The 68060-nt window shown below is 52.4% G+C and overlaps 5 protein-coding genes across 6 annotated transcripts; 2 read left to right on the forward strand and 3 right to left on the reverse strand.

Annotated features, from left to right (window-relative positions):
- Positions 1–1632: 1632 nt before the first annotated feature.
- On the reverse strand, positions 1633–3433 carry LOC141963293 (receptor-transporting protein 3-like). Its single transcript, XM_074912485.1, has 2 exons — positions 3288–3433; positions 1633–2197 (listed from the first exon to the last, which is right to left on the reverse strand). The coding sequence occupies exons 1-2, from the start codon at positions 3431–3433 to the stop codon at positions 1633–1635; spliced, it is 711 nt and encodes a 236-aa protein (XP_074768586.1).
- Positions 3434–12709: 9276 nt separating this feature from the next.
- Positions 12710–18289, reverse strand: PDCD1 (programmed cell death 1). Its single transcript, XM_074912674.1, has 5 exons — positions 18181–18289; positions 15619–15951; positions 14458–14613; positions 13770–13804; positions 12710–12928 (listed from the first exon to the last, which is right to left on the reverse strand). Exons 1-5 carry the CDS (start codon positions 18287–18289, stop codon positions 12710–12712), a joined length of 852 nt encoding a protein of 283 aa, XP_074768775.1.
- Positions 18290–24471: 6182 nt separating this feature from the next.
- On the forward strand, positions 24472–30552 carry DYNLT2B (dynein light chain Tctex-type 2B). 2 transcript variants are annotated; one of them, XM_074912208.1, is made up of 5 exons: positions 24472–24586; positions 25025–25158; positions 26774–26843; positions 29441–29504; positions 30096–30552. In XM_074912208.1, the coding sequence occupies exons 1-5, from the start codon at positions 24519–24521 to the stop codon at positions 30141–30143; spliced, it is 384 nt and encodes a 127-aa protein (XP_074768309.1). In that variant the 5' UTR covers positions 24472–24518; the 3' UTR covers positions 30144–30552. The 2 variants fall into 2 exon arrangements, with proteins under 2 accessions (XP_074768309.1, XP_074768310.1); XM_074912209.1 differs by having other exon boundaries at positions 24490–24586; positions 25042–25158.
- Positions 30553–32223: 1671 nt separating this feature from the next.
- PCYT1A (phosphate cytidylyltransferase 1A, choline) lies at positions 32224–54509 on the forward strand. The gene is made up of 9 exons (XM_074912192.1): positions 32224–32342; positions 39388–39528; positions 42284–42383; positions 44705–44821; positions 46781–46932; positions 47743–47821; positions 48572–48714; positions 49711–49899; positions 50468–54509. Exons 2-9 carry the CDS (start codon positions 39412–39414, stop codon positions 50672–50674), a joined length of 1104 nt encoding a protein of 367 aa, XP_074768293.1. The 5' UTR covers positions 32224–32342; positions 39388–39411; the 3' UTR covers positions 50675–54509.
- A 708-nt stretch (positions 54510–55217) lies between these two features.
- On the reverse strand, positions 55218–57723 carry SLC51A (solute carrier family 51 member A). Its single transcript, XM_074912535.1, has 9 exons — positions 57652–57723; positions 57355–57449; positions 56818–56972; positions 56629–56702; positions 56383–56541; positions 56139–56250; positions 55873–56019; positions 55568–55673; positions 55218–55457 (listed from the first exon to the last, which is right to left on the reverse strand). Exons 1-9 carry the CDS (start codon positions 57684–57686, stop codon positions 55321–55323), a joined length of 1020 nt encoding a protein of 339 aa, XP_074768636.1. The 5' UTR covers positions 57687–57723; the 3' UTR covers positions 55218–55320.
- Positions 57724–68060: the final 10337 nt, after the last annotated feature.

The following is a 68060-nucleotide window of genomic DNA, read 5'->3' on the forward strand; positions in this document are numbered from 1 at the left end:
AGGGATAGAGGAGGGGGGGGGGAACAGTCTTGCCTAACAGAAAAACTCAGGCAACCACAGTACACAAAGAAGAAACAAAAAGAAGCATTTCAGAAACGTGGTTACCCTGGGGCACTCCCTGACACATGCGATTTGGGATGCATAGTGGGGTCAGGAGAGCAATCTCGCTGTTTACATGGGAAATAAATGCAAGAGAGGTCACGGGGAGATCGTATCAGCGGAGTCCCAATCTCTGTTGCCTCAATTCTGTTTTTCCCCACTACCTACCTGCCCCAGGACCCCAGGGCAGATGGACCTGTATTTGAGGCTTATGATGTGCGGGCTATTTCAAAAGCTTTTGTAAGCATTTACAGACCAATTTCACCTTGGTTTTCTTCACCAAATTCATGCCCACAGGACATGCTGTCCCCATGGGTAAGTCCTGCAGGGAAGGTAAGAGGCGGAGGAGTGTCAGGCTGCAGGGAGACAATTTTCCTCCCAAATTTATGATGATCACCAGGTACCCTGAGCCCTGCAGGGGCAGGCAGGAGTCAGCATCCTCCCCTTTGCCAAGACTCTGTAGTCCAATAAGTGCAGTTTCCCCATGATTGACCTAACAGGGCAAAGACCTGGGACTTGTTCCCACAGCCTTCTTGTGCTTGCCAACCTTGGGCACCCTTTGCCCCCACCACAGGGTGCCTAGCCACCTGGAAAGGGTTTGTGTTTGCCAGGGTGTATTTCATAGCTATAGAATCATAGAATGGTTTGGGTTGAAAGGGACCTTAAAGTTCCAAAACCCCTGCCATGGGCAGACACCTTCCACTAGCCCAGGTTGCTCAAAGCCCCGTCCAACTTCACCTTGAACCCTTCCAGGGAAGGGGCAGCCACAGCTTCTCTGGGCAACCTGTGCCAGTGTCTCACCACCCTCACACTAAATAATTTCTTTCTTATATCTAATCTAAATCTACCCTCTTTCAGTTTAAAACCGTTACCCCTTGTCCTATCACTACACTCTCTGATAAAGTCCCCTTGTGAAAGCTCAGCACCCAGATGTTTCTGGAGGAAGATGCAATCTTTGGGCCCCTTGTGCACGGGGCCAGAGCAGACTGTGCTGTACACTACTTACAGGAGGCAGCTCCCTGTGACTTTGCTGCAAACCTCCAGCTCTAGGTGCCCCTCAGCTGCTTTGGGTGCCCAGTTCCATCAAGGCCAAAGGCGGGAAAGAATGGGGATGTGCCTCCCTGGAAGCTGAGCCCAGCTGGTAGATAAAGGCAGCCTCCAGCTTCCCTCCAAGCTGCTCATATGTTCTTAGAAAAGGCTTTGGAGAAATTAAAAAGCTCAAATGCAGCCTTGGGCTGAGGAGAAGGAGATTGTTTTATTCTTGCAAGTACACTCATCCTTTGCATGGGGGCAGTGAGGATCAGCCTCATGCAGAATATGTCACATAAGAAACCATCAGACTCAGCAGAGTCCTCAAGGCTGTGGGACAAGGTGCCTTGCTGAGGAACTCTGATGTGTCCCCATGTCCCCAGGAGCCACGGAAGCTTCACCATGTCACAAGTGAGAGCTGATCTTAAGCACCCAGTTTTCCAGGTCCTCCATCACCCGCCCCCAGCCATTACTCCAAATGCTTTTTGTGATCCCCAGCTCCCACTAGTTCATGATGAAATAAAGCAGGACGAAGAGGAGCACTGCCAGAACACAGAGCAAAGAGCTGCCGATGCAGCAGCAGCACTTCCAGGGGAAGCTGTTATCACGGGGTGAGGGGTGGTGGGTTTGGGTTGCACAGGGCCTCATGCCCTTGTGTTTTGGGGTGCGATGGGTCCTGGCCTTGTCCGCATCCGTCAAGGGCCACCAGACATCTGATGCCGGGGTCAGCTGTGACTTGCTGCAAACACCGAGCTGGCAGCCCTCGCAGTGGGCACTGTCATGCGGCCCCACCACCAGTGCATCCACCACAACTTCCATGAGGTCAGAGGTCTTGACGGGCACGTGGTAGAAGTACTTGAGGATCTTTAGCACCAGGTTGTGCAGAAGCCTCTCCACAGTCTCCTGGCTGAATGTGGGCTTCTCCAGCCGGGGGTTGGGGCACTGCCTGCATGCCTGGCGAAAAGCTCGCATCCACACCATGCCCTGGCCCCGGTGCTGGCGGCACATGTGGAACAAGATGTGCACTTTGGCTGAAGACCACTCATGAAAGCATTGGGAGCACTGAAACCTGCCAGGGCACAGAGGAGATCAGGTCAACCCAGGCTCCCTGTGCTGGGCTGGCAGCTTTCTGTACAGTCAATAGGAACCAGGATAGCCAGCGCTGATGGCTTAATTTCACTCATGCAAGCTTTGCAATAAACTGTCCTCCCCCTAACAACATGATGCCAGTCTGAGGAGTTCAACAGAGATGTGAACTTAGGGTTAGCCCCAGCATTAAAGATTTTAGGACCAAGGCCGCCTGCTGGGACCACCCTGGTCCCCTTTCCTAGCCCATCCCAGCCCCACTACCAGGAGCAGCAGTCCTTGGGGTGGGAAGCTCAGGCCCCAGATCTATTTGGGGCTCCAGCCCCTCACCTATACCAGCTCATGACAGCTCAGCAGAAAGCTAATGTCAAGCCCAGGGATGGGGAAGTCAAAAACAAGCAAAAAGTAGAAGGAAAGTGTGGGTGGAGGCTGCAGGGCAGGTGAGATGTCTTGAGTTGCCGAAAGGTGTGTAACCCGCAGCTCTTTGTCTTACACAATCTTCATGGGGCCTGGCAGTCAAGATCTCCATTTGCTGCCACCTTGGTTGATCCCCAGGGTCCTGCCTGGGGTGGAAATTGTTAAGATGGGGCCTCTCATCAGCAATGCAGAGCCACAGCCTCTCTCTGCTCCAGGACCCAGCAGCCTGGTGCAGATGCAGGGACTGCTGAGGCATCACCCCATGGTCCCAGCAGACAGCAGCTCTCCCTCTCCTCATCCTCTGAATGCAAACCCGGAAGATGTAGAGCGAGAGGGGTATAACTACCCTTGCTCGTTGGAGGAGCTCTTTGTAACTTGACACCAACATGAAGAAACTCTGGCCAAATACCAGCTGCCCTTTGGCCCTGTGGAGGTTCCGCACTCCCCTCCCCTCCAATTATTGTGATTTTTTTCAAGTTTGGCAATAACCTACCAAGCTTGGAACAAAATGGGAAAGCCCCTCCCAGCCACACCCACCTCCAAACTGCCTCTTTCGTGTCAAAAGCTGTTTCCTACAAGCAAACTTTGAGAAAGGGAAACATCCACATGTCAGCCCTGGTCCCGCTCCGACAGGGACCAAGCTGGCAGCCTCCTACCTTCCAAGAGCACGGTGCTGCACAAACTCTTTCCAGCCAGGCTTTAGGACATGGACCTGCAGGGTATCATCCTCCTGAAGTGTCCATGGCTCTGTTAAGTGCATATCTGCAATCTTCACCGCAAAAATGTCCTGCCAGGTCCTCATGGTCCCACCTGGAGCTGGGGAAAAGGCAGCAACCAAGCTTGTGGGTCAAGCTTGCAGATTCTCAGTGCTGATACAGGTGTACAACTGTCTTCTCCTCCAACTTTTCCTCTTTGCACAACGTCTTTGTGCTTGGAGAGCAGAACCTTTGCTCCTACATGAGCAGCACCGCCCCATCCCAATCCTTGCGTCAACAGGCTCTGCTGACGCTGTACCAGGTCCTGGCCGGGTAAAATGTCCCCCAAAGCAAGGACAAGGTGGGTTTCCCTAAGCCCCACACATGAACCCCCAACCCTGCTGAAGCCATGTTCTCATGATGCTGCTCTGTCTGTAGGCAGAGAGGTTGGAAACAAAACCCCCTGCCAGGCTGCCTGTGCCCATCACTATCACAGCTTTGGGGGCGAACCAGCAAAGATTGCACCCAGCATAGAAATAACGGAAGCAAAACCCACTGAAAACGCAGGACTCAGCAGCGGATAAAGCCCCAGGTAGTCTTATCTCTCTTGATAGCTGCCACCAAGCATGGGCTGTTTTTAACAACTTTCAGCCAACTCGAGCAGAAAAAGGCCTGATGTGAAACCGCAGGGTGGAAAGTCAGAGAGGATAGTACCGCACATAAAACCGAAAGAGGTGAGGTGTGCTCTGAGTTGAGAGCACCCAGAGAAGGTATAAACAGTGGGGCTGGGGCTGTCTGCAGCCCTCTGCCCCCAGCTCACCCTCTTGCACAGGTACCCCAGGACATCCAATGGAGAGTGATGCAGGGTGGGGAGCAGGTTAGATAAGATGCCATATGAAAGAAAACTGATCTTAACGTAGGGGAAGATCTGCAGCTTGATAAAGCAAAGTCAGCTTGCCATGGAAATAAAATAATCTCATTTAGCATGAAGTTTTCAGAGGAGACTCCTGTGCACAGAGAGGACACAGAAGGCCCCAAAATGCCTGACCTTGAAGGAAATGTGCTGGGTGGCTGCTGAGGATGAAGCCACCATGGAAAGTTATGGCAGCTCCTTGTGTTGAATACCTAGAGCAGCACTCAGGCACCCAGAAGCAGGGAGGTTTTAATACAAAGACTGTAGGATATTAAAAGCTGCAGAAAGACAGACCTCTGTTTTTAAAAAGGGCAGAAGAATCTAGGAATCAGGCTTAAAATAATTCACATTGGTTTGAAATGAAGTATGTCCCTGTGGCAGCTTTTCTGGCTTGACACCCCAAAAGCTCAGGTGTCCCAGGCAGCAGTGCCAGGGACTGGCCCTACCCCGGAGACGGCTGAGGATGTAGGTGATGGCATTTGTGGCCTTGCAAGAGGGTCATGGTGGCTTCTGGCAGTACGTGACAGCAGCTGTGAGATCTTAAGAGGCACCAGCACATCAGGCTCATCCTCCAGATCCCAAAAGGGAGGTAGGCTATGTAGATAAGTCCCAGCAACCAGAGGTTGGCAGAGAGCCTCCAGTCTTTGCTGCTGGAAGAAAAAATCCAGCAAGTCATCTGTACCCAGAGCCCTCCAACACCTTCATGATGTGTGCTGCCCCTCCTGTGAGAGGGAGGTGACAAGGTCCCAGGGCAGAGCCCCTCTTCAGCTTTGAGGTTCTTCCCTGCTTTGAAGTCCTTCCACCCTTAATTATGCCTTGATGCTACAATCTGGAGCAAAACTAGAAGGCAGGAAAGGTTTCCTGGAAACAGAAGAGCCAAGCGAAGGTATTCAGGATCCCTATTGAGAGCTAGCAAAGCCCTGTCCTGTGTATAGGACCTGAGTCACCCCCTGCCCAACAGCTCTGCCATGGGGACATGCAGTCCCACTTGCACTGGGGCAGTAGCCTGCAAGCAGGATAGTGAAGGAGGGGTCATCCCACCAGGGTTTCTGATGCTCACAGGTGGTGACTGGGGGGCATCCCTGGCTGCGGTCTGGTGCGTGCAGAGGGGGAGGGAGCAGCAGATGTCCCTGGCCCCCTCCCACTTCTTTCCCAGAGCACAGTCTCCCGTTTCTATAGGTTCATTATAGAAGACCCCTTCACGCACCCCGCCACAGAGGGGTCTCCAGGGCTGCAAATCTCCCAGCGGAGAAAGCAGGACCTAAGTGGGAGCAGAGCTGTCCTCACAGCTGGCACCCTGCAGTGCCTGGCAGCATGGTGACCAGTGTGACGTGAGGAGCCACCAGCAGCAGAGTGACAAGGATGGGGCCACTCACCCTGCAGCATCTGCCCATCCCCTTTAGACCCTTCTGTTTTAGGGGCTGAGATTTACCCTGGGGGTGGTGAATGCAGGAAAAACATAAAAGTTTTGATATCTCCCCTTTACTTCTAGGGCAGCCTATTTTGAGGAAGAGAAGCCCCCCAGAGAGGCATCCCTCTCTCCTGGCACTCTCATATTCACCCAGACAAACCAATCACTTCATCCGGGGGATCTGTGGTTTCAGCCCAGCCCTTCCTCCCCAAGGCTGCTGTCTTGGGCCAGAGGGATGCTGCCCACAAGGCAGGCGCTGCTCCCCATGCTGCCCGGCCCAGGGGGTGAAACGCTGCCCCTCGGGCACACTGCTCAATGGGGTCTGGTGGCACCCCTGGCGCAGGCACAGGCCCCTGCCTCCAAAACCCAGCTGTGATGGAAACCAGCCCTCTGTTGCGTCATGGCAACACAACTCAAATCACGACTCACGATGTACCGAGCCCTCGCAGTCACCTCTAAGAAGGAGCCCAGTGCTGGTCCCTCTATTAAAGCCTTTGATTTGCTTTTACTAAAGGGACTTTCCCAGAACAACCTACAGAGCCGAAACTGCTTTGACGTCCTGTTCCACTTCACACACACCTCCCAGCACGGCCCGAGCACCTTGCTGCTTACCAGCACCCACCTGGAAACAAAACCTGCTCCTGCAGGTCCCCCTACAGCCCAGCCTCGGCAGGGACCGGGGATGAGTCCTGTTCTGGTCTCAGCACAACCCCACTGGGCTGGCCAGCCCCTGATGGGGACAGACCCTGCCAGTCCATCCTGGCATGCTGGTCTTGGCTCCTCCATGGGATGACTGAAGGAGGCAAACACAAGGCACAACCCAGGCGGTAATTTCCCTGTCACTTTTGCACAGCCTGAAATTATTTTTGACTTCAGCTCCCACCCCCAGCTGAGCCACCCAGACGAGAGGAGGAAGGTTCCCCATAGTTCTTTCTCCTCCTCTCCATCTCTCACTTTGTGTCAGTGTCCCTGTCCCCCACCCCTCCAACCTAGGGACAAAGTCCTCACACTGCCCATGAGGACCCTGTTTGGTCCACACGTGCCCCATCCCTGCTGGGCCATCCATTCCCTCCCTTTGGGGTCACCCCATACCCAGGTGGCTCCATCCTGTAAGCAGTCATGGGAAGGGTCAGAAAGGGACACTCAACCCCAGTCCCCAGGCTGGATCACAGAGTGGGACACACCCTCAGCAGTGGGAATGCTGTGTCCATGGACATGGCAAGGCTTGCAAGACAGATGGACTGCTGTCTGAGCAACAGGGCATAACCCTAAACACTTCTCTCTCTTTCATTGCTTCCTTCATACCAGGGCTTTTCTCCCACTCTGAAGACTTCTCTCATCTTTCCTGCTCTAAACACGCCCAATTATTTTCCATCAGTCATTATTTCAGGACATTTTTAATCTTTTCTCCAGGTCATCAGGGTGAATTTGATTTCTAACTCTCCTTCCAGATGGCTCTTAGACCCACCCTCAACAGCGTACTGCCTTCATTTGAGCCATGCTTCCCCAGAAAACCCCTGTTTGATGTGCCTGCCTTCGTGAACTATTGATAATTGCTCATGGTATATAGCCATCCACCTACAGTGGCAGAATTTCCCATTTCTCTCACTTGCTTTTGAGAATGTCACATAAGGCAGCACAAAGATAACATCGCTCCCACTTTCCCCAAGGTACCCAGCCCATCACCCTAATGAAGAGAAAATGATGTTGATTTGACACAATGTGTTCCTGCTAAATCTCAGCCCCAGCACTGCCCTCTCGGTGTTTACCACTTGGTGGCCTTACTAATTTGTTCCAGTAGTTTTCTGGGTACAGAGGCTGACTCATCTAGAGCTTCCTGGATCCTCTTTTTCCCCCTTCCTTGAAGCAGATGGTGAACTGAGCATCTGTATCCACCTGGGACACAGCTCCACACCAGTTCTCTGCACCCCTGTCCTCCTCCAGCCTTGCCACTGTGACAGTGAATGGTTGTCACCCTGTCGCAGTGAAACCCACCACCTCTAGGGACAAGCAATGGCTGTAGCTGCCTTCATAGTCAAGCCCTTGGAGTAGAGGAGTCCACCTGTCTCAGGATGGATTTGAGGCAAGAGGGATCAGGTCATCTGGAAATGGGGATGTGCCCAAGCTGGACTGTAGAGAGGGGACATTGCCCCATCACACTGGACTTCTGGGATGGAGGGGGATGCTGAACTATGAGGAGAGATTTAAGGGAGGAGGTGGATGTGAAGATGTGGGCAGGTGCCACCCCTCATGGGTTTGGGCTCCCTGTTCATCTGGTGGGCCTCATGATGGTCTCTCCGAGTGTAAGGAGACAGCTCAGCCCCCTCCAACAAGGTTCTGTCCCAGTGCCACAGATGGTGGGTTTGGTCTTGGGGGCGGTGGAGCGGGCAGGCCCAGGGCTCCTGCCTGGCCCTCCGAGCCCCTGCACACCAGGATCTGGCCTGCCTGCATCCTCCTCAAGCAGCACATCCCGCCAAAGGGAGGAAGAGAGAGGAGAAACCCTGGAGACAACTCAAAGCAAAACTAGAGAAAGCAAAATGAGGGTGGTGGGAGGAAATGCAGATGTTCTGCAAGCCTACAGCGGGCTCAGCAACAGGCAGGGCAAGGCTCTCGGTGGGACAGGATGGAAGAGATGCTGTAGGCCTGGGACCTTCAGGACACACCAGGGCTGTGCAAGCTGGCCACGGTTAGGGGTCTGGGCAACCTGTCCAGCAGCCCATCCCTCCCACCACCAACCATGGCACCCACCAGCTACCCCAGCCTGTCTCTTCCAGGACTGATAGCTGCTTTCCCAGAGTGTCAAGGCCATGGCAATGTTCCCATATCATAGTGCCCAACAGACCCACAGATCACCCCATTAACCCAGGGACCATATAACCCACACACTGCAGCACCTCTAGCCCAATCTCTCCCAAACTGAAACGCAGCTCTGAGACCTCCCAGTGACCAGGACAGGGTTCAGTTGTAAATGACCTTACAATTGCTACATGACCCAACCGCACCTCCTCCTTCTGGCACCTGCAATGTCCTATTTTTCAGGATAGTGCTTTGCAGCTCTGTGGCACAGCTCTCCTCTAAGACACTGCTGCAAGCATCTGCCTGACCAGTTTTCTCAAGACCTGGTTTTTGGGCTCAGGTTTCTTTGAGGGATGCTTGCTCACATGTTGTTCACAATCACCTTTAATCAAGGCTGGAGTACATAAGGAGCCAGGCTGCATCTTAAGCATCTGTGTAGGGGGTTTTGCTTGCTTAGATATGACTTGGGCATGCTGAAGTCACATATCCAGCTGACAGGGATCAGTCCCAGCTCTCTGAGGTCTCCCAGTGGCGTTTGGCTGTACCCCATCAGCAAGATCCCAGTGTGGGACCAGGGATGAGCTCTGCTCTTCAGAGGTTCCAGCTGGCATGAGATCCCAGGGAGCTGACAAGGGTGCCAAATGCTGACAAAGCATTTTGACAGCCACTCCTCAGGAGAGCTACTGGGTGTCCGTGGTTGGGAGCGTGTGCAGGAAATGCAGAAGCTTCGGTGCCTGCAGCCACCCCCTCAGCTGCACCCGGGTCCTGGCATGAGAGGAGCTGCAGCACAGAGGTGGGGTGGCTGGGTCTGGGGTCTGTGTGTCTGCAGGGGTGCATGTGTATTTGGCACATAGCAGTTGTGTAAATCTGGGAGCGTGCACGCAAATTTGCATGGGGACTTGTGTGCACGTTTCTGTGTTCATGAGCATTTGTGTGTGTTTATACATGAGTGTGCATGGCCACACTGGGGATGCTTGCTCTGGAGTGATACAAGGGAAGAAAAATTGGAACCCTCCCTGTTTGGCTGCCGTGCACTTGTGAGCAGAAAGCATGGGGGAAGGGGCTGTCAGGAGCATCCTCCATCACTCATGACAGTAGGAATGAGGTGGGCAGATCCAAACCTACACCCTGTCTCCTCTGGCCTTTCAGGAGTCATTCCCAGCAATGGCACATCCTGAGAACATGGAATAGTCTGGTTCAAGTGCTATTTAATTTTACAGGGCCTTGTTCTTCTCCCACTTGCACTGCTGTAAACCCCAGTTTTACCAAAATGGGATGCTGAAGACCAGACTGAGGCCCTGCTCTTATTCTGTTGGTGGCCATTGACTTTGAGATGCAGGGATTAGACGCAGCAGCTGCGATGCTACAGAGAAGCAAGGTCAAAAACCAAAGCCAGGTGGTAGAGTCTGTCTAACCACTTTGCAGGAAACCTCCTCTCCACAGCCTAAACCAAAGACCACTGAAACCTGCCACCTACGCCCCTCCAGAGCCAGCAAAGCAGCTGCAGCAGAAAGGTTGTACCCCAAAACCATACCAGGCTCATCGCAGCCCAGCCTCTTCTTGGTGCAGGAAAAGGAAAGCCAAAGGACTTGAGGATGTCAGCTTAGTGTGTGTCCCCCCCAAAAAAAACCTGACACAAACCTTAGCATCTGAGGTGGAAATAATTTGCTTGGGTCCCTGCTTAATTTGGAGTTGAGAAAAGAGGCACAAACCTGCTAGTTGGCACACATAACAGGCAGTCAGCTGTTACGGCTGCAGTGGTGGGCAAAAGCAAGAGACCTGTGGTACAGAGTGAGGGGCAGGGGCAGGAGGGATGTGGGATGGTGGAGCTGGGAAAGCCAGAACTGGGGACTTCTCAGGACAGGAGGTAAAACAGCTTCCTCCAGCTCCCATGCAGTGACTCCAGGAAGACTGAACTACTATCAACACGCTGAAGAGAGCATCAAAACCATGGGTGGCTGCTCTCCTGGTTTGCACAGAAAGACAAGAGCAGCTCCTGCATGCTAATGCGCTTGGCTCCCCCTCCCCAAGCAGGATGCTGGGGCATGGGGGCTGACACCCATCTCAGGGCACTGCTTGGTTTGGGGATGCTCAGTGGGGACTTGAAACCTGCATCCTGCCCAGAGCTCATCCCAGCCCTGCTCCTGCTCTGGCCGGCACAGCCAGTGCTACGCCTAGCGCAAGTCTCTGCCAGGGCTGGGCACCCTCTTTTCCAAACAGGGAAGGGGGACGGTGCCTGACAGCCTGGGGCATCCCCACCACTCACCCCACACACCCCCAGGCCCCAGCCTTGCGTCCTGCAAGGGGCAGGATTGCAGCCAGGCTGCGGAGGAGACACATCCCACGTGGCAGCAGGGGATGCTCTTGCTACACCTCTGACCCCACTGGGTGGCTCGGGAGCCTCTGACCAGCTGCTGATCGCCATCCACCGAGAGAGGAAGGGACCCAGCCCCAACCACTCCTGGAGGAGCCATGGCTTGAAGGCAGGGGGTGCAGGAAGGGCACCTCTGCTGCCCAAGAGGCAGGGTGGAAAATATGAAGCAGGGCCCACCCTCTCACCGGTGTCGTGTCTGACAGGAAAGCCAAAAGCAAAACTGCTGACTGAGCTTCTGCTTTTCACCCACTGCGGCTGCCTCCTGCCTTGGCTTTCCGGGCAAACTGAGCCTGGTTGGCCATAGCAGATCTCTGTCAGAGCTGCTGGAGCAAGGAGCAGGGCTGCTGCTTGCAAAAAGCCCCTCCAGGCTGTGAGCTGTGCACTGGCATGAGTGAATGTTGTGGGAGTTACAGCACTGCCGATGGTGGCTACTGGGAGCCTTCAGCTGCACTGGGGACTGAAGGAGGCCACCACATCCACTGTCCTGCCCTGAGTAAGGGTAAAAGGCATCCCAGATGGATGTTCTTCCCATCTGGTCCCCTATGGAGCTTTCTCAGGGATTTTCTAGCCCCCACAGGGGACAAACTGTGATGCCTGGCATGCCTCACCTGTTCTGCCAGTGCCCAGGCTGGCTCCTGCATGGCTGTGCTGGTTTTACTGGGGACAAGGGAAAAAGAAACCTGCTGACAATGCTGCTGAAGTGTGAGATGCAGGTGACTCTTGCCTGTTTCTGCTGGGCTTCATGGTCTCCCAGCATGTCTCTGCTGTCTCCAAAGCCACTCCTTACAGGGATTTATCTTCTCAAGTAGTTGTCACTTCTTTCTGTTCTGATTTCTGGCAGGCAGCACAATGCCAGCATCACTTTCAAGAGGGAAAATGGAAGTTTGGAGCCAGAAAGCTGCACCAAGCACTGTGCTGTAAGTTTTGTCCAGGCTGACAGCAGCCAGGCCTCTGTCATTACCGGGATGCTCATTCTCAATGGGCTGGGCAGGTGCCCCACGTTGAGCCTGGTGAGGGGAGGCTTGGTGTGCAGCTGCAGCTGGGTGACCAGCTCAGACAGTGGTGAGAGGAAAAAGAGAAGCGCCTTCTCTAAATTATTAAGAGCAGCTTTGTGGAAGAACAGCTTGCATATTGCACGGAGAGGCCCAGGAACCACAACAGACGCCGCCACCTCCCGGCTCTCGCCTGCGCATGCCGAGAGCCGTTATTTGCCTGCCCACGCACTTGCCATCACAAGTCAACAGACTCCCCTGACGTGAAACCCTTTATTCACCCTGCAGGGTCAGATCTGTCTCCCACCTGCGGAGGGAGGGACATGCGGGTAGATTTCCCTTCTTGCAGAGGATAGCACCTGAAGACAGGAGGAAAACCAGCCGCCTGCTTCCCAGGGGTTTCTTTAAATAGTGGTACACAGTCTCTGCCCCAGGCAAGGAGAAGCCCTCAGCCTTGGGCTCCCGCAAGCAGCATCTCCCCAGGATCCACTCCAGCTCTGGCCTTCGGCATTTCCTCCCACAGTTGTGTTTTGTTAGTTGGGAATCAGCGTGGCCATTCCAGAGAGCCCCGGATGGAGGTAGAAAACCAAGGTATGATGTAAATTGCCTTTGTGACAGACCTGTTAGCATTTCTGCTCTTCCCTAGCCAATCCTCCCTGCACTGAGTGAAGAAGCATCACGTGGAGCCCAGCAGGGACCTTCCTCATCCCATGATACCCATCCCACAGCCACAATCCCACCACGGCCAGGACTGTCCGATATCAACTCCAACAACAGCCCCTCTGTTGCTCCTGTCCTGACACACTGGATTTTTCCCAACTGCAAACTGCAGTGGGAGAAAGGGGCCAGAGCAGCCTGTCCCTGCCCACACCCCTCAGCGAGGAGGGACCCCGGCCCTCAGCAGGGCTGCGACTGCACCTGCCAAGTCCTCTCATCCTGGTGTTTCTTCTCTCGTTCTGGTGTGACAGGTTTCTCCTCTGGGAAGACGATGGTGGCGTATTCGGTCTGGTCAACCAGCCGGGTCTCGGGGGGCAGCTGGGCATGCTGCTCCCACTGAAACTCCAGCACACCATAGTCCACAGTAGACACGGACACCACGGGGGGCTTCTCCTCCTTCTGCAAGGAAATCCCGTAGGGGCAATTCATCATCCAGAGGTACCCACCATCCCCAGCACAAGCCCCTTTTTTACAGCAAATATTGAAACCAGCTCTGAAGCATCCCAGGAGGGCAAGAGCAGTACAAAGCAGAAAGACAAACAGACCTGGGATAGCATTTGCCCAGAGAAACCAGACCACGAGCCTTGGGGTCACTGCCAAAGCCATGTGGGTCTCAGCTCTCTGCCTCTGCAGGCAGGTTGGGCTCCCTGCCTGCCCAGCTGTAGAAGGCAGGATTGTGCTAGGAGCCCTTTTCCTACCTCTCCATCGGGCTCTGAGCTGGCACGGGGTGCACGAGGAGAGCCTCAGGCTGAGTTTGCTCAGCCCATTCAGGGAAGAACAAAGGGGGACCTACTTGCTGCCTTCAGCTACCTAATGGGGTTGGAGAGAAGATGGAGCCAGACTCCTCCCTGTGGTGCCCAGCAAAAGGAAGGGAGGAAACAGGCACTAGCTGCAGCAAAAGAAATTATAGCTTAATACGGGGGGGGAGGGGGGGGGGGGATAATTTCCTCCCATTTTCTAGAGCAATACAACCCACTGTCAAAGATAACCCCGTTTTGAGGAAGGGTTAGACTAAAGAGGTCCCATCCTATCTCAGGCAGTTTTTTTGATTTTGTGATGGGGCTGTGCTGCAGGTGCAGAAAAGCAGTTGTAGCTGTGCAGAAAAGATCAAGCAGCATCAAGACAGGAGAAGCAGAAGCCTGTGAAGGGCTGATAAAGGGAGGCCCTGCACCCTTTGCACCCCAGCGATGCCACAATGCTCCCCTACAGCATAGCAGGGTGTCAGAGACAGAAAACTCACCGGTGGCATGTTTTCACTTGGTGGATTCTGCACATCTGCGAAGTAACACGTTTGGTTAGTAGATGCTTGTGTGCCAAGACAGAGTGAGCATCTGTGCCTGGGGCTGACTGAGCCCCCACATCCTAGGAGACTGCTAGACACCACAACTATTGCACCACGCTTCTTCCTTCTTCATTCAGGGTCTAACACCCTGAGCATTACAAGGACAAGGGAGATACCAGCCCAGTCTAGGGATTAACTGGGATTAGTGAGGTACAATTCTTCAGGAGTCCCCTCTGGGAAAGTCCCTCTGGCTGACCACAGCATGGCTGAGGCGATGCCCAAGCTGTGGCGGGGGGATTATGAGGTGCCCTGAAGGTGCTTGGGCAAGGTGCATGTGGGAAACTTGAGTGCAGCATTAAGCCACCATACTAACAAGCAGTGTGGAGCTACAGCATGAGTCTGGGGACTCTACAAAGGGCAAGCAGGGCCCAAAGCACCCTCCTCCCCTAGGCATGGAGATACCTGTCCCACGGAGACATGCCACAGCTGAGTTTTAACACGTTGAACCAGTCCATGTACCTGAGGAGGCTGCAAGTATCTGGCTTCCCCCAAGTTCCAGCTGGGTTTGCTGGGTGAGCATCACTCATCAGGTCCCCTGGCAGACCCCAGCCCCTCAGCACAGCACGGTCCCCACAGGGGATCATACCTCCTCTCCTATACGTGACAGTGAGGTAGCCAAACATCAGCAGCACAACCACCCCAGCCAGCAGCAGGATGCCGAGGAGCACAGCCTTGATGTAGTCTGGGGGATTGCCTTCCTCCATCTCAGGCTCATCAGTGGCATTCATCTTCTCAGGGGCTGCTGCAATAGCCATCCAAAAAAGGGGGAACAAAACAGCAGGTCAGGAGTGTAAAATGGCCTTTACAGTCCTTGTGAAATGCAACAGGGGAACATGGGGGCTGTTCCCAGAAAGGGCTCAGTCCCAGGCAGGCTGCCACAAACCCACCATCCCTCCAGGGGCCCAGAATTTGGGCTGACATGGGGGATGTTTTGGCCATGTACCATCCCTTCCCATTGCAGGTGGTGAGGATGATCTCACACCACTGAGAGCTGGGGTCCAGGGGGCCAGGCACCACTCTGCACCCACAGGCAGCCCTGTGGCATGACCCCATGCCCAACAAAGCCCCATGGAGGACATGGCTTCCCCGAGCCTCCCTGCTGCTTCCATAGCCTGGGGCCAGCTCAGCATCAGCCCACATTGGAAAGAAATGTTGTGAAAGACAGTGACTTTTACAGTGTTTCTCCTTTTTATAAAAGGCCACCTTCAGCCCCACAAAGACCCCATGTTGACAAGCAGGGGCATGGCAGATCTTGCTGTGAGATCTCAGACTTTCACTCTATGAGACTCTCCCAGAGCATGGTTTTGCAACAGTATCTAGACCAACACTGGCTGTTTCAGGGGTCTGAGACCCACTCGCCACCCCAAACACAGTCCCTGTCCCCCACAGAGCTGTTCAGGGGTGAAGGCAGTTCCCTGCACTGGTCTCCTGCCTCCATCCATGGGTGAGGACTTGTTCCTCCCCACAGCATCACTGGGGACAACAGCCCCAGCAGGATGGAGACATCCCGCCTCAGGACCAGTTCCAGCTGCAGTGTGGATGGGTGAGGACAACCTGTGCCCCTGGGCCTCAATCCTGCATGCAAAGGCAAGGGAAAAGGGCAGAGCTGTGCTCTCCTGACCCACACCAGGTCCTCCCTCAGCAGGGGACTGCCTGCCTTATGCCCTGGGGCTGCAATGTTCCTGGGGCTGTAGCACCATGGGACAACACCAACGACCTTCCCCATCAGCTCAGCCCTCAGGCTGACCTGTGACCACCAGGTGGGACCGATCGCTCTCCATCACTTTATCAGGTTCAAAGAAGGTGATCAGCCCACAGTAGTAGGAGCCTGAGTCATTCTGGTGAAGGTTCAGGATTTCAATCTTGAAGGCTGGAGTGTGGTTGGTGAGCAGATACTTCTCCGTTTTTGTTGGGGGTTTGTTCCGGCTGATCTCAGCAATTTTTTGGGCTTGGCTGTGGTTGGTCTCCTTGTACCAATTGAGGCTGTACTCCAAGCCAGAGTCACTCTCCATGGAGATATTGCAGAAGAATGTGGCTGAGCCTCCTGCAGGGACAGTTAACATGGCTGGGAAGAAGGTCACTGTTTGGGAGAGAAGAAGCAAGGAACAGACATGGTTACAGCAGGCACAGGTCTCAGAGACACCCGTGCCTCCATGCAGGAACCAGGGATGCAAAGAGGGTGAGAGCGTGCCATCACCCCTGCTAGCACCCCATCCCATGGAGAGGTGATGGGTTCCTATGTCCCAAACCCAGAGGTTCCATGCATGCCTCAGCTGTTTCACCCTCAGCTCCTGAAGGTCCCTAAAGGAATTTACAAAAACCTGCTGGCGAGTGGTTGCAAACCCAGCCCCATGCCATCACCAGCACCCGGCTCACCCATGGCCAGGCTCTGGGGTTTGCCAGCAATGCAGGCAGCCTGATGCTTGGCCAGCCTGCAGCATCACCCCAGATTGCAGAGAGGTACATCACACGTCTCTCCCCTCCTGAGTGTGTGCCTGCCGGCCGGAGGGGAATACACAGGGGTAGTAACTCTACCATGAAGTGGTTTCAACAGAGCAAATTGTGCTCTGGGCTACGTAAAATTAACCCAGAACACCTACACCAGGGAAAACAGACTCGGGGGGCTGTATTATTTTTAAATCTATGCTACATTTTAATGTCTGAGTCAGCCTTCCTCCAGCTGATATTGACTCCAAAAGCGCGCAGAGGGACTGAGTCCTGGGCTGCGGCAGCACCCTGGAGTGAAGACCATCGCATGTCCAGCTGCCTGCTGGGGTGCTTCAGCTCTGCCCACTGCTCCATGATGGGAGCATAGAGTGGGCAGGGGCTGCCCAGGGCATGGTATTTGCTATCTCCAGCCTGAGACCATCTGACAGGGCAGAGTGACCTGGAACTTACAATGCCATCTCTTTCCAGCTATCTGTCCCCTCCTCACAGGAGGGGAGGCTGGCAGGCACCCACCCAGGGGGTCACGGCTGGGCTTACGAGGCTGCTCCTAGCACAGAGGGCAGCTGGCCACGGCTGCAGTCCCCCTGGCCCTTAGCACGAGCCCTGCTGCTTCAACATATTTCCCTGCCTGTGATCCCAGCGGATTCATCCTCAGCAGGCAGCGGTGATGCTGCCGACATGGGCCAGGCTCACAACATCCTGGCTCAGCCAGCCCCGTACAACAGGATGAGGCAGCTGCTGCATTAACTGTTGTTCAGAGCAATAAAAAGCAAGAAGAAGCATTTTTCACACAGGTTAGACCAAGCAACTCTAACCACCAATGCCTTGAAAAGTCTCTGCCGTTAAGAAATTTATCTTCAGATAGCAGCCCCGGGGCTCGTAGCCAGAGTTAGAATGTCCCTCCAGCCTGAGGCCATAGGACCATGAACTCAGCATCACCAACCAGAAAAGGAACCAGGACAATTCCTTGAATAGATACAGGATTAGGTGGAAAACAGGGCTGAGAGATGAGAGATGAAATCGAACAGGAGGAGGGAGGGAGGGAAGTGCCCAGACTCCTGCAGGCAGAGCTGGCTGCAGCAGTGCCTGCACTGAGAGATGTAAATTTTGTAGTGTTTTGTTGTGTTTAACAGGAAATATTTGGCAGGATCGGGACTTTGCTTCCTACCCAGTGGCACTACCAGCAATGAATGAAGTGCTCGGAAGACTCCTGAAAGAAGAGGCTGGGTTTACACGTTTCCCTGCATCTTCTCAGCACCAGAGGTAACATCTGCTCCAAGGGATGTCCAGCCTTGTGCCCACGCTTGGGGCAGAAAACACCCGAAGCTACCAAAGAAAGAGCCAGGCTGGGACGGAGCAGGCACAGGCTTAATCAGGGCTCTCGCTTGCTTTGCCCACACTCACCCTCTCCACTCTACCTCCTCTCCTCCACAGAATGTCACCCTGAGCAAAACCGCATGCAGGACCTTGGCTCTGTCAGGGTCAAGTCCAAACCAGGTAGCACAGACTGAGAGCTCAGCCCAAAGCCATGAAAGCTAGAGCAGAAAACCCCAGACCCTGCATGGCATTCGCAAACCCAGAGGCTCAACACCGAACCTCAACACCAGTCAGTCTGTCCACGAGCCTCCAGTGTCAGCACTGTGGGCTGGGGACCTGTCTCCTTCCCCATCTTTTAACTCCATTTCTGCCTTGAGCATCCCCATTTCTCTTGCTTCAGCCACGTGTACCCAAAAGCTTTGGGGTTTCTGCCTTCTTGATGCAGAGCTATTTATAACTACAAAGCTCCCAGCCCTCAGACATCTTCCACTGGCTGTGAATATCACCAGCTCTGCTGGCAAGCGCACCGCGGTCTGGTACCTACCCCGGCGGCAGCTGGCCAGCATGGGGCCACAGCAGAGCAGGATGGTGCAGAGGCCAGTCAGGACCACCTCCAGGCTGCCCCACATTGTCTTTGAGGCACCCAGAGCCATGGCAAAGCGGTCGGTCCCCTGCCTGGGCAGACGTGGTGAGCCGTGCCGTATCGCGCCACCCCCAGCTCTTTCTGTGCTTTCTTCCCCACGTAGCAGCTTGTTCTCCAGCATACGTGGCAGGGGCTGGGGTGGAAATGAAATGTGCCCATCTCTGCCCCAGAGGGAAACCCAGGCTGCCTCCCGCCCCCAGCTTCCTCCCCACAGAGGCAAGGATCAGCTGAGCAGGGTCTGGGCCCTTCCCCTCCCCGAGCGCTCCTGGCCGCTCTCACGCAGTCACCCAGCTGCCAAGACAGGCAACACTAAACCTGCACCCTTTTGGGGGAAAGCTCCCAGGGATGGAGCAGGCAGAGACCATGGGGGACGTATCCTCAGCTCCAATCCTGGCCCACAAGTAAAAGCACTGTCTTGGGTTCCCAGGCACCCATGGGTGCTCCAACCAGGTGCCCATGGCAGTGGGGTGTTGGGGGACATGTGGCACTGGGTCACCAGGCACGGTCTGAGCAGCCATGAGGCACCTATTGGCAGGCTACTCACATGGGAAAGGGATAGGAGGAAGAAGGAGGAGGAGGAGGAGAGGGAGAAGAAGGGGAAGGGGAAAGAAAGGGAAAGAAGGAGAAGGAGAAGGAGAAGGAGAAGGAGAAGGAGAAGGAGAAGGAGAAGGAGAAGGAGAAGGAGAAGGAGAAGGAGAAGGAGAAGGAGAAGGAGGAGGAGAAGGAGGAGGAGAAGGAGGAGGAGAGGGAGAAGGAGAAGGAGAAGGAGAAGGAGAAGGAGAAGGAGAAGGAGAAGGAGAAGGAGAGGGAGAAGGAGGAGAAGGAGAAGGAGAAGGAGAAGGAGAAGGAGAAGGAGAAGGAGAAGGAGAAGGAGAAGGAGAAGGAGAGGGAGAAGGAGGAGAAGGAGAAGGAGAAGGAGAGGGAGAAGGAGCAGGAGGAGAAGGAGAAGGAGAAGGAGAAGGAGAAGGAGAAGGAGGAGAAGGAGAAGGAGGAGAAGGAGAAGGAGAAGGAGAAGGAGAAGGAGAAGGAGAAGGAGAAGGAGAAGGAGAAGGAGAAGGAGAAGGAGAAGGAGAGGGAGAAGGAGCAGGAGGAGAAGGAGAAGGAGAAGGAGAAGGAGAAGGAGAAGGAGAAGGAGAAGGAGAAGGAGAAGGAGAAGGAGAAGGAGGAGGAGAAGGAGGAGGAGAAGGAGGAGGAGAGGGAGAAGGAGAAGGAGAAGGAGAAGGAGAAGGAGAAGGAGAAGGAGAAGGAGAAGGAGAAGGAGAAGGAGAAGGAGAAGGAGAGGGAGAAGGAGGAGAAGGAGAAGGAGAAGGAGAAGGAGAAGGAGAAGGAGAAGGAGAAGGAGAAGGAGAAGGAGAAGGAGAAGGAGAAGGAGAAGGAGAAGGAGAAGGAGAAGGAGAAGGAGAAGGAGAGGGAGAAGGAGGAGAAGGAGAAGGAGAAGGAGAGGGAGAAGGAGCAGGAGGAGAAGGAGAAGGAGAAGGAGAAGGAGAAGGAGAAGGAGAAGGAGGAGAAGGAGAAGGAGGAGAAGGAGAAGGAGAAGGAGAAGGAGAAGGAGAAGGAGAAGGAGAAGGAGAAGGAGAAGGAGAAGGAGAGGGAGAAGGAGCAGGAGGAGAAGGAGAAGGAGAAGGAGAAGGAGAAGGAGAAGGAGAAGGAGGAGAAGGAGAAGGAGAAGGAGAAGGAGAAGGAGAAGGAGAAGGAGAAGGAGAAGGAGAAGGAGAGGGAGAAGGAGGAGAAGGAGAAGGAGAAGGAGAGGGAGAAGGAGAAGGAGAAGGAGAAGGAGAAGGAGAAGGAGAAGGAGAAGGAGAAGGAGAAGGAGAAGGAGAGGGAGAAGGAGAGGGAGAAGGAGAGGGAGAAGGAGAAGGAGAAGGAGAAGGAGAAGGAGAAGGAGAAGGAGAAGGAGAAGGAGAAGGAGAAGGAGAAGGAGAAGGAGAAGGAGAAGGAGAAGGAGAAGGAGAAGGAGAAGGAGAAGAAGTTTTGGCTCCTTAGATGTGTTTCTCCATAGACAGATTCGCAGAAAGCAGGGGCAGGTGCCTAGGGCTGGCGTGCTGTTACTGGGGTGACCTTTGCAGCAGACTTTTTCAACTTCTCCACCAGCAATGTTCCCCGCTTGCCTCGCTGACTAATACTCGCACAGGAAATAACCAGCGGTGAAAGCACACCACGGCTGGCTCCTCCGCTTCTCTCGAACACAGCCTTGGTGCCCCGCAATTTTAGAAAGCGTCAGGGGAAAATTAATAATTGGGGTGAAGGATGTGATTCTCATGATGATTTCATTATTTTCCAGACTTTCAGAAAGAAGCTGTGGGAATGGGGCTTGCTTACCTCTCACTTTCAGACACAGCCCTGGCAGGCAAGTGGGCTGGGGGAGCCACCCCTAATTTGGGATGGCCAAAGAGGGGGTTCTGAGCTGAGGCAGGCAGGGCTCACCCTGGGTTGGTGGCTCAAACCAGTCTGTCCTGAGTCCTCTTTTCCAGTCTCATCCTGGCATTACAGCATCACTCCTTTCTCATGAGCTTCTGGCCCTGCTTGAGTCACAGAGCAAGCCTGGGGGGCTGTCCCCTCCTTGTCACCTTTCCATGCTGCCTGGCCAGAGGCCACCATCTGTCAGGGTGGCAAGGGGAACACTCTTCATGTGCAATGGTGCTGGTGGTCTCTGAGGTGGACATCACCTCTTCCTTCACAATTTCCTGCGTTCTCATTAAAAAAAAAACCCTAACTGAATTCTAGAAAATATGGAATCTCACAGCGAGGAGTCCCCCTCGAGGATTTGTGTCCCCAGATAGCCACACCAGGCATCCGGATTGAGTGTGGGGAGGCTTGTTTGGCACTTGCAACATGTTTTGGTTTCTAGAGGCGGAAGATGTGATGAGTATCACCACTGAGATCACAACTCACTGAGCCAGGGATGAGCAGGAAAAACTGGCTCATCCTCCCCGCCCAGCGTGGCAGTACAGGGTTCTGATTAAAATCATAGCATGAATTGCTCAAACTTTCCAACGCATGCTTGAAAAGGGGCCTCAGTTGGTACCTGAGGTGGGGAGGCTGCCGTGTCCACTAGAAACCAGACGGCTAGATGCAGACTGTATGGCAGTGTTTTTGGATGCTCAGGTTCCTTCAGAAACCCATGTCCCAGCGCTCCCCCCTCGCTCCCCAGCAAGCTGGGGACTGGCATTGACACCAGAGCCTTTCCAGGCTGCTTGGGGTGCAGGATGAGGTGGTGTGTGGCCAGGAAGCACCAGGGAGCTCACAGAGCTGCAGAGCGTGCAGCAGAAACCACAGGTCCAGCAGAACGCTGAAGGAAAACTTGCTCCACTGCATGAGAGAGAATGGGGGGGCTGTTTCCCCTTTTTGCTGAGAAAAAATTGAAAAGGATGAAAAGAAAAAAAGAAAGGATCAATCTCGCTGCTAGGAAGCTGCTGGGGGGGAAAGCAAGGTGAGCAGTGGTGCTGTGCCCCAGCCCAGCATGTGCCCTGGGTGCTGGCATCACAGAGAAGCCTGGCCCCACAGCAGACCCTGGACCTCAGGAAGGCTTCACACCCTGCCTGCACCCTGCCAGACCAACACAGCTCCCACTGGCTCTTGCACCAGCTTCTCCAGCACCAAGGAAAACAGCCTGACTCGAGCCATGCTGTGGCTCCTGCTCATGCTGGTAAAACCCCTCCAGCCCAAACAGGGTGGATGGCAGATCTTGGGGTTAGCTGAGAGGGGGCCTGAAAAAGGTCCTTTGATGCTTAAAAAAAATAAATTCCCTTTCCCTGAGCTGGAGTATGGTGAATTGCATGGGGCAGTCCTCTTCTATTTGCAAAATAGAGAAAAAAAAAGAGCTAAAAAGGAAGGAGAAAGAGAAATCAGGAATAAGTGAGAAAATAGTTTGTTCTTCAAAACTAAAAGCTTCATCAAACACATCACACCACTTCACTGAAGCATAAACGTCCTTTTTGTCCCCAACAAGAAGCTGGCCCAATGTGGCAGTGAGGGTCCCACCAATGCATCTGGGACCCAGATGAAGCCTGGGTTTCCTGCAGCCGTCACACACGTCAGGGCACACAGCTATCACCCTGAGCAGGCACCTCAGAGGACTGGGAGTCAGTCCAAAAATGGCTTAGAAGCATCTGGGGTATTTAAAGAGCACTGAATATTTGGAAGATGTGCAAGAAAGCAATGACCAAACACCTCAGATGGAGCCAGCTGAAGCCCAGAGCTGAATGTCCTCAAAACCTAGGGAAAGCAAAGCTTCCCAAATGAGATTGGGAACACAAAATCCCACGAAAAGATGATGAGGAAGAGAAACTCACAGGTTCTCAAAGATCCCTTCCTCACTGGTTTAACGGAATTCACATCTGTGGGTCTGACCCAAGCAGGAGGTGATGTGGCTGGGGCGAAAGAGGAAATGGTTAATAGTATTTGCAAATAAACACAGAGAGCTTTGAGGTCTTTCAGATACTTCTCAGAAATTAGGAAGGCAAACGATTTGCATGAGCAACAACTCCTGACCCTGTGGGGAAAGGCAGCGGCCTGGGGGATGAGTAAGCAGCAAGTAAGCGGAGGTATGGTGGCATGAAACTGTTCCTTTAGCAAGTGGAAATCTGCAGGGTCTGTGCAGGGCACTGATAACTGCAATTCGAAGGTGCCGCATGGGTATGGCATGGGGCCACTGCCACATCCAGCATGGCAGCAGGGTGCTGCTCCTGCCTGTGGGCAGAGCTGATGCCCAGCCTGGTAGTACTAAGGGCTCTGGTGGATTGTCTCTAGCAAGCAGTGCTGCTAAAGCCAGTGAAAATCAGGAGGTGCTGCTGCTGCTCAGGGTCTCAGCAACCCACCTGTGCTTGGAGCAGGTTGGGGCAGGACCTGGAGCCAGTTAGGATGTGTCTGTGCATCCCAAGCAAAACCCCGGCAGAGGTACCTCCTGCCTCCTGCGGTGCAACCTCACAGCCTCCTGCACCTGAGGGGCACCTCCAGACTGCACCCTGCCTGCAGAGCCCCAGTCCTAGGTGCCCCCTAGCCCTGCCTCATGCGATGGCCCCCTCCAGCCCCTCATCCCCAGCAGCAGAATGCTCCACGCCAGTACAGCTGCATCATTGCATTGTTTCCATTCGAAGTACCAGGGACCTTTCTCGGCAGCATCAGCTGCTGCACGTAAGAAATGCGATCATGGAGATTGCTGCATCAAGATAAACGGCAGAGGAAGCAGGATGTCAGCTTCTCAGGAAGGGGCTGTGTCATATGCAAGCTGTTGTTTCTCAGCCTTCCTTGGGACAGACAGCAGCTGCAGGCAGGGAAAAGAGCACAAGGGTGTGACTGGGGGCAGGATAACAGGGAGTGACAATTTTAGGCCTTTCTGGAAGATTTCAGAAGTTCCTGAAGGAAAGGAGCAAGGCTGGTATCTCCATGCTGATGGTTGGGCCACGTGACCCGGAGGAAGGAAGGGAGCACAGGGTCTGGCAGCAACACATGGGCAGGAATCGGGGGAATAGGCTTCATAATGGCAACGCTCTCAGGCTGCGCTGTCCTCCACCTGCACCCGCTGCCCCGTAGCAGCCAGGTGCTCCCAGCAAGGCTCCAGGGCTGGAGTCAGTACTGGGGGCCGGAACACCAACATGGAGTCCCTCTCGCTGAGGCCAAGGGCTTGCAAAGACATCTCTGAGCACAGGGACCGCCTGCCCTGCTGGCACCCAGACTGCACAGGCGCCACGTCCGCAGCCGCTCCAGCCCATGGGGCGCGGGGCGAGGCAGCGGGCAGGGGCTCGGGCTGCAGCTGCCCCGTGATTTGGGGTGAGTCGAGGGCACCGGGGAAGCGCCCAGCACCTGAAGCCACCATCCCCACCAAGGAGCCCCTCTAGCTCCCCATCGGTCCTCCTGCCACGCTCACCTCCCCCACAACGGGCTCATCTGCATTTACAGTCAGAATTATGATAGCACCGATTTAGCATTTATTCACCATTTTATTGCATCAAAATTTTAATTCTAAAAACATACACACCCCCCCCCGTGCGCCCGCACCCCCGCGTCGCGGTGCTGAGCTCACGGCCACGTGCCAGCCCCCGCGGCCCGAGAGGCGGGGCGGGGCGGGGCGCCATGACGTACCGTGGCGCCGTGACGTACATAGCGCCGTGACGTACATGGCGCTGTGACGTACCGTGGCGCCCGTGACGCGCGGGAGGCGGAAGTGGCGGGGGTTGCCGGGGTAACCAACGCCGGAGCGGCCTGCGGGGGGGGCTGCGGCCTACGGCGGGGCTGCGGCTATGGGCGAGCTGGGCCCGGACGATGGGGCCGGGAACACGTACAGCCTGCGGCCCGGCCTGCAGCGCCGGTGAGCGGTCCGGGGGCCCTGGGGGCTGTGAGTCTGAGGGGGCGGCTCTGGGGACGTGGAGGCTGCGGCGGAACTGTTGGGGAGGGGATCCCTGGGGATGGGGTGCTGGCGTGGGGCTATGGGTGTTGGGAATGGAGGAACCCCCGGGGTTTGGGGACTGGCGGAGGCACTGGGCTGCCAGACCAACTTTGGCCGGTGGGGGACGCTGCTGGAGGAGCAACCTCCGGTGGGGCTGGTTTCACACCTGTGTTTGGGTAGGGCTTTTGGTAGGGCTGGTGAAGTATATCCATCTTAGCTGGGCTTTTCTTCCCCCATGGTTTTTCATTTGTCATTTTCCTTTAATGTGTGAAAGCTACATTTTCCCAGGTGGGGTTATGTATGTTTCTACACATTGTGTGAACTTTCTGGGCTTTCTGTTGTTTTTTTTTGCCCTGATAGATTTAAATCATCCACAGTGAAAGAATGCATCCATGCAATACTGAAGGAGAAGCTGGCCAATGTACAGTACATCCCAGAAGAAATGCCTCAGCTTACAAAGTCTTTATCAGAGACAATAAAAGACAGATTGAAAGGTAAGGAGGTTTGCTGGGGAAGTAATTTCTTTTTTACTGTGTCCTCTCCCTTTGACAAAATCCCCTTCTTCCTTTATTCTTGAAATCTATTTCTGCCCTGTTGACTGATTCGAGTCTACCGTTACAAAACATTCTGGCCTATATACATCCGTTCCTTGCCTGCAGAACTAGAAACCTAATTCAAGCAGACAAGATTTGTTTTCATATATACTGGCTGGTGTGGAATGTTAGCCCTGGAGGGGCAGCAGGGGGAAGGAAGCTGCATTAGAGAGAGAAGGAAGAAGTGATGCTTACTTGCTTCTTGCTTCAGTAAACAGAACCGTTCCTGCTTTTTTTCTGCTACATGTTATATCATAGTTGGGTCAGTATGGAATTGCAGGGAGAGCAGAACAAGGCCCAGGGTGACCAGCAAAGCGGGGGAGAGTTAGGAGCACAGTCAGCCAAGGAGGGGTGTACTACAGCCTTACAGCACTGGAGAAAGGTCATGGAGATGCTGCACTGGATGCCCTCCAACCTTTTTGAGTTAAAGAACTAAACTGCAGGCTCCAGCAGGTGTTCCCTGTGTTCAGTGGTGGAACAAGTACATAGATATGTGTTTGCACAATCGCTTTTTTTTTTTTTCCTTCTCCCTGGAGATGGGCTCATGCTCTATCCACTGGGCTGGTCTGACATGGTGACATAGACATACCGTCACCCTCAGCAGGCACCATCAATTTATGCTTCTCCCAGAGTTACGCATCTGCTTTAAAACCAGCAGCAGCTGCAGTCCCAGCACGTGTTGATGCCAAGCTCTTATGCGCAGGGCTTGGCTTCAGTAATCTGTAAACACAGTTGGAGCAGCCTGAAGCGAGACTGGCCCGGTGTGCCGTTGTATCAGCTGGCATCTCTGATAAGCATTGACATGGTGCATGTTACCAGACCCAGTATGTTGTGTTCAATCCTTCAGCGGAAGCAGTGCAATGGAGTCTTCCTGGGATGCTCCTCTGTGGAAGGCAGGCATTAGGGTCTATATTTTATTTTAAACATGCTTGCTCTGATTTGGCTTCTGGAACATTGCCATGGCCTGAGTGGATCTGGCCTGTGCCCCAAAGGTATTCCTCTGCTATTGTAAAACAACTGTGTATCTTTGCAGACACGTAACATAGACCCATGTATGCTTTTATGTGGCCTTTTATTCCAGCTCAGAAGCAAAAGAAACACCTATGTGGCAGAGAAACCTCTGTGATACCTTTGCATCAGAACAGTTTTAAAATAAGCCAGATTTTTCAAATGGGATTTTGTCCACCAGCAGCCTTATTTACACTTTTCCATGTGTTCAGGTCTCGAAAGTTGTTGAAGTAGAATGCTTATGTATAGTGTGGCTGTTCAGGGATGTCTCCTGACTTACCTGCATATTTTGACAGATGCCAAATACCCCGCTCACCCTTTAACACTGATAAGACCATGGAAACCTAGGAAAATGAAGCTGTGAGGCAGTGTGTCTGTTTTGCCAATTCCGTGGACTTGTACAGGACACTGCTTTCTAATCAGAAATCTTTAGCTTTTTGTGTCCTATTTTGGGCTTATATTTTAAACAAGTTGTTGCTCTTGCTATTACTTTTTTCTTTCTCTCCAGAGGAGGGATTTGACAGGTACAAAATGGTGGTACAAGTTGTCATTGGAGAACAGAGAGGAGAAGGAGTGAAGTAAGTTTTGCATTTTCTAATTGTATTTCTGTAATTTTTGTTGGGTTGGGGTGGTTTTTTTTTTTCTTTGGAAGCTGCTTCCAACTTTCCTTGTACAAGGAAATCATAAAGTGTAAAGCGCTTTCTCTTTAAGTGGCAAGTGAGGGCTTGGATTATGGCTGATTTAATTACCCGGTGCTAATTGGCTGTATAGTGGTTCTTAGCAAACTGAAATGCTGAAAAGCATTTGTGAGGAGTGTTGCAGAAAGGCATTTTACCTTGTATTCATGATGAACTAGAGCACACACCCAGGCCATTCTCAAGGCCCTTCTGGAGCCCAAGCCATGGTAATTTACTTCTGTCTAAAGCCAGGTTCCCATAAGTACTTCATTTGCATTTAATCCCCCCAGGTATGCATTTTCAGAAGTTTAAATTTCTATAATCTCCATGCAATACTGTCATGGGAATCAAGCCTTAGACGTGGGTGCTGAGCACTTGCAATCTAGCTCCAGATGCCTGCAACCAGACAAAAGAATTCCTCTTGGCTGTGGTAGTGGGCTGTAGCTTTCCATTAAAAGTGAGTAGGAAGAAGACAAAAGTGATCAGCCCACAAGGTTTATGTGCTTTATCTGTTGGGCTTATCTTTATTATTGTGCCTGGTACTCCAGCAGAAGATAAGTGCAGCAGAGCTGTAATCAGATCTGCTGCCTTCCTGTTCTGGAGGTCAGGCAGGAATATCTGTACCTGCTGCTCAGGCTTTTGTCAGGAATGTCTGTCTGCAGGCAGACTGCTCCAGAAGCACCGTACCAGGGTGAACAGTTCAATGAGGTTGTCTGATTTGAAACGGGAAGCCCAGCAACACACACTGACAGGGCAATTGGGGAAATGCTCTGCTTTGCAGTAGACAGGAGGCAAGACTGAAGCATGATCACTAATCCTCAATGCAAAATACTGAGTAACTAGGATATTCCAGAGGCAGAGTGGAATATTGGACTGAAAAAAAAAAAAAGAAAAAGCAGAATGACCCTGACGGCTAAGGTGATGGAAAAAAAAAAAAGGATTAAATTCAACAGTCTTAGAACACTTAAGTCATACGTGTGGGGACTAGGAACAACACTGTGCTACAAGCAGGGATGCCATCATCTGAGACTGACTCTGGCAGGCAGGGAGCTGGGCATTTGCAGCAGAGAAAGGAGAGTGTCAGTGGCAGACAAGGCAGTAGCGAGGTCTCGTCTATAATACCGCTTTACAGTCTGGTCGCTTGTCTTCAGGGTAAGGCTTGGACTGAAGCAGGTGTAGAATGCCAGCAGGATGGTCAGGGAACAGAGAGTATAGATATGAATCATGGAATCATAGAATCATTTTTGTTGGAAAAAAACTGTAAGGTCATCCAGTCTAACCATTAACCTAGCACTGCCAAGTCCAGCACTAAACCATGTGCCTACGACCCACATCTGCACATCCTTTAAATACCTCCAGGGATGGTGACTCAGCCATTTCCCTCAGCAGGCTGTTCCAATGCTTGATGACCCTTTCAGTGAAGACATTTTTCCTGATATCCAATCTAAACCGCCCCTGGCGCAACTTGAGGACATTTCCTCTTGTCCTATCACTCCTTACTTGAGAGAAGAGACTGACACCCACCTCACTACAATTTCCTTTGAGGTAGTTGTAGAGAGTGATAAGATCTCCCCTCACCTTCTTTCCTCCAGGCTAAACACCCCAAGTTCCCTCAGCTGCTCTGCATAAGACTTGTCTTCTAGACCCTTCACCAGCTTTGTTGCTCTTCTCTGGACACACTCCAGCACCTCAGTGTCTTTCTTATAATGAGGGGCCCAAAACTTAACACAGTATTCAAGGTGTGGCCTCACCAGTGCTGATACACTATTTCTGATAAAAGTCAGGATGCTACTGGCCTTGGCCACCTGGGCACACTGCTGGCTCATATTCAGCCAGCTGTCAACCAACACTCCCAGGTCCTTTTCTGCTGGGCAGCTTTCCAGCCACTCTGCCCCAAGCCTACTGTAGCATTGCCTGGGGTTGTTGTGACCCAAGTGCAGGATCTGGCACTCAGCCTTGTTGAACCTCATACAGTTGGCCTCGGTCCGTCAATCCAGCCTGTCCAGATCCCTCTGTAGTGCCTTCCTGCCTTGAAGCAGAACAACGCTCCTGCCATGAAAGGACTAGAAGAGCTTAGCTCGTATAGTAACACGATGTCTGCCAAGGAATATGATAGGTCTCTATAAATAAAATGGGGGTACATACCACGAGGGTGCATGAGGTGAAGGACAAGAGCAAATAAGCTAATTTAGCCACCAATATGCACAGGCCAGAAGTCATATGTTCTTAAGCACCATAGCAATGAGGTTTCAAGCTCTGCTGTACAGTGGAGGTAGCAAGATTGGTAGCTGATGAGGAGCTTAATCAACATACAGAGCAGGTTACAGCTTGTGGAATTCTGCAGTGGGGATCTAGGCTCAGGATTTCGGAGAATGCTCCCTGTTTCCTTTATCTTTAAAGGAAGATCAGTTTGCTTTTCGAGGAAGGTATCAATGATCACTTAGGTCCTTATATGTGAACTCTGTGGGTAATGGCTGTGATCTGTCTCCTTTGTCTAGCATGGCTGCACGATGTTTCTGGGATGCTGACACTGACAACTATGCTCATGATGTGTACATGAATGTAAGTATCGGCTGGTTTACCCTGAGAAAGTGTAAAGCTACTTGCTTTTGTATGAGAGGCTGAGTGACCTTAAATGTGGAGTGGAAAAAAAACAACCACTAAGACTCTATTGAAACAGTATGATTTATGTCCTCATTCCTAAAACACACTTAGATGTAATATCCAACAAAGTAAAACTTATTTCCTGAGTAGGTTATACAGTACTGTACAAAAGTTGTCATAGTCACTATTTTACAGGTGGGGAGAGGTAACACAAGAGATAAAGCCTTTTCTTATATGCTTTGCTGAACTGCTGCCATGGGGTATGGCTGAGCAAAAGTCAGTGTTTTCATTATTATTTTTTATTTTATTTTAAACTGACACCTAGACACCTGCAGGTGTGTGGATGGAGTAAACTGAGGCAATTTCTGGCATTCAGACACACTACCCTGGGTTATACCACCAGTGAGGTGAATAAGAAACTAACTGAAAGACAGAAAATTGCAATATAAGGTTATGCTCTGGTCTAAATGTTCCCCTAGGTTAGCCTTTTCAGTTGGATGGAAAAGAGCTTGCCTTTACTAACATGGCGCCTTTCTCTGTTTTCCTCAGGACAGCCTGTTTTGTGTGGTAGCTGCGTTTGGCTGCTTCTACTATTGAGGATGGTAAACATTGCACAGAAGGTCAGAGGTGGGGGAGAATGCTTTAGGGTATTTCTTGTTAACATGCACAAAAGCATCATGTTCTTCCTTTAGTACCTAACAAAATAACAGCTCTACAAAGCATGTCCTACACCTGTTCTACACACTACAACATTCCTTATTCCTTGTGGATTTTGATATAGCTTTAAGCACAGTATTACTACATCCTTTACTTAAATTGCCCTTTGTTTTTATATAGCGTGTTGGTTTTATCCTAAAAGTGTATTGCCAATAGCCTTTGTTTCTAAGGCAAACTCAACTTTTGTCTTGAAAGGGTTTTGTTGCTTTTATTTTTTGTTAATTTTCTGAAATGAATGAAATATAAGAAATGTAACATAATAAATGTATTTAATATTTTCTTTCCTGTGCATTGACCCTTGCCACTTCTGTTTGTCCTTCTCCTTCACTCTACAAGATGCGCTAGCCTGGATGGCTTGCCTGTCCTTCTCAGATGAGCATTTTCTGAGGATTCTTTGTAAATTAACTGATAAAGCCAGCCCTCTTATTCTCGTTCTCCAGATTTGTTCCTGTGACTCCCATAACAATTGGGCTGTGGATCCCAGCTGTGTCACGCAAGACGGTATTAATGGATAGGAAGATGAGGTATTTAGGACATTAGGTCAGGCCACCAGCCTGCACACCTCACGACTGCCAAAACTCCTCCCTGCTGTAACTCCTCATTGGTTTGGTGCAGTTTGGCACCCGTGCACTGTAATCACTGCTCATGGCCCTCGTCAGCAGATACTGCAGTGCTTTCTCAAACTCTGCCTCTCAGTAACTGTTTTGGGATATGAGGGTGGATGTTTGGAGCCCAGATTTGTTAGGGCTCCAGCCCCAGAAAGGAGCCGTAGAAAAGGCTGCTGTAGATCTGAAAAGGAGTGCTAAAGCTCTTTATATCCCCAGAAGTTAGAGGACCAGGTTCTTGAGTGAGTGGGTGCCACTGGAGTGCATCTCAGATGCCAGTCAGGAGATGGGATGAGTTGCCCTGTGGTGATGCCTGTTTTCTCAGTGCTGACCAAGGAGCAATCATAGGTGATCAATTTTAATGGCATGAATGGCTTCTCGAGTGCTGGAGCTGGGTGAGGTGAATCCTGAATCCCACCCTCACCAACTGTTAGAGCAGAACTCCTTTGCAAGAGCCTCGTGGACAGCAGGGAAGTAACAAATTACAATGCATCTTCTAGAATCACTCTTTTGGCTACAACCTTGGAGGCAGCACACTCCTGATTATGATGTTTGTTTGAAAGCAAATTCCTGTCATTTTCCTCTGATGGGAAATAGCGAGTGCCTTCCCTGGTTACTTTGCTGGTACCTGTGGCTGTCACTCGTGAAGGGAACTGTAGAGAGGATGTAAATGGTGCCGCCTGGTTTGTGTGCGAGCCTGGGAGTGCATGTCTGGGAGAACAGTGAAACCCTTCCACATAAAGACATTTGCCAGGAGATGATACGTGCCCTCTGACTCGTTTTGACACTTCTACCAAGTCATGGCGATAAATCACAATTTTCCACCTTGCGCTTGCTCCGTTGTGGAGATTTTTAACAGCTGCTCCACAAAGGCGTTGTACAAAGGGTCCGAGTCCGTGAGGGTTCAGCTCCAGCCGCCCTTGGTGGTGGCCTGGGCTGGGGTGCTGTGCTTCCACTGCGGAAAGACCAGGCAGCTGTCGGAGCGATTCAGGCCGGTATTCCTGCCTGGAATTCCAGCGCGGGCGGGAGGAGACCGGCCGTGAGGAGGGTGAAAGGCTGCCCCGGAGCCACCGTGGCCCCGAGCTGCCAGGTCTGCTCTAGGGGTGCTTGGCTCCCTCCTGTAACCCCCGGAATTTTCGCTGGCCAGAGGAAGGGCGGCGGGGCACCGCTTGGGCCGCAGCAGCAGACCTCCGCTAGGCCACTCCGCCGCTGCTGGGCTCCGGTCCGAGCGCGGAGCCCCGGGGCCCCCACGACAGCACGGGGCCGGGGTGGGGGCGGACCCGTTATGAGCCGGAACGAAGGTTCCGGGCGCGGTTTCCCAGGGCGCGGGCGGTCCCTTCCTGCCGCCCCGGCCCGACACGCAGCGGCTCCGCCCGCCGCCCCGTTGGCGTTGGCGGGAGCGGGGCGGGGCCGGCGCCGGGAGCGGCTCCGGCAGCGGCGGCGGGGTCGGGCCAGAGCGGGCTGGGCTGCGGAGGTGCGTGAGGCCGGCGGCGCGCTGGGGTGGTGAGGTAGAGTCAGCGGGGAGCTGGGGGACCCCGGGGGCTGGCACTGAGGAGGCACCGGGGTGGCTGTAGTGTCCGGCACTGGGGCATGTGGGGCGGGCACTGGGGTGGCTGTGGGGGTGTCCCTGTGGGGAGGCTCTGGGGACAGGCATCCCCCTGGGGTGCTGTGTGGGGAAGGGCACAGCCGTGGGGCGCAGGGGTGCCCGTCACCGGGGCTGGAGGCAGGCGGGTGAGTTTCGGTTGGAGGCAGATGAGGGGCAGCTCACGCCACTGCTGCGGGGTGAGGCAGGGTCCCTGCCCGGGGCCTCCCTCCCGGCGGGGTGGCCGTGGCACAGGCAGGGGAGCTCTGGGAGGCGCTGGCTGGTGGGACACGGGGTGCTTGGCTTCAGGCAAAGGGGACATGGTGAGCTGCTTCCCCTTTGTAGGGGCTCGAGGAGGCGCTGGGGCTCGGGCGCAATGCTCAGGGGATGGCAGGACCCGCTGCAGGGGGGGGCAGGCTGGGAGGAGACAGCAGCGGATGCTTTGGGAAACTTTTGGAGTACGCGCCCAGGACTTGGAGCGTGGGGGCTCTGGGGGACATTCCCCCACCTCGGGAACACAGCCAAGGCCTGGGAAGAGAGGAGGACCACGAGGAGGTGGCCCTGACTGCAGAGAATGAAGGTGTGACCTAGCTGCTGCACAGGCACACACCCTCTCTAACCCGCTTTTTGTGTCCACCAAAGTCCTGGCTGCGCTGATTAATGGTTGTGTAATTAGAGTTAAAGTCTGCAGGAATTCTGAGAGCTGCGGCATTCGATTGCTGTGGTGGGAGGTGGAGGACACTGCAGGTGGCCTTTCCTCTTTCCCCACCTTGGGTGGTTGCAGCACCAGGTCCCCCAGCCTGCGGCTGGCCAAGGCTGGCGCGGTCAGAGGCAGGTACTGGTGGGGGTTCCATCTGCAGGACTCCAGGGCCTGAGGACAGCCACCGTATCTTCTTCTGAAATTCAGATGGCAAATATCTGTGCTTTGTTTCCTGAAGAAATTTCCTGTATATAAAGAAGTATTAAAATTCATGACTTGGAAGTTTCTTGGTCCAAGATCTGGATTGTAATTATCTTGAAATTACTGAAAGATGAGCCACAAACAATAATTGTTGAAGCAAGGATTTGGTATTGGTGTGTAAACCTACTAAGGAGGTTGCCTCCTGAAGTCTCAAAAGACTCTGTTGTTAAGCCGTAAAAATGAAACACGACGCAACGCAACACAGAAGTCAGGACAGAATGACTGCCCATCTTTATTGTCCCTGAGCAGGCTCCAAATCTTCTCTGATATTCTGCATAAACCCCACTCTTGCTGCTTTGCTAACTACAGCAGAGACTGTCGCATGCCAGGACGCTCAGTGCCTCGGGGTTATGGTGTACCCAGAAGGGCTGTGAATTCACAAAGGTCTTGCCAGCAGTTTCTCTTTTTTTGTGTGTTTCGTAGCAGTGCTGCCTAGGTGATCACGCTGCATTTTCAGTTGTGGTGTTAGAATTATCTTAAGCCGTTTGGGACCTTGTTGGTGAAAAGCAGCATCTTTTCATTGATTGCAGGACACCGGTACCAGATCTTCTGCATCCTTGAGCTCTGCTTGAGAAAATGTTATCAGCCTGCCTGTAGCAGTAGGGGAGGCAAGACTTGGGGGTTTGTTTTAGCCAGTATAGCAAAGGTCTGGGTCTGGATGCTGTTGAACCACTGTGTGGCACTGGCTGAACTGGAATCCCTTTGATACATTCATGTGGCTATTAATATGCTGAAGGATAGCTACTTTTGCTCAATCGGAGTAGCTGAAGCAGTCTATGTCGTGAGTGTAGACAGTGTTCTGCCTGCCAGATCCTGCAGTAACCTTTATGAGGGTCTTTAGAGCTTAGACTGTCTAGATAGAGCAGATGCTGACTGTGGGGAGAGCAGCTGTGCTGGGGAGAGTTGGAGTCTTCTCTGGAGGTGAGCAGGCTGGGTCACAGCCATTTGCACTCAGTCTTTAAGCAGATGCTCTCAGTCTGGAGATTGGGGTAGAGCTGGGCCTGGCAAGCCTGGGAGTGAAGTTGCCTTGGAGATTGGGCAAGATTTTTAAGCATGGATTGGAAAGAGATCCTGATCTCTCCCAGTAATTATGTACCAGTTAACCCTCATCTTGTAAACAGGCTTTCATCAGTTCCTTCAGGAGCCTGTGATGAGTCTTCTGTCATTAACCTCTTCTGAGTCTTTTTGTCTACAGCAGCTCTCTACAGGGATACACACCAGTAAGGTTAATTGTAAACTGGGTTGGAGGTGGGAGAGGACAGGGGGAAAAGGATTCTCTTCTCCCCATGACTGAGGTCGTTTGGGTACTTTAGAGCGTGGCAGGGGAATTATCTGAAGCGACAGGACTTCTTCCTTTTCTCTGAGGCTCTCGCTTACGTGCTGTCCATGTGTCAAGGCAATTCTCTGCAGACAACTGGCAGAGTGCAAAGTTTAGTAGTATTTGCCTGCAGATGAGTCAGCAGAAGAGAAATGGCTTGCTCCTGTAAAATGTAGTGATCTTGTAGGCAAAGCAGCACATGACAGTCACATCTGACTGCTAACGCCTTCTAAGTTTAGAGGGATGACAGGGCAACCCGGGAGCAGGCAGTGCCACCCGGCGAGCCTGGGAGCTGTGGGTGTCAGGGGCCTCGCTGATCCAGTGTGTCAGTCTTGCACTGACTTGGATCTCGTGTGGGAAAAGCAGCAGCTTTGGGCTGGAGCATTTACTGAGTTGTTGCAGTCAGCTCATGTTTTGTATGCTCTTTGAGTTTAAGTAGCAGGATTTATGTTGCCTGGCACATAAATCTGCAAGTGAAAAGCAGTGAAAGTGGCAGAAGAAATCCTGCTACTGCATGTAGATCTGCAGATTATAATACTCTTCAAGAAATTCCTTGGGACAGAAAACTCATAGAATACAGATGGGCCAGGTCCTCATGCCATCAGTGTTTTAGGGTGCAGAAATATCTCATCTGCTTCTCTGGTGTGGTGTGAGGCAGGCAGTTCTCTGACACCACTAAGGCTAAACAAAACATCGGTACTGTCCATGAAGATGCAGACAGTGAGATAAAGCTTTGGCTAAGCAAGAAGATTTGTTGCATCTTTCTGACCTTCTCCATCTGCCAGAGGTGTTAACTTTGGTGTTGCGGTTAAATTCCAGCTTGGATGATGGTGTAGTTAACTCACGCTAAGGGAGACGTTTTAAATTCCTTCCTTGCCTATATTTTTTTCTTTCTTTGTGGTAATCAATGCTTGTCCTTCTTCCTTCCCAGAAGTGGCTGTGTTTCAGCGGGAAATGACTTGACCTTTGTAGTATTACTCTCCACAAAGTGCTGGATGATTTCTGAAGGCTATTATTGCCACCGTTTAAAGAAAATTCCTATTTCTCCCTTCGACTACTTCTCCTTCATTCAATATCTGCACTTGGGGACCAAGAGGAGTGATTCCCTGACATGGAGAGCAGCTCTTCTCCCACCTGGCAGTTGGTCGCTCCTCTCAGAGCCCATGGGTGAGCGAGCTGGCAGGTGATGCAGGGTGCTTCTTTGATGCAGGATGAGCACCAAAGAAATAAGTTTCAGAAGCAGAGCCCTAAGTGTTTTGTAAAGTGTCATGGAGACTGTGATCTATCCATGGCTTTCCAGAGTGGGGCACATCTTAACTTCACTCCTAGCAAACAGTTTCTCATGTTTAGCACAGACTCAGTAATGCAGGAGGGTGATGCCTTAAACAAAATAAAACAATGCTTGTATTTTACAACAGGGGTCTGTCTTCTGGTTATGCCTGGTTTTATCTTGGAGTTTTTCAGAATGAGCTTTGAGAGTTACCTGTCTTCTCTTTCCACTTCCCCATCTGCTGCAGCTGTAATTAATTTTAGAACAGTCAGTGTTTTGTGCATTTGGGTAAGCAAAGCTGTGTCTTCACATGTTAAGCTGAGCTACAGATGCTGTATCCCACTGTTAGTAAGTAATTGTTTTGGAATGCTATTTTAGTCATTTGGGTCAAAATGAAACATTCTGATTACTAGCTTTATTGCAGCAAGGTGTGATTTGTTTTTAAAAATGTGTTCCCAGTTTTTAATGAAGACAAGTTTGGTGCTGGAAGGACTTCCCAGAAACACACCAGCCACAGGATAGAGGTTTTAAAGCTCTGAAGAGTGGTAAAATTATTGTTTAATATCTGCATTAATTGGAGTAATTAGCAGAGCTGCGTCATTCATGAGGTGCTCAGCCCAGCTATCTGGACACTGCAGAGGCTCCTTCAGCAACATCTAGCCTCAGATCAGAGCAGATGGAGCATATTTACGCCATCCTTGAAGCAGATTTCTCCCTTGGTATGCCAGGTAGAGCTGCTGCTGGGTGGCTGGAGCTGTCTGACCACTGCTGCTTATTTAATGCAAAGTAAATCCATTCACTTAAGCTATTGTTTGCCATCATTTGACTACATATACCCTGAGAAGTGGAAAATGAGTTAGTGAGGAAAGCGGATGGTTGGGTGTGGGAGCAGTTGGAAGAAGCTGCTGGGGGTTTCTCCTGGGCGCGGACAGTGCTGCATAAAGCACGGTGTTGCCCTGTACTGTAACCTGCAGTTCTTTGGCTGGCCTGAGCTCTGCACCCAGCAGTAAGATGCTGGTAATAACTCAGCAGAGAAGTCTGGTTGCTCTGATGGGCCAAGCTCGCATGGGAAGAACTTCACCAGTTTGTGTGTGGAGGCTGCTGTGTCCGTACTTCAGCACCAGAGCCTCTGTCAGTGCTTTTTAATGTTTTGCTGGGCAGTGGTTCGGAACGACTGCGTTCAGCACATCAACAGACCTTTTAATTATCTCCGAAAGGAAGGAAAGCGAGTGGTCAGAGACCAACAAGTGACTTGAAGCACAGTGAAATTGTTTTTACCAAATAACAAGAAAACCTGCTGCTGTTTCCTCCCACTGTTTCTATGAATGCTGGGGTTACTTGAACCAGAGATAGAGGTCTGCTGCTTTTTGTGAACTGGATGGTTTCTGCTGGGACCATGGTGGTGAAGTAAACAACTGATACAGAGTGTGCTTGCAAGATGGCACCTTGCAAAACCTAAGATTTGTGTCATACCCTGTGTTTTCAGAGAGTCACTCTAGAAGCTGCTGCATTTATAGCACAGATCTTTCCTGAAAGTTAAATGTTTGCTTAAGTGTTTGAAGACTTGGAGCTCAGGGTTACAAACTCTTTTTGCCTGCAATTGCTCTTGCACACTCCCGTATGTTTGTCTGTTGTTAGAAAATAGTAAATTAATTATTGGAATGGAGCAGACTCGGTAAACTTGACTCGTAGGCATTGTGAAGTGAGTGCTGGCTGGTTCATGCGGTTCTGAAATGTCCTTGTGGCTGCTCTTCACTGTCACTTTTGTCTTCTCCCCAATATTTTTTGGCTCCCCACTCAACTAATATGCTCTTTTCCCATTCTTAGTGCATTGTGTTAGGTCTAGCAGAACAGCCTGGAATATTTATATGCATGTAGCCCAAAACCAGTTCAGCTATGTTTGGCCCCATCACTGTTCATAAGGTACCATTGTTGATGCTATGTGGGGAGAGCGGTATGTTCACATGTTACTAAACTGCGTTTGACTCCTTTTGAACGTTCCTTGACCTGGAATCATCTGTGCTTGTGTAAGGCCAATCACTATATCTGTTTCTTATCACAACACTTCTTGATTGCTGAACAGCAGAGCTTTGCCCAGTGGCCCTTACTGAGGACAGACCCAGCTCATCCCAAGCAGGAATGCTCAGCAGAGACCCTCTGCTGAGGAAGGGGGTGGTGTTAGAGGGACATCTGCCCTTTCTCATACCTCGCACTTGCCCCACCTAATGTTTTCCAGCACACCCTCTGCATGTGGGTGCGGAGACGTTTTAAATTCCACGCGGCTCTTATTATTAGGGTGTTGAGGCATGCACGTAGGCATCATTCCTGGGCAGAGAGGTCATGCTGCTCTCAGGAATGGCAGGTTGGAAGTGCCATTTGCTGCACTGGAGAGCTGCACACTTGAAGTGAGCAAGAGAATACTGCTCTTTAGTTACAAACTTTGCAAATCTAGCACTCGTTTCTAACTCCTGCAGCAGCTGAAAAGTGAATGTTTGCTGCCATGCCCTTCTTAAATCCCTAGCTTTCCTAATGCTCCAGGGCCCTTTTGAGAAGGTACAGTGACTCCAGCTCAAAAGCACAGATAGCTTACTTCCAGATAGCTGTCACAATTTCTGTCCCAAACTGCTTGTCTGTCTGTCTATTCATCACAGAAGCAGTTCAGCTTAACCACCACTAATTACAACCTGGTACATAAAGTGCCATAAGTAAGTGTGCCCTAATGTGGTGTCTGCAGCTGCTTCTCCATCGGCTGAGTCACCACTGCAGTGGGGAGAGGGGATGAAGGGGAGCATGGTGGCAGCCATCCCAAGGTGAGCTGTCCCCACTGGGGACCTGCAGCTTGGTCTTACACAAACAGCAAAGCAAACAGCAAAGCAAACAGCAAGCCAGCTAGTTATTTAAGTTATAACCGACCATGTGTTGCAGCCCTTCCCTCACCCTTATCCTGTTAAAACCTGTCTTCAGGACTGTACAGCAGACCAGCTGTCTTGGGGGGGGGGGGGGGGGGGGGGGCACAGAAGGGTAGAAGAGCAGACGGGGCATGCCTTAATCCTTAGGTTGCTTTTCAGATGCTAAAATAGTGTAATTATCCTTGTAATGATTTATAACTTGCAACTCTTGTTCGAGTTTCTCTCCAGCCAGCTGACTGCTGCACACTTCTCTCTGCAGAACAACCCTGGGTTGCATTAAATGATTCAGTATTCCCACTAAGCACTGTTTGTCAAGCCTTGGCAGCTGATGCCAAATACAACTGGCTAAGCCCCTTGTTAGGTGGCTGTGTCTTTGCACTGACCTTCTGTACACTGTGTCTGCTATTGACTGATTCTGCTTTGGAAGAGCTGAGAAATACCTTTTTTTTTTTTTTTTCTCCCTCTCCATTTTCTTCCAGTTCTCACTGGACGTTCTTGGCAAGATGGAGCCACCAACCTCCTCCAGGCTGAATTCCCGAAAGAGAAGAAAAGATGGATCTGGCCCTAATGGGGCGACAGAGCTGGATGGAATCCCTCCAAAAATGTCCCGACACTCACTAGTAAGTAAGCAAGCAGAGATAGAAGCTTTAGGTGCCTGTGAGATTAGTACATTGAGCCATAACAGCAGACAGATAAATGTGATGGTTTTTCTGTGGACACAGAAAACAAGTTGTGGATGGGGAGTGGGGGAAGAAGCGAATGGCAGTAGCTATCCTTGCAAAGCCAGTTTAAAATCTTCCTTTGTTCATTCTAATAACATACTTACAACATGGGCTTAAATTAGGTCTGAGGCAAATGTCACTAAGCTGCTTTTCTGGTGTGTCCGGCTTGTTTGTAGTCACTTAAGCTGAACCCGAACAGGCATGCATATAGATATCAGGAGAAGTAAGCATTCATTTCTTAAGTGACCCAGCGGGAGTGAGGAGTAGTCCAAACAAACAGACAGACAACTCATGCACCTCGCAGAAAGCAGTCCCATTCAAGTCAGGGCAACTGCAGGAGGGTCTGAAGTCTGTAAGCACCTGCAGAAGAATCCATTCTCTGAAACACTGGGAACATGACTGTTCGTTTGATTTTCTTGGTCTGGCAGGAGACTGCATTTATGTTGCTTGTGCTTCAGGAGTGTTCAGAAGAAAAAAAAAACTGAAAGGATTTCTCCTTCTAGATCAACACTGGGACAGCTTTAACAAGCTAAAGCCAGCCAGGGTCTCCTCTAAAGGGGGCCTGTACGAGTTAATGCTAGTGTAAAGGGCTGGCTTTAACTTGTCCTTGCTGCAATATTGTAAAGGTGGGCTTTTTACAGCTCTTCTCTGCCCTCTTCCTGGAGCTGTCCTGCATATCACATGTGCTCTAGTTGCTCTTTCCTTATCTCTGTCAAAAGCCAGATACCATCCCTGCCACGTCATACTGGGGTCATAGTCCTTGGCAAAATATGGTGATGTGTTGCAGATTTCCTCTTTGATAACGAGGTTTTGCTCTTCGGGAGTACTTCAGTCCCAGAGCATTTGACAGATGGTAACGAACTAAGAGCAGCACCAGCAGTGAGAACTGGGGAAGCAAGCATTGGGAATGGAGGCTTGAGCTGTTGCGTGATTTATCCCACAAAACCTTTATATCCTTGACTGTTGTCAAAACCCACCCAGTTCCTCTTAAAGACCTCACATATTTCAGTAAGGAAAGAGAAGTGTGCTGGTTACTCCATGGGAATCACTTGCTCTTCAAGTTGGTGTCTGTCCTGTGTTAGAAATAAAGCATCTGTTTATGAACAGCACAAGACAAGTACTATCTAGCCACTTTCTAAATTTCCTGGCTGTTTTTTAGCCACAGGGCTAACACAGACCTCCCAATGAAAGATTTCTTTTTTGTTCCTTTTGTGAAAGTTTTATTTATTATAGCAGTAGTGTTGCCTAGCTGTGACATTAGCTTGAAGCCTTTACCATTTCCAGCTAAACAGCTGGCTGGTGGAGTGTTCCCCTGAAGCAGCAGATGGTGGTAACAAGCCTGCTGGCATATAAGCCTGACGTATTGTGCACGTCAGGTTGAGTCCTGACCCTTGTGGGCACTGCAGAGGAAGGGCAAGGCTCTGGCAGCAGCCTTTGAGGACATTTCTCTGTGATCCTCTGATAGTTTTGATAGGGTTTTTTAATGCTTTTATTTCTAGCTTCATATCAGGTATGTGCCAACCAACCTGCAGAGAATCTTGTTTTATTCACAAGTCCCAGATACAATGGCAGTGATGAAAGGACAGACCTGTAGTCCTTACTGAACAGTAAGGATCCTGGTAGAGAGGTGGTTTGTGAAACGTGAGTACTAGAGCATCAGTAAGTTAAAGGAGATTTTCAGCTGTATCAGTTTGCTTGAATGTAGTGCTCTGTGGTTGTTCTGTGCTTCACTTTGAGCACTCTGATAAGGAATGACATTAGCAATAATAGCAGCAGTCTTTCTGCTTGCAGTGGTGCTGGACACTGTGGCAGGATCCTACAAAGGAATCCAGAGAGGAAAGTGCGATGAACTTTTTGCAGCTTGAAGGTGTTGTAATGATCTGCAAGTTCGTTTCCTAGTCTTCTGGCTCAGGACAGAGACATCCATTGCTGCCCCACACCTTCTGGCTAGGAGGAAATTGAGCTGTTTGTTCTGGTGTTGGGAGGGCGAATGTTTTGTTTCCATTCAGAAGAGACCAGAAATGATACCTGGACTTCAGCTGCTGATTATACATACTGCTGTGGTCAAACTAGTAGATTAGAGGGGTTTTCCTGCAGCAATTGGAGATATTCTGCCACAGGTTGAGGTCAATCTCTCGTTATGTATGGCTTAGAAATGGGTGACAATGCACACATTCTTTGGGAACTTTTGCTGCTGTTGGTATTGCTCTTCTGCTCATTCATATACTCAAATCAAGGAGCTTTTACATCACAGCATAAACACTCAGGAACAGCAAAGTGATGGTCTTGCCCAGGTGGACATAGCTGGAGCTGTGACAGTGGGTTTGATGAAGCTTGGCTTGTGCTGCTGTGAACTGCTGTTTGTCAAAAGTCTTCTTTTACCAGCTGCAGGTTTGAGCCTCCAGTTTTCCTGGGTCCAGTCATCTTCTTTACTTTTCTCTCTCTCTCTCTCTCTCTTCATCTCTAAACTTAATCTAGACACCCTGCAGGGCTGTTTTGAGGTTTAACACTAATTAGTCTTTTAGAACATGTGTTTGAATTGTGGAGAGACATTGTGAGTCACTCAGTGACTAGGACACTGCAGTGGCAGTGCTGCCGCTACTTACTGCACAGACCTTTGCATTCTCACAGCTAATCTTCTCTGGCTGTTTAGGGACTGAGGGAACCAGCTCCATTTTCAGATGAAGTGGAAATCGATTACAGCAAGCCATACATCAGAGTAACATACGAAGAAGCAATGAGAGGGACCCCTTGTAAGTAAAAAAAAGACTGGAAGGGGGTTGTGTAAATGGGAGGGGGTGTGTGGATATGATGTGATATCTCTGAGACCAAACCAACCTTGTGTGTCAGGCCAAGTGTGCAGCCAATGACTTAGTTAATGCTTTGGTGATTAGATGATGGTTCCCATGTGAAATTGGGCCTTCCAGTATAACTGAAATCAGAGCTTGTGTGTGTGACGAGCCATACCTTCACCAGTAGGACTGTTCGAAGCAAATAGATATTTGTGGTTTAGTTCTTCCTTTGCCACTGACAGCTATAGAGTAGTATGAGAGCTGAATGTTTTTCTGTACTACTTGGTCTGAGGCAGCTTAAAGTTAAGCTCTTTAAAAGTAATCTTTGCTGAAACTCAAAATGGTCAAGTAAAACCAATGTATATCTTTGTCTGAACTGTCCCATTCTAGCCTGGATTTGAATTAAAGTCAGCGTCATTAAACACAGTAGAATGTGTCCTTTTATTCTCTAAACCAGGCTGGGAGAGACACTGTTCTCATTGCAAGTCTCCCAAAGGGGAGACAGAGGCAGGACTGACTCCTGAAGGATAGCTGTCCACTCTTGCCCAACAGGGTGTGCAGACAGTGCTGTCTTACTTGGCTTCTCTGTTATGGCTACACAGACAATACAAATGCTGCATTTCTACCTGCCTGACTGCTGCTGAGAGATGAGCCAGCACAGATTGAGACCTGGCAGTGGTTTCCTGCTGGAGGTTCTGGAAATCATTGCATTTCACAGTCTGCATTAGTTTTAAGGGTATTTTAGATGAGATGTTGGGGGATATGGTATAGGGGAGAACTTGTAGAGTAGGGCTGATGGTTGGACTTGATGATCCCAAGGGTCTTTTCCAACCTGAAGGATTCTGTGATTCTGTAATTTCCCAACTAAAAGACTCCAGAACCTGCACAGAGGTCTCTGATTTCAACAGTGATGCCTCTCCTGCCTGCTAAGACTAAAATACACTGCATGATGCCTTGTTGCTCTTTATGTTCAACTGCAGCTGGTGCAGGTATAGAGGAAGAGAGAAGGATGTCCCAGGCAGTTTCCAGAACATGACTGCACTTTAATAAAGACCTGCCAGAACTAGCCCTCTTCTGTCATACAGAAAGCTTTTGCAGTCTCAAACCTCCAGATCCTTGGCTCCCCAGAGCCTCCTGGCATCTTCACACTGAGGTAGATTTGCTGAAAAGTGATTGTAAGAGAGCAGTCAGTTTGAGGACAGCCTGCTTAGCTTGAATTTAACAACCCTACCTTTGCATCAACTCATCCTCTTGCTGCCTCCCAGGCTCTGTCTCTAGGTATCTTCAGAGCCTTGCCCAGACCCATGGGGTTTCGTTTCTCCAGCTAGGTCTTCTCTCTGCCCTTTCCTCGCAGCTTTGGTGTGCCTCTATTCACAGCATTCCTTTGATCCTGTCTGCCTGAATTGGGCCAGAGAGCAGCAGGCTGTTCCCAGGTGTGCCAGATACCAAGAATGTGTGGCTTTCTGCTACCAGCAGCAAGAAGACTTCAGTCCTGTGTAGTCCCAGGAGATGAGAAGTCAGGGTGCCTCCTACTATTATGTGGCAGTGCTAGACTATCTGACTTTACCTCTGTGCTGACCTCAAAGAGCTGAACTACAATTTCCCCTGGCAGAGGTGGCCTGAGGAAGTTTTGTTCCTCCTTATTGATCTATGGATTTAGCTGATAGTGCCAGCAGTTCAGCAGACTTGTATCTGCTTTTCTTCGAGTAGTCCGGCTGAGTTTTTGGATAAAGCTGTACACTTCATGGGTCTGGGGGAGCCAATGATGCTGGTGGGGAATCGGAACAGTCTGGTCCCTCAGCCAAACTGATAGCTGTAGTAGTGGGCTGCAGAGGAAGGTGCTGAAAAGGTCTTGAGATGCTATCTTGGCTGGCAGGGGGAGATTGAGCACCTCTGAAACATTTGGGCCAGTTTCCCTCTGGTAGCTCACTGCTGTGCAGAAAGTTAATGCTGCATTTGGATTTCCATGGGAGGGAGATGTTGAGGGTCTGTTTTCCCCTTCCTCTCCCTTCACCTTGTTTTGGTGGATGTGTGGCAGGCTTTGAGTCTGTCTTTGAACATGGTTGTATTTCAGCTCTGTGCTCAGCTGCATTTGTTTCCATGTGGGAAGGCAGAGCGCCAGCTGTTTCTCTTCACAAATCTTTCCTGGCTACAGCTCTGCATTCTGCCAGTTTTCTGCAACACCCCCATGAGTTTCAGAAGGTCCGCAAATGCGGGCATGAGCAGCAGCTGCTTCTCCAGGAAGGCATCTTCACAAATGTCTCTCTGTCCCTTTGGCACAGTGGATCGCCCCGTCAGAGTTTATGCCGATGGAATATTTGATTTGTTTCACTCTGGACATGCCCGGGCCTTGATGCAAGCGAAGAACCTCTTTCCAAACACATACCTCATTGTTGGAGGTAAGGAGTGACCTTGTTGACTTTGGCTGTCATAGGAGTACAGTTACCTCTGTCCGTGATTGCGCGTATGGGTGGCATAGCAGGGTTTTTGTCTTTACGGCCTCAGTGGCTCTCACTGCAGCCAGTTGTCCCAAGTGTTGTTGGAGTCTTACTGCAATATTTTGAGAGTTGGATATGTCTGCAGAAAGATAGCCTGCACCAAGTGAGTGCTTAAGGAGAAGAGTTTTGATCATGCTGTTCTAATGTGACCCCTTGTATTTTGTGACAGATATTGGTGAGTTGCACGTCTAAGTATCAGAATATATTAGGGACAATTGAGCATCTGCCTCTTGAATTAAACAGTTAAAGAATGAGTAACAGTCTCTCCATGGCTGGTTGAGCTTTGTGTCACCTGTATCACCTCACTCCAGCTCTCTGCTGGCGATCACTCATGGCTAATCCCAAACAGGTCCTGCTAGGAGCATGGAAATCACGGTGCTTCCTTGGGCATATACCTGGCCACATGGAAGTCAGTGAGGCCCCATTTCTCCAAATAAAAGTTCTCCATTTTGTCTGTTAGATTTAAAAATCTTTAGATGATGCCAGGAATATCCTGCTGACCATCTGAGCAGATCTAGCAGAGGTGTTTCAGACAGGCATCCTTTAAGAGTAAAATAGGAAAAAACCTATTTCTTCTGGCTGCTGTAATACGCTGGCCTCTTTCCAGACAGTGCCTCCGTGCCTGTACCTTCACCCACCTTAAAGACATGTCAGGCTGTGTGTTTTACCTATCAGGAGGTGACCTCTGGTCAGGCTGCATAATGATGTTAAAGTATCAGAGCTGAGAATACCTTCAACTTGTTTTCTCAACTACCATTAGCTTCCTGAAGCAAAATGAGACTCTGATCCTGCCATAGAGCGATTGTAATGTCTTTGTGCGGTTTGTTTCCTTAAAGTTTCACTCACTGCATTTTTTGTGTGTGCTACAGTAGTGTCTGGAAGGGGAAGGGTGGGAGGAGAGCGGAAATAGTTGCTCCAGCCTACAAAATGCGCTGAGCTTAGAGATGTTGCAGGTGGAAAGACATCCCCATGTAGATAAATGTTGTACATCAAGCAGGAAAATAACTTCAGGTCAAACTATTAATGTGTTAATGTAGCAAGGTGTGTCACCACATGCTCTGCTTCTGGGAGATTGGTGAGGAGGTGGAGAGCAATGAACTGCTCCCCTTGCAGCAGGAACTGAGACAAGAGGCCACAGCCCAAGGGAGCATTAGCTCCAAGCTGAGAACAATCTCACTCACCCTTTATCATCTGTTTGTTTAGAACATATATACATCCAATACCAGTGAGACTGTTCAAGCCTTGCTTACTTTTGAGTCTGATAACCAAATAAAACTCCCTCCTTCTCAATGTCTTACATTGCAGATTATGAAGAGCTGGTCATTTACTTTCTCATAGAACATAATAATTAAGCTAACTTGATTTGCTGTGAACTCACCCTTTGTTTTAATACAGCTTTCCAAGAACTAGACAGTGGTATGGCATTTTATGAAATCAGAAGCTTAGGCAGTGGGTTTTTTCATGTTTCAGTTTCCAAGCCTGAGACAGCCATAGGTTTAAAAGCAGATTTCTGCCTGATAGGCCCCCAGGTACCATTTCATACAGGAGGGTTGTCTTCTCTGTTGGCTGCTTTTCTTGATAAGCATTGTAGGCTCTAGAGACCTTGAGGGTTTGTAGTGTCATCCCCATCTTGGGCAGAAATTCCCCAAACAGCCTGCCTAGAGTTGCCCAGGAGTTTAGTGGCCTGCACTTGTCCCTGTTCCTGATGCTTTGTGGCTCGAAGAGTGGGGTTTGAAGGTGCCATCACCAGCCTCCGTCAGCAGCTGGCATTGCCTGGTTTAGCAGGTGTGTGTGCAAGGTCCTTTTACTGTAAAGCACTGGGGTAAGTACCTCGGGCTCACTCTTCTCTGTGTTTTTCAGTCTGCAGTGATGAGCTAACCCATAACTTCAAGGGCTTCACGGTAATGAATGAAAATGAGCGGTATGACGCTGTGCAGCACTGTCGCTATGTGGACGAAGTGGTGAGAAATGCGCCATGGACACTCACCCCCGAGTTCCTGGCAGAGCACAGGGTAATTTGTGACATCTGATCTGTTCTAAATTTTGATTAGCCTCTGTCTGTGCTTGCTGTTTACGGCAAGAATTCATCCATGGGGGTGACCTCTGCCTGAGCAACCCATTTCTGTAGAAACTCTGTAAATATAGAATGAACTGGGTTATGGAAATTGAGTGGGTTTCTTGAGAGACTAGAAGCATTTGCTGAGCTGGCAGGTTATGTTAAAATAAGGTGGATATTGTGACATGGTGAAAAAGCCTGACAGGGTTCTAGCTGTTCCATGGAAAGTTGATGTTTACAGATTAGTGTGAGATGCAGTAGGGAGAGGATAACACAGGTTGGAAAGGATTTCTGAAGGACATCTGGTCTAACTCCCTGCTCACAGCAGGAGCAGATTAGATCTACATCAGCTTCCCTGCAGCAGGAGAGCAGTCAAGCTGTCCTGAGAGTCTTTTATCAATTGGTAAGAGAAAGTGAAAGGAGTTCTAACATCTGTTGAACTGCTTTGGGAGGCGAAGGAGTCTCCAGGGGAGTTTGCTTAGTTTCCCCTGGTTGCCATTAACAAGCCATTTCTCTGTGGAGCTTAAAACAGCTGTGTCTTTAGTCCTAGCCTTTCCTCTCTGGTGAGTGCTTACAATTGATATGCAGTTGCCAGTGAAAACTTGGGAGTGCTCTGTGTTGCTTTTTAACAGAGGAAAGTGTCTTGCCATTCTGTTATATCCCTGCGTGGAGGTGTTGAGCAAAAAGTTACGATCCATTGACAGAAAGCAGGAGACTGGCACGTTCAAAACAAAATATTGACTTGCATTGCTTGCTTAATTTTCAGATCGACTTTGTTGCACATGATGACATCCCCTATTCTTCTGCTGGCAGTGATGATGTTTATAAGCATATAAAAGAAGCAGGTGGGTCTGTATCAGATTCTCCAGGGCTTCCTGTCAGGGATCTGCTGTAGTTTCTTTTGTGCCCCTGTATGGCAGGGTTATGTGTGGGGAAGTGGCTGTGCCCTTCTGGGAACAAGGTCTGCCCAGGAGCCTCTCAAGGCAGGAAGAAGCCCAGCTTTGAGCCCTACTTCATAATGTCCCAGGCCAAGCATTGCCCAGCATTAATTCCTACTTCCAATCTAGTTATCATGATTGGATTAACAGCCACATTTTGAAAATAATACTATAGTTTGGTTTACAGATTCTCACAAATGGAGAATCTCATTAATTTAGCAAAGTGACTCCTTCTGTAGCTGTTTGCTGTAAAACTCAGTGGGGGTGCAGCTTATTTAAATCTATCCAAACCCAGCCATCAGAGCTTGTTATATTTCCACCCACTAAACTGTAGGACTCCTTGTCCACTCGTTGTCACCACACTATTCTATGTGCAGTGGATTATAGTCAATAGTCTTAAACCAGCTAAAGTGAAGAGCTTTTCCTGAGAAGACATGGTATTTTGACATGGTTTTGACATGTTTTGGTCTTCCTTAGGTCTTACTCATAGTCCCAGAAAGGAAGACCCTCATATTTTACATTCAAGGACAAAGATATGGTGGAGGGCAGTTAGGAAATGAGGTCTTGACAGGAGAGATTGTTTCCTAATAGAGGTGTCAGCAGCTTTTTGCCATGTGTTTTGCTAAAGCTGTCCTGGGTCCTGTTCCCCAACTTTAGGCATGTTTGCACCAACTCAGAGGACTGAAGGGATCTCGACATCAGATATTATCACCCGGATTGTGCGGGACTATGATGTTTATGCCAGACGGAACCTGCAGCGGGGCTACACAGCTAAAGAACTCAATGTCAGCTTCATAAACGTGAGTTGAAGTGTGTCTCACCACAAGCTGCATGAAGCAGAATCTCAGTGTGGAGATGTGGTCTTGTCTAGCGGTAGCACAGTCCTGCCATATGCCAATAAAAGGCCAGTCTGCAGAGCTAAGCAGCTGCACCAAACCAGTGTCCTTGGAGTAGAAATTAAGACTTCTTCCACCCCTGAAACTGCCTCTGGGACCCACGCAGTGGAACTGGAGTTTTGCTAACACTGTTCCATTGTCAGAAATGTCTTGGTGACATTTTACCCGTTGAAAGAGCTGGAGACAGGGTGTGTGGTGAAATGTGTGTTTTCTTGAATTGAATGAAGTATGGGTTGGTCTTGGCAGCTACTACTATATGTCATCTCTCTCCTCTTCCCTTAGCCACCTTCTTAAGGTAGAGTCTTTTTTATAATGAAATCTGATCCTGTCCTTACTGTACTATTCCCTTTCTGGAGCTGCAGAACCAGCAGTGCTTGGGTAGGAGAAAAGGACATGCTCTGATCCTGTGCTGAGCAGCTCTAGCCCACAAGCAGAATACGTGGCAGAAGGCACTTAAGATGTTGGAAGTAAACTTCTTTTAATCACTCAGATACTATGCTTGGCCTCTCTTTGGCATGTAACTCTGCCTCTGTTTAAAAACACCCAGCAAAAAGACTTGTGCTATCATGATATGCAAAGGGGTCTACAGCAGGTCACTCAAATCTAATCTGTATATTGTATAAATATTTCCCTCTTTCATGCACTGCTACTAGATAGTACTTATCTCTGGGTTTAGTCTCACTCTGTGTACTGTGCCAGTGCCTGCTACAAAGCATCTCACGGCCCCGCTATGTCTGCCATTTAGTCTAGGGAAGAAGTGTCACTGAAGTGAAGGAGAAGTGTCACAAGACTAATGGAGATGCTGAGTCTTAAGCAGCAGTTCAGTGTAATAACACAGAGCAGAGGTGGTCGCCACTCAGATCTGGTGAGCTGTGTTCTGATCCACCGCTTACTGTACAGGAGAAGAAATATCACCTCCAGGAGCGCGTGGATAAGGTGAAAAAGAGGGTGAAGGATGTAGAGGAGAAGTCAAAGGAATTTGTCCAGAAAGTGGAAGAGAAGAGTATCGATCTCATTCAGAAGTGGGAAGAGAAGTCACGAGAGTTCATCGGCAATTTCCTGGAGATGTTTGGCCCAGAAGGTGCATTGGTAAGGAGCCGCTTTGGGAAAAGGGGATTTCAGAGAGCTTGGCAGTCATTGTAGGGCTTCTGGGGCCCACAGTCTGCAGAGCAAAGGTTTATGGTTTGTTGCAGTGCTCAATGTGCTGCCAGTCTCCAGGCAAGTTCCAGGCTTGGGCAGCCTGTTTACAGGGAGCCATCAGCTTTGCCAACTGGATAATGCCAGTTACTGTTGTAGCATGAAAAGTTCCCATGTCCCACAAGCTGGTCTGTAAACAGTTTGTGTCCTACAGGCCACTGAGCAGCCAAGAGGTTGGCAGTCACTTTGTTACTGGCCTGGGGTGAGTCTGAAGCTACTTGTTTTTGCCAGGCTCTCCTGTGCTGCTGGATAAATATCACAGGCACTTTATGTTAGAAATGCTTGAAAATGAGTGATGATTACACTGTGTGTAGTTTCCAAAGCCTAGAGCAATGCTTGGGCTTTTTTTGCTCTTACATTGCATGAAGCATTGAAGGGACACAACAACCCAAATTGCTGCACAAGGCCATTTCCATCCCTGTTTGAGCCATGCTAACTGTCTTCCTGCTTCCATCACTAGAAACACATGCTGAAGGAGGGCAAGGGCCGGATGCTGCAGGCCATCAGCCCGAAGCAGAGTCCCAGCAGTAGCCCCACGCACGACCGCTCCCCGTCTCCCTCCTTCCGCTGGCCTTTTTCAACCAAGACTCCTCCTTCATCACCAGCCAACCGCTCCAGGAACGAGTCTGCAGTCACCTATGACATCAGTGAGGATGAAGAGGATTAAGCTACCAGCTGGGATTTACTGCGAACCGCTAATCGCCAAATCCTAAGTCCGGACCCACTGGGGAACTCTAAATGAGCAAGAGAGCCATAGGAACAGGGCTGACGGTGAGCACAGGGCCTTGGAGGCACCCGTTGCTCTTAGCAAGGGCTGCTGCCTGGAAGCACATTCAAACCTCCTCTCCCTTCCCCTCCCCAAATCCTCTTTTTATTGTTTACGTTCTAGTGGTTTCCAGGGGGAAGATGGTTTTTATATTTTAAGAAAATACTCTTGTAAAGTGCAAAGAACAGTACTCAGGCGTGGCTTTTCTTTTGGTTTCTTTTCCCTTGTTAAACCTCCAGGTAAGAGGGAGAGTGGGAAGACCCATCTGTCTCTTCTTTCCTTCAGCTCCTCTGTCTTATTCCCCCCACCCCCAGGCAGTATCCGTGCCACTGCCAAATGAAAGACCCCTCAGTTCCTCGACCAGCGTGACCTCGAGAGCACGCAGGAAGAGGCTTCTAGGAAGTAGAGACATCTCTGCTGCACTGGAGCCGATAGGAATCTATCCAGCAGACCCTGTAGTGCTCGCGCACCTCTTAGCTGAGCTTCCCAGCGTGTCGCAGTGAGGACGTGCTGGGTGGGGGGCTACCAGCTTAGCACGCAGGAGTTACACCCTGGAAGAACTCTCAGCTCCATGGAGTCGCACACCCCGAAAGCGCGCAGCATTCACGGCTCCAAGTTGTACAGGGGCTGCAGGGGAAAGGTCTTTCCAGCTAATCTTAACAAGACTGCTAAATCTTGAGCTAAAATTCAGCCCTCAGTTGCTGTTGGAGAGAAGAGAATGAATCTTTGCTTCGGGGCACTTGCTGTCTGTGCATTTCCTCAGGTGTGTGAGCACCCAGGTAGGAAATGAATGTGTCTACTCCTTTGAGAAGTTCCTTGTCCCAGTCTCTGGTGTGTAATCAGTTTTACTGTCTGTCCAGATGGCCCCTCAACACTGTGCTCTGTGCGTGTTTGTGTTTCAGTTGCTGTGCTCTAAGGGCTGGAGCAGTCCTTTACACTGGTGCCATGAAGTTGCTGCTATAAGGACAAAACATGAATTCGTACAGTCAGTTTGCTGTCCATGCTAGTGTGTGCAGCTGGACAGATGAAGGGCACGTTTTACCCCAGTGAAGTTGGGGTCCCATGTGACAGTTGCCTGGCTTGCTCAATAAATGCACAAATCAGTGCCTGCTTACTCTACTCCTTGAGGCAGGCCAGAAAGAGCATCAGAGAGCGCTGCAGCTTTTTAAGATTTTAAACATGTAATCTGCTTGTTTGAAACCACGGTCCAAGTCGTGCCTGTTGTCGTGTCTGTAATAAACACTGAGCTTTGTGGCCTGCGGCTCCCCACAGGCAGTTGCCCTCCCCATGCTGCATGCCTGTGCACAGAGCAGCTCCCTGCGCTCTGTTCTGTAGCCAGTGCTGGAGGGACTGGACTTGCTGTCGCGTAGCTATGAAGCCCCCGCTTGCTTTTCTGTTTGGATTTGCCTGTGATATCTGTTGTCTCTGGGTTGTGCTGCTGGGCTGAGTTGCCTGTATCCTCCTGCGATACTGGGAGCAGAGGACAGCTCGGGGCGGGTCAGCAATGCTGTGAGGAGGTCTGCAGAGCGGGACGCACGGCTTGGGGGCAGCGGGTGCAAGGAGGCAAATCATCAAGTGCTGCCACAGGCTCTGCACAGTGTGATGCTTCCAGGGGATGCAGGAGCCCTGTGGTAGGAGCAGGCTGCTGCTTCTTTCCAGCTTTTATCTTGCTGATCCTTTGTCACCCTGCCCAAAGGGCTTGACAGAGACTCTGTGCTTCTGCTGAAGCCAGAGTTGATAGGAGAAAGGATATGTTGGGGGATTCCTCATCTGCCACTTGGACCTCTCTCAGCAGGGACGTGCATGGCTCTGGGAGCATGGCTGGCTGCTATGGATTTTAAGCTGTAAGGGGCAAATAATGGTCACTTGGTACAAGCCAGTTCTTAATCCCCTGGTTTGTGAGTGGTAGAGCACTTACTTTATATCACCCACGTTCTCTCTTCCCTTCCCCACCTTCCCTTCCTCACCCTTTCCTCAGTATGGGTGTTGTGTTTCTTTTCCAAGCCAGATCACAAAGGCCAGGCTGCTTTAGAGCCTTACTATTTTAAACAAGTTATGCAACAGCGTTCTTTAAATTTGGATAACAATGGTGTTTTAGATGGTGGTTTATTCTGCAGAGACCTTAACATGTTGGTGTCTGCAAAACCTAGGGTGCTTGGTAAGAAGCCAGCCATGGTTTTACATGTAGCTTGGAATAACAGCTGTTTCTTGTAACCAATAATCCCTGCTTCCTCCTTGCACTTAATTAAATTGGACACTCAAATCCCAGACTAGCCTTTTTTCTTTTCATTTGTTTTTTTGTTTCCTTCTGGATTGCTGGACCAGCCTCATCTCCAGCACTGGCCTGTGTTATCAGGAGTAGCACAGAGCTTGATCTTTGGGCAAAACATGTGAGCCAAATCCTCCAGGAACATCTTGTTACCTGCAGATTTACCCAGTGCTGCTGCTTCAGAGCTGTCCTGTACACCTCTAGCCCATCCCACACTCCTCAAAAGAAGCATCCAGAAGAGACATGCTTGAATTAAGCATGAAGTAAGAGGTAGAGTGGAAAAATAAAACTTCACTAGCACATGTGGAGTTTGATGCTGCTAAATCCAGAGGCATCAACTCCTGTGTGACAGCCCTACCTCAGTTCCTCTCTAGATCGGGGGTGTGAGGCTGCTAGCACCAGCAGCAAGATCCTGGGAGAGGATTTTCTGATGGCTGAGAACAGCAGCAGCAGGGCAAAGCTGAAAGGTGCCAAGAATGCTGGTAAAAGCAAGGCATGGAGAGCGTGGCACTTTAACAGCATATTGCTTAGAGCTGTAGGACAACATCTTTAATCTCTTGAGAAAATTGCAGCATACACCTGCACTGACATGATTTTGAGGATTTTTATAGAGGGTTGGGACTTTATTTTGTAGTCTGGTTCTTCTAACTGGAGGCAGGTGCTGGAGCAGCGAATTTGCTTGGCAGGAGCAGTGACTTTGGTGGGCCTGATCCTGCATCTTGACCCCTGCCCCTCGGGGTGGGCTTCTCACTGCCAAGCGCTCCCTGGTGTAGAGGTTTGGGTTTCCTGCCTGCCACAGGTAGGGAGCTGGGTTTGGTTGTCTGACATGGGACAAGCAAGTCCCATATTTTGCTGCTTGCCTGGGTGTTGCTTCTTGGCAAAACCATGAGATTGCTGGGGCCCAGCGCTTCTGCTGGTGCCTAGAAAGCCATGTTGGTAATGGCCATTTACTGTTGCCAGGACTCTGTCAAATTTGGCAGTCTCGTAACGAATCACCAGTGCATCTTCCAGCTGAGCAGTTTCACTTTGAACACAGCTACCTGCAGAAAGCTCTGAGTCACATTTCTGCCCCCTGCATGGGACAGAATACTTGCTTTTTCTCCAAAACGAATCAAATGAAAGTTGGGACCTTTGGCTTTCTGACTCTGCTTCCCTGACACGTCGTACTGGACAGAGGTATTATGGTGGGAGGGCATCAGGGTGCAGGTCAGGGGAAGTTTCGGTGGTGCCTGGCAGCAGGCTCTGGTCTGAGCACTGAGGATGTCATCTGCTGCCCATCTCCAGCCATGCTGCGTCACCCGTCTCCTCCAGCCCTGCAGCAGCAGCTGCTTTGAGCTGGCTCTTCACAGTCAGTGTTTGCTGTGCTGATTTCTTTGTATGGGCCTGTGTCCACACCGTGTGTCTTGCTTGTTCTGGATTTGGGTTTTTGGCTTTTATGTTTAGCCAAATAAATGCAAAGTCATTTTACTCATTGTGTGCCAGATCCCTTCTGCTGTCCTAGCACAGCCAGCTCCCATCGTGGTCTCATCACCTGCCACCTTAGTGGTCTGAGGGAGAAGATGATTCAGAGGGGGTTAAAAGATTACCCAGTGGTTTCTGCAAGTCATCATTGCTCTTGATGTCCGTCCCCACCTCTGTTGTAAGCATAGAGCAGATGCTGCCTTAACCAGCCTTGCAGTATTAAGTAACTGTGTTACAAAGGTGCCTCACAGCTCCTGCCTTTGCCTGACCCCAGGCTGACAGTTGTGGATGCTCTCACTGTGCTCTCAGAGCAGCCACTGCTGTGGAAGATGTGCCCGAGGGACAGCCAGACCTATCCAGAGGTCTCAGGAGAAAATGCCACTGCCCTGGCATTGCCTTGGCCATCATACCCCTGCCAGCAGCACCCAGAGGTCAGTGTCACGGCTGGGTGTTGGGCACCCTGTGACAGCCCTGGGCCATGGCTGTGCTGGTCTGGGCTCCGTCTTCCTCCTGCTGTGTGGAGTCATCTCCCACCTAGCCTGGACAGGAGGTGATCTGGGCCCAATCACCAGGACGAGACTCGGGTACAAATTTATATTTATTTGGTGCCACACAAGAGCCCCCTGGGCTGGAGGCAGATTCACAGATCCCTTGGGCTTGTGGCTTTCAGGTTCCAGACCCTTTCACCCCATGCCAAGATGCCCTTTCCCCCTCTGCTGCCGGCAGCTCCCCAGGGCTGGAGGAGGAGTTGGTTGTACAGGGCAGACCAGCCCCTCACCTCACTCTGCCCCTTGGCACCCCGGTTGCTCCCTTCCGTTCACGCCTTGACGTTGGTGCCTGCAGGTGCAAAGCTGGCAGGCTGGTAGCCCGGCTTGTCGTCCTGCTTACGGTAGTACATCCGTGTCACCACTGCCAAGATGAAGGTTTGTGGGATCAACAGCTGCACGTTCATCTCTGGAAGAGGAGAAGAGTCATTTGAAGCTGCCTTCATCCACCATACCCCTTCCTCACACCCTGCTGCGCAGTGGAGGCCTCGTCGCGTGCTCCCCCATCTCCTGACTTACGCTGCGACCTGGCCTTGGAGGAAAAGGGCGGCGAGCAGGCAATGTTGCCATTGTTGGCCAGGATGCTGAAGATGGCGGGCTGCAGTGCTGTCAGGAGGAGGAGGACCTGCAACCACCAACACCTGAGTTGGTGGGGCCACGCCACCGCCAGGCTCCTGCCCTTCACCTTCCCCACGCTCCCGCAGCTGGACCTGGCTCTTGCCCACCAGCAGCTCTGCCCCACCATCTCTCCCTGCACCATCTCATCCCATTCGTGCCAGAGGAGCCCCTCAGCTAGCAGGGAGCCAGGCAGGACGGGGGCTCACCTGGAAGCAGAAGAACTTGGGTGCGATGTTCTGCTCGGTGAGGTGCAGCCGGGCCTGCCGGAAAAGGATGCCCAGGGCCCACAGCCCAAAGAGGGTGGAGGCACCAACCACAGTGTTGATCCAGAGGGCCACACTCTGCTCAGAGATCTGGGCAGGGACATGCAGAAAATGCACCTGGGCTGACAAAGCTGCTGGGCAAGGTGAGGGCTGGTGGAGGCTCCCCATCCGGGATGTCACCCTGCCCATCCCCCTGCCCTGGCACTCACGTCAGCAGGGTTGTAGTTCCCATCAGTGGCCAGGACCAGTCCCAGGAAGACGGCAACCACCCTGCAGAAGGCATACTGGAAAGTCCCCAGCATCAGCAGTTGAAGCTTTCTCCTGGCACAGTGAAAGAGTTCAGTAGCACCCTGAGGTCCTTGACCCCTGCCCAGGGACTTCTCTTCCACCCCAGCAGAAGAAAGGGGTGAAAGCCCTGTCCAGGGGCAGGGGGTTACCCCAGCTCTCCGTCACCTGCTCATGGTGATCCGGGGCAGGCAGGGGCAGCAGCAGCAGCAGGGCCCGGTGCTCATCACCATGGGCACATCCTTCAGGGTGCTGAGCACTGCCTCCTTCCCCCCAAAGCCCTCCACCATGACCAACATCAGGAGGTAGAAGCAGATGGCAAAGTACCTGGGGGGGGGAGGAGGAGGAGGGAGAAGGCAGGTCAGGCCCTGTGGGCTCTCCGGTGCCCCTGCCCTGGGGTGGGGTGATACTCACGTCGTCGTAGCCATCTCCACCACCATCATGGAGCGCGGGATCCACAGCCCAAAGCAGCTGACCACAGACACGACCTGGGGGAAGCATGACTTTGACACACTGCCACTCCTTCCCTTCTGGAGGCTGGCACCCCTCGGGTAGCCCTGGCCCCCCGGGTGATGCCCCCACCACCCCCACACCCCAGCTCACTGTTGGGGCTGAGCTGCTCCAGCAGAGGGTCTTCATCTTGATGGGACAGCGGATCTTGCGGGTGAGGTAGAAAACTTCTTCTATGAAGATCGCAACTGACAGCAGTGTCATGATGGTGGCAAGGCCCATGATGGCAAGTTGGGCCATGTCCAGCTCTGCCAGGGAGGGGTGAGAAGGCAGCTCCACCCCATCTTCTCCTCCCTGGGGCCACCATGGCAGGGAGCTGCCACCTGACCCACTGCTCCACAGCTTTGGGAACACGTCTGGCCATGCCAGAGCTAGTGCTTCTGCTGCCCCTGCTCTCGTGTCCCATGTCACCTGCCCAGTGCTGGCCCTCCCTGGGCCACCCCCATCCCTGCAGGCAGGGCTGTAGGCTGGGAGGCTGAGACCCGAGCAGCACCCCACTGCCTCCCCCTTCCTCAGGGCTGCTCCCTGCCTGCACCCACCACAGCCACTCCACCTCCTTCATCCCTGTCCTGCTCCCACTAGGGCCGAGAGGAGGGTCCCCCCCACCCCCCACCCAGTCCCCCCACCTACGCTGCAGCAGCTGCTGGGAGGTGGGTGGCAGGGTGAAGCAGGCTGCCGGCACACTGAAGTTCCTGATCAGCATCTCCACCAACGGGCGGGAGAACCTGCGGAGAAGGTGGCGAGTGCTGCAACAGGGCTGGCAGAGACACAGGGGCACCCATCCCCGCAGGGTCCCTGGGGTGCCCTGGCTGGCTTGCCTCACCCCCAAGCGCCTCCCTTCCTTTACAGAGAGAATAACCCAAAATCCTGCTCAAAAAAGTTGGATTTGCCTGGCTGCAAAGCAGCATGGGGGTCCCCAGCACTCACCTGGGGTCCTCTGCCAGCTCCATGGTGGGGTCCATCCTGCTCTGCTCCTCAGCTCTGTCCCAGCGGCTGCAGGGCTGCTTGGCACCACTTGTCTCAGCTCCCGTTGCCGGCCCACGGGGTCAGAGTCCCCAGGGCAGGGACCTTGCGGAGGCCGTCGCGCCTCGTTCCGGTTTAACCAGCAGCCTCCAGTGCTCCCCTCCCTCTCCTGCTGCTGCGGGTGCCCATTGGCGTGACCCCACCCCGTCCCAGCCTCACCAAGTGCCTCGGCCGCCTGGTTATTGACCCGGGGTGCTGAGGGAGCTGGTTATCACCCGTGCCTGCATGTCCCCAAAGTTAGGGAAGCAGGGCATCTATGCTGGGGTGATGCTGCCTGGGCAGCCTGGAGATGGGCTTGTGGTGCCGGGGGTCCCCACGGTGCCAGGCAGGATCCAGGACACATCCTGGTGTCCCCTCAGCAGCATCAGTGGCCGGGTGTGAGGTGATGCTGCAGGGCTGTGGGAAGCCTGCCAGACCCTGCACTGCTCCACAGGCCCTGTGAGGAGTTTACAGAGGCTCAGCTCCCACTAAACCCCGCTGAGAGCAACTCCCATGTCGCTAGAGGGCAGGGCTGTCCCAGCGCTCAGCACCCCAGCTCAGCGCCCCAGCCTCTTGAGATGGAAGCAGAGCTTAGGCCTGGGGAGGGGGACAGCAGGCTGGAGGGGGGACACTGAGTGGGGTGCTGTAGTGTTAGACATGGGGAGCAGACTATCTTTGTCCTAGATGGATCCCAGCAACCTCATGGGTCCCAGGGGTGCCCACGGCTCCTGGTGTCCTCCCAGCACCCCAAGGAAAATGAGCACTCGTTTGTACTGGGTCCCCAGGGACCTTCAAGCCCCTGCCCTTTGCCTCTCTGGTGAAGCCAGAGTGTCACCAGCACCCCAAACAGGTCCCCTGCACCCTGCCGTGGGAGGGGGTGCTGCAGGTGTCAGGGGAATGGGATGGGGGGGGGGGGGGGGATGTTGCAGTTGCTGTGGGAATGGGATGGGAGGAGGAGGGGTTGCCATGGGAATGGTATGGGGCATTTGTTTCGCTGTGGCTGGCGTGGGAGCAGATGCCATCCATCCTGCGAGGCCAGCGCCCTGCAGCTGCCCTGTCCCCCATGGAGCTTTCCATCCCTCTTCACTTCAGCACCCTCTTCTACCTGAGCTGGCTGGTCTTCCCGTAAGTCACCCCACAGCCGTGGGCCGAGGCCCATCCCCGGGGACATGGGGCAGCAGAGCTGCTGTTTCACACCAGTGTCCTCCAGACGTTAGAGCCAGGCACCAGCTCTAACAGCCTCAACATGTGTCCTCTTCCCCACCACCCCCCAGCTCCAGCAGCCCCTGGGGCTGAGCACCCCAAGGCTCTCTTCCCGCTCTCCGCCTTGCACACAGCAGCCCCAGGGCCTGACCCCAGCCCCATTCTCCCTGTACCCCTTCTTGCAGGTCTGACTTGCTGGCTCTGCACATTGCGATGCTGGTCCCCAGCTCCACCACCCTCTTCTTCCTCCTGGATCTCACCAGCTTGGTCCTGCTCAGCATAGTCAGCCTGGAGTTCCTCCTGCTAGTGGTGACAGGGGAGCTGGGGCTGCTCCATGGCGGGGTGGCCCCAGGGGCTGGCCCTGGCCTGAGGGGTCATAGTCTTCCCACATCTCCGGCAGCAGTGGCCTGTGGGAAGAGGCTGAAGCAGCGGCTCTGCAGCACAGTGAGACGGGGCTGATGGCGCTGCTGGTGCAGGTGCCACCATCACAGCCGGTCACACGTCCTCCGCTGCCCCCTCTGCAACAGCTCTGTAGAGGTGAGGGACGCAGGGTGCCCCGGGAGCCTGGGGGCTCTGCACGTGTCCGAGGTGCCACACCACCCAGCCCTACCCACCCCACCCCTCAGCCCCATTAACCAAGCCCTGTACCCCTGTCCCTCCACACTGTATATGCCCCCCCCCCATCCTGCCCCATATACTGTGCCCCCCACACCTAGTGTGGAACGCTGCACCCCATAAACCCCATCTGTGCAGCCCTATGTGCTGCACCCCATATACACCCATCCCAGTACCTTACACCTTGCACCCCCAGCCCTACTCCCTGCCGCCCCTACACACGTTGCCCTACACCTGGCTCTGTACACCGTGCCTGGCACACTCAGCTCTCCATGTTGCACCCTGTACCTCTGTCTGTACATCCTGCATGCTGCACACCCAGCCCCGTGCACTCCAACACCCCTTGCACACACAGACACGCTTACCCCCACCTTGCACAAGCACGCCCCCCACGCACACGCAGCCCCTGCGTGCAGCGCTGTGCAGAGGGCAGCCACAGCCCAGGGTGCTCCCAGCCCCGTGGGGTGCACGGGACCTGTGGGCCCCCCCTCCAACCATCACCCCTGTGCCCCACCATTGTCACCAGCATCGCCTACGGCTGAAGAAACACGTCAGCTCCTACGACATCTGCTGCACCTGCCTCTTCGTGACCGTCACCACGGGCTATGTCACAGCGATTCTGCGGTCCTGTCTCGTCCACCCGGTGCTGCTGTGGTCCGTCACCAAGGCGATAATTTGCACGTATCCTTGGTCTGGGGAGGCAAAGTCCTGCCCCGGCAGGCATGCAGAAGTGCTGCACCACCCAGGCTGTCATGTGCAGGAGCTTATTCCCCTGCCTGCACGTAGCCCCGGGGGCCAGCACCACCCATGGGTGCCCACTGCATGGGGGTTCGCAGTGGTCCCCTTGCCCAGCACACATGTGACCGTTCGTCCCTGACTCGCTGTTCCAGCATCATGATGATCCTCTTCACTGCTGCCTACGTGAGCCTGACTGAGGACCCCTGCATCCCCTGAGCGTAGCACACCCCAAGGTGCCAGGTATGACTGTGGGGCATGGAGCATCCCACCAGGCCGGGAGGGGGATGCAGGACATGGCTGGACCCCAAGCCCAGAGCAGGGGGGCAGCCCCACATACCAGTGCTCTGCATGAGTTGGCCCCACCATGTGTGTACACACACACGAGCAGGGGGCTCCATCGCTGCACGCAGCCCCCTCTCCACCCCCTCTTGGTGCTGGATGCACTGGTGACACACAGCAGCACTGGCCCACCTCCACCTGCACCGAGCCCCCAGCCCCATCACCGTGCCCAAACCCCCCCCCGTCTCACCCCGCGTGGGCCAGGACACGTCTGTCACATTTCTGTTGTGGACCGTGTGCTGTGGGGATGGGTGTCACCATCCCAGAGCTGGCCTCGGGGACACCGACAGCTCTCACCCTGCAGCCCATGGCCCTGAGCCCTTCCTGCGCCGGCAGGATGGGACATGCCTGTGACTTGCTTGCTCTGACCTGCCCCGGGAGCTGGTGGAGATGGGTGTGGAGAGGGGAAATGCAGGAGGATGGGGTTGGGATGGGGAGTCCTGGGGTGACCAGGGTCTGTAACCACCCTTCTTCCCCAGTCACCCCTCCCCACATAGGCTGTTACCAGAGTCAAAAGCTGGCAGTATGGGCAGGAGCCAACAACAGGTCAGCATCCTCTTGCATCAGCAGGATGGGGGGGGTCACACAAGGCCCAGGCAACGCCCACCAGCTCGACCTCAGCCCCAGAGCCCCAGAATGCTCCAGGGCAGAGCAGCACCAGCCAAAGGGAGCCCCTTTTCTGCCAAAATTCCCTTCAGCAGAGAAGGAAAATGGAGCACCAAGATGGGAGCCATGCACCCACCATCTCAGGCCAGGGGTGGTTTGAAGGCTCAGGATCCCCTTGACACTGGGGCTGCTGTTTTGCCCCAAGGAGCTGGTGGAGGGGCCAGTGGCACCACTGGCAAATCTCCCCATTTCCTTGGTTAACTTTTTTAGTTTAAGCAAAGCTGACCACTGAAATCCTGCCCCCCCAAAAAAAAAGGCCCCCCCATGTTTGCATCACCCACGCTGCCGCTCTGTCCACATTCCCCAATACTTGGAAATGCTCTTGAAATGCAAATATTTGCATAGGCTTTTAGACAGTTTTCCACCCTTCTCTAATTCTCAGTGGTTATGAATGGAGGGGCCAATACTGGCGGGCACGGCAGGCTCCCAGCCAACCATCACCAGCTTCCCCATGGCCAGGACATGGCAGGGAAGGAAAACAGTTATTCAAAGCCCTCATAGGAGTTAGTAGGAGGCCAAAAAGCATTCCTCCCCACACTCTCCTCTCCCACCCAGAGCCTGGGGCTACAGCGGATGTCAGGGATGCCGAGGAGTGAGAACCTCACATCCAGCTCAGACTGTGGTCCAGCCGGACAAGCGGACAATAAAGATCTTTATCCCAAGCTTTTCATCCATGGTCACTGCTGTCCTGGGACACAGAGAGACAGACCCTGCTCATCAGCACAGAGCAGCCAGGACACTCCTTCTCCCAAAGGGACATCCCTCAGCCTGCCCAGTCCCTGTGCCAGGCAGGACTAGCACCCCAAGAGCAATGGGATCCTGTGGCACAGGGGGATGCCTGGCACACACCTCATGGACACCTTGTAGGGATACCCACACTCTGCATGACCACAGATGTCCCTGGTACCCCTGACCCCAGGGGTTTAGGGGAGAGGCAGCATCCCCACCCCACCAGTGTCCTGACAGCACCCTGCTGAGCCTCTGGAAGCAGGAGAGTAGGCACAACTCAAGAGAAACAAATAAAACATGGAAGTCAACCAGACTTGTGAAAGGGACAGGAAAACCTTTCCCAGGGCGTTGGCCCCATCTGGCCCCCCTGCCCCTGCAAGCATAGCCCTAGTGAGGAAACCGCTGCTGAGAGTTTGGTGGAAGTGGATGGTGGGGCCAGATCCTGCTGGCAGTCACGCAAGGCTGCTCCCACCATCCGCCTTCACATGTTCCACCACAACCCACAACCGCCCACCTCGACAGCCTCGGCTGGACCCCTGCAAACCTGGCAGCATCACTCTCGCTGCAAGGCTGGAGAGGGGTCCTGGGCCCCTCGAGCATCCCCCCGCAACGGTCAGCATGGGGCCGTGGCAATGCCCCCAGCCCTGGCCCCAGCACAGCAAGGATGGGGCTGGCTCCCCTCGGCCCCAGGTCTGGAGCCGCCCTGCTGATATGGATGGCAAGGAGCCCTGCCCGCAGCTGGCCCACAGATAAGGCCTGTGTGCTCCCAACTGATTGCCCCAGAAAGGCAGTCTGTGGGGCAGGAGCTGCCGTCCCTGGGAGATAAGACCAGGAGGGAGCAGTGAGCGAGGAGGGTAGGGGGGCTACTGCAGGGGTGTGAGACACTGGGCCCCTGTAGGTCCGCTCCTCTGGTCAGGGGAAGGTACCCTGGCTCCCCAGAAAGCACAGCTGTGGTGGCACAAGGTGTGGACACCCTGCAGAGCAATAGCCCCCTGAAAATACTACTCTTCCCAGCAGAAAGCAGTCCCTCTGCCACTGGAAAACTCCCAGTGCCATGCAAGTCCACAGGCCTGCATCATATCCTCATTGCGAGGCTGCCAAGGACCCCACCATGCCTCAGTTTCCCCATCTGTAAAATGGGGCAAGAGCCATGTGGCACCAGGGCAGGGGGACTCAGTCTCTCATTGCTTCAATGCCCAGGGGGGAGACCAAGCTGGCATTTCAGATGGGGACACCGTGCCCTCGGAGCCAGGCAGCTGTCTCCAGACTCGGCCTCATGGTCACAGGAGAAATACTGGCCTCAGAGGGGCTCAGCAGGGTAGGAGTCCTGCTGGCCTCAGCCTCCACGCCTGGGCAGGGAAACCCCCCCCATCTCCCAGCACGAGGTGGTAAGGATCATTCCTGCCAGAGACACCAGCCCTGAGCCCCCTTCCCGGCCACAGGTGATGGGACACGCTAGCGCGTTGGCTGTGGAGCAGCGATGGCGGGGTGAGACCGGAGGTGTGCAGCACACTGAGGGTGTCACCCCCGGTGACGGCTGTGTCACCTATTTCCCCCAGGGTGAGAGTGCAGGGGAGAACAGGGGATTCTCACTAATCAGAGCAGCATGTCACTTCACGGAAAAGCCATCCCCCGGATGTCTCATCACCCCCTCCCTTGCCCTCTCAGGAGGCAGAAGTGGTGCAGAGGGCATGTGGGCAGAGTCCCTCCATGCCTCACACCCCGCCAGCTCCAGCTCTCAGAAACGCTGCCTAGCCATGGCCGTGGGGCTGGCTCCTGTGCACAGCCCTGGTGACACCCCCAGGGACCCTCCTGCCCCTCCCCGGGAACCTTCTTGCAGGCCCTTGGCGGCCCAACTCTGCAATTCATGTCAGCAAGATGCCTCTTCCCAAAACTGCTGAGACTGGCCATATAACCATCAAAAAGCCATATACATATACACATGCATCTGTAAATACATAGATGAGTTTATATACTACATAGGATTTTATACAGTGTATTTGAATTGCAGTGAGCTGGGATGGGTGTGCCCTCAAGAGGGGAACAGCTCGTTCTTACGGGCTTGCTTATTGCCCGAGCTGTAGCCTCACTCACGCTTCAAACCAGTGCTCCCAGGCCCTGCTGCTCCTGACAAGGGTCCCCCTGGCCCCAGCGGTGACCAAAGGGGATGCCCAGGGCAGGGTGCTGCCCTTCGCAATCCCAGCATCCACCTCTGTCACCCCAAGGGTCTGTCTCCCAGCTGGAGGAGGAGGAGGATGGTGGGGCTTGTCCCTGGTGTCGGAGGAAGGGGAACCCACTGTGAGAGGGAAGAAGCCCGGCAGAAGCTGGATGAAACCCTTCTCCCATCTGGACCGAGGCCATCGAAGCAGCTTTGATGGCTCCAGCCCTCTCCTCCCTTTTGAACAGAGGCTTGCAGATGGGGCACCTGATAACACCCCCGTCTGCTGCCCAGCCCTTCTGGCCTGTTTGCTTTTCCTCCCAGCAGCCCCACGTCCCACAGTGCCGCACTCGGTCAGAGCGGAAGAAACCAAGCCGTGGGGCTCAGCGTGGCGGGAGCTTTGTCTCCTTCAAAGGGCACAAACAAACGGCCGGCAGTCCCCAACCTGGCTGGGGGGATCCTGCGGAAATACCGCAGCCAGCACCCTCGGGCGCCGCTTCCTCCCCACTCTGAGGCTTTGGATGCAAAGAAGCGTTTTGCTGCTGTAAGGCAACGTCTGCATTTCCAGCAGGCGTCCCGGTGAAACGCCGCCAGTTTCTTAGAGCTGCTGCCAACCTCTGAATGAAAAGACACCTTCTTTGAAAAACAGAGGGGCATTTTTCTGCCTTGGCCACCTGAAATATTACATGTTGCTGCTGATGTTTGCTTTTTGAGAACGATGAGTTAAAAACACAGTGTGGGCTGTGGGCATTTGCTTTGGTTGGGAGTTTTATTTTCATACTTGTCTGTCTTCTGCAAGAAGCTCACAGGTGAAAATGCTGAGGCTTTTAAAAAGCTCTGCCTCAGACAGACAAATATTTTCACAGAGAGCCAGCAGAGAGTCGGCATGTTTGTGGAACTGGAGTGCTGTTCCCCTGATGGCCCCGAGCCCCCCCAGCTCCATGACACCTATCCACTGGCCTTGGCCACCCATGGGGACACCTGCAAGAGCCGTGGGTTGGACACAGGGAGCAGTCCCACTCACCAGGAGAAAGCCTTCAGCCCTCAATGGGTCTTCTTCAGCTGGTCAAGGCTGTCCCTGAGTGATGCTGCCTCCCGTTGCAGGTGGGAGGTGGAAAGCATCCCAAGTACAACTCAGTGGGAACCAAGAAAAACAGCTCCCTTTCCCTCCTGTCACCTCCGCTGGTGCCAGCTCCACGCCAGGGTGCTGGGCAAGCACTCTTGCCCCGCTGTCCACTCCCTCTTGCTTTGGCAGGCAAGCAGGCAAAGAGACAGGCTCAGAGAGGTGTGGGCACATACATGGGTGCCTGTGTCAGGTGCATGTGTGGACATACATGTGTGTGTGCCCATACCTGAGACATAGATGTGTGGGTGCATGTAGTTTTGTCCACCCCGCTGGCATCCACGCCTGCGAGCACAACAAGGGCCCAGCATCACCAGCTCTTGCTCACTGGCAGCAGAGCAATGCTCAGCCCTGGCTGAGCCTCTCTCCCAGATCTTACTTCTTCCCCCAAGTCCCTGCTGAGGGATGAACTGAAGGGACAAGGCTCCAGTCGTGAGGAGGAGGAGGGGCGGGAGGGCTGGGGCAGCACCAGTTCCTCTGGAGAGTTGTGCATCACCACGTGCCCATTTGCCCATTTTGCATCACAGGGTAGTAAATAAAACCTCTGAATTCACATCTGGAGGAAGCCGTAAAAGCTGCTGGAACATACACAGGCAAAGAAAGGTGCTTTCTCCACAGAGAGGTAATTGCACCCAACAAAACCACACTGCACCCAGCTGAGGAGGGAGCTGGGGCAGGTGCCTGCACTGGCACAGCAGGCTCAGCAGCCCCCGGGGCACTTCTTGTGGACAGAAAGACAAGCAGAACTAAAGGAGAGGCTGGAAACAGTCCCTGCTGATCTTTCCATCATGGGCCAAGGATGACTAAAAGTCAGCCCACTCTTCACTGGGGAAGTGGGGAAGGGAGCAGGAGAGGTTGTTTCCATTTGTTTGACCAAGGAGTTTTCTTAGCTGCAGGAAAGACTTCAACTTTCAGACCACATTGAGACAAAAATACAAATCAACTTCTTTTTTTTTCCCCTATGGTATAATCAGCTTTTCCCACCGAGCAGGGGCCCAGCCCCACCATGTGTGCTTCCCAAAGGACGCCTGCTGAAACAGGGGAGGATGGGCAAGGTTGTGCCTCCACATGACCCACCATGGACATTTGCTTTTGGCACCCCGTCCCTTGGAAGGGGACATGGAGAGGCAGTGCCTGCCCAGGGTGAGAGGCAGGGCAGACCGACAGGACAGGAAGGTCAGCAATTTGGCCAAGGCATGGGGCTATTTATCTCTTGTTTCCAAGAGCTGGGAGAGTCATAGCCCTTCTCCAGGCACACACATCCTGGGAGATTTGCCCTTGAGGTGCTGAGATGCTTCACATGCCCCAGGGTAAACAATACCCCTAGCGCAGTGCCTACTGCCTGCCTGTGTCCAGGGGCAGAAGGTGGCTGCAAAGTGCAGCCCGAAGGTTTCAGCTCAGCCCCTGGGACCCTGCAACAGCCCAAGGGAAAGGCACGAGCCCCCTAGGGCTGTGCCAGGCGCCTGAGTGCTGAAAGCGTCCTGAGCCCTCTGGCTGCCTCAGACAGACTGAGGTCCCTTTGAGCACCACATCTCACCCTCTGCTCCATAAACAAACCTACAAGGCCCATGGCATTGCCTGGGCACCCTTGACACAAAGCTGGCACACAGGCAGCCACAGGCAGGCATCACAGCTGCTGCCAGCACAGATAAGGGGCAATTAGCAGGTAGGGAGAAAGCTCCTGCTCTGCCTGCTCAGCCCAGCTGCTCTAATCCCACCCCAATTAAAGCCCCCTCTTTGCTTTCAGATATTGCTGTGAGAGATTAATCTGCCCTAAAACAAGGCACTTCCAGCAGGCAGACAAGACAAAGCCAAATCTCCGATTGCAAAAGGCTCCATCACCTGCCAGGGAGCATTTAATTACACTGACAATGGCTTCAAAAGCAGAAAAGCCACCCAGGCCAGGAGAGCTCTGCAATCAAAAACACACAGAGGAGGCACCTGGGGCCAGCACCTGCAGGGAACAGCCGCTTCCCAAGAGCAGAACCATCATCCAGCCCTCCTGGGGACACTTTTTCCCTGCAGAGCCTGCAATGCTGCACAGCGTGCTGGTTTCTTCTTTATGTTGTTTTTCTCCTTTGTCCTTTGGGCTGCTCTTTTGCCAATAAATGCACTTTATAAAAACACAAAGCAGTGGACAGGTCTAATCTCCTGAGTCAACATGTGCCCTTATCACACAGGGTCGTTGTTCCCACCAAACAGGCTCTGGCTGTCCTTTATCCAAAGGCAGCAGCTCGTGCACGCACTGCAGAGAAAATCAGAGGCAAAACTTTCCCAGGCTTTCCAGTCCCTTCCCAGGCCCTTTTGGGAGCACAGGAGTGAGCAGAGAGGGACTCTTGGAGGACCGATCCTGCTAGAGAGGTACAGCAGGTACTGCAAGACTCTGCAGGGCAGGCACATGTCCGGCATACAAAGCAGATCCCTCTCACCATGTCCTTTTGTGGCTCCACCCAGGCATCGCTCAGAGCTTAGCTTTCCAAGGCTGTTGGATAAAAGTTGCTTTCCTTCTGGCTACATGGGTTTCTCCAGCAAAACACCAGAAATTGTGAATGGCATCCCCGGCTTTCTAGGATTCAAACCACCAAGTCTGGAAGGGAAATAACCCCAATAGCCCTCAGCTGTGGCAACTGCTGATTCAAGAAAAGTGCTTGCAAAATTCCACACAAAGCACTTTTTGCAAAAAATGACCTGAAATGCCTGCCTGGAGGTACACTGAAGGAGGACTGAAAGGGGCTGTGTGCTGCGCTCCAGATACAGATCAGT

The sequence above is a fragment of the Athene noctua genome, chromosome 8 (assembly GCF_965140245.1).
Source record: "Athene noctua chromosome 8, bAthNoc1.hap1.1, whole genome shotgun sequence".
Classification (NCBI taxonomy): Eukaryota; Metazoa; Chordata; class Aves; order Strigiformes; family Strigidae; genus Athene; species Athene noctua.

Coding starts and splice junctions, on each gene's coding strand:
- PDCD1 (XM_074912674.1), bottom strand. CDS start 18,289: ATGGCTCTGGGTGCCTCAAAGACAATGTGGGGCAGCCTGGAGGTGGTC. Junction 14,614..15,618: donor GTCCCACCTGGTGGTCACAG/GTCAGCCTGAGG, acceptor TGGCTATTGCAG/CAGCCCCTGAGAAGATGAAT. Junction 12,929..13,769: donor CAAGTGAAAACATGCCACCG/GTGAGTTTTCTG, acceptor ATTTCCTTGCAG/AAGGAGGAGAAGCCCCCCGT.
- DYNLT2B (XM_074912208.1), top strand. CDS start 24,519: ATGGGCGAGCTGGGCCCGGACGATGGGGCCGGGAACACGTACAGCCTG. Junction 24,587..25,024: donor CGGCCCGGCCTGCAGCGCCG/GTGAGCGGTCCG, acceptor TTGCCCTGATAG/ATTTAAATCATCCACAGTGA. Junction 26,844..29,440: donor CAGAGAGGAGAAGGAGTGAA/GTAAGTTTTGCA, acceptor TCCTTTGTCTAG/CATGGCTGCACGATGTTTCT.
- SLC51A (XM_074912535.1), bottom strand. CDS start 57,686: ATGGACCCCACCATGGAGCTGGCAGAGGACCCCAG. Junction 55,674..55,872: donor CCAAGTTCTTCTGCTTCCAG/GTGAGCCCCCGT, acceptor TGGTGGTTGCAG/GTCCTCCTCCTCCTGACAGC. Junction 55,458..55,567: donor CTCCAAGGCCAGGTCGCAGC/GTAAGTCAGGAG, acceptor CTCCTCTTCCAG/AGATGAACGTGCAGCTGTTG.
- PCYT1A (XM_074912192.1), top strand. CDS start 39,412: ATGGAGCCACCAACCTCCTCCAGGCTGAATTCCCGAAAGAGAAGAAAA. Junction 39,529..42,283: donor AAATGTCCCGACACTCACTA/GTAAGTAAGCAA, acceptor CTGGCTGTTTAG/GGACTGAGGGAACCAGCTCC. Junction 49,900..50,467: donor TTGGCCCAGAAGGTGCATTG/GTAAGGAGCCGC, acceptor TTCCATCACTAG/AAACACATGCTGAAGGAGGG.
- LOC141963293 (XM_074912485.1), bottom strand. CDS start 3,433: ATGAGGACCTGGCAGGACATTTTTGCGGTGAAGATTGCAGATATGCAC. Junction 2,198..3,287: donor CAGCACCGTGCTCTTGGAAG/GTAGGAGGCTGC, acceptor GTGCCCTGGCAG/GTTTCAGTGCTCCCAATGCT.